Source organism: Xenia sp. Carnegie-2017, unplaced genomic scaffold, assembly GCF_021976095.1.
Source record: "Xenia sp. Carnegie-2017 unplaced genomic scaffold, XeniaSp_v1 HiC_scaffold_16, whole genome shotgun sequence".
Classification (NCBI taxonomy): domain Eukaryota; kingdom Metazoa; phylum Cnidaria; class Anthozoa; order Malacalcyonacea; family Xeniidae; genus Xenia; species Xenia sp. Carnegie-2017.
Genome location: NW_025813469.1, coordinates 4,596,825 through 4,657,772, shown reverse-complemented (window position 1 = coordinate 4,657,772; position 60,948 = coordinate 4,596,825). Strand labels below are relative to the sequence as shown.

Below are 60,948 nucleotides of genomic sequence, written 5' to 3'. Positions count from 1 at the left end.
TCTCAAAGTGGAAGTTTTGACAACCCAAATCCGCCATTACCGCCATGTTTTTGACCACGGGGCCAGGCCCCTTTGCCCCTCCAGGTCTTATAGAGCTCAATGGGTACGCTTGCTGTACTTGAGGGAGTTGATAAAATGCACCAATAAAATGCACTGTTAGAATAAACATGGAACATCGTAACCAATCATAGACATTATTCCAAACAAAGTTCAACGTCAAAAACCAGCTAGTGCCTCAAAATATTCTCCTTATGCCTCAAAATTTTCCTTGGTACCTCAAAATTTCCTCAAGTCCCTCAGAAACCATGGTAACTGCAAGTTTTAGCCAATCAAAATGCTCATTCAAGCTTGGGTACCTCAGTAGCCGCTGACAAGTACCTCAAAAAAATCGCTTTGCTTCAAAAAGCAAACTATAAAAACTGGAATCAGATTTGAGTATTTTGCGATCAGATACTGAACGCTGATCGCAAATAGTAACTTAACTCAGTTAACTGGACTAAAACCTATGATCTCAATTATTACGTAATTCTTTGAAAATTTTATGTACCTCGCGTGAGGGTTTTGAGGTACCCTAGATCCGCCACTGTCGAATAGATGCAACAACTCAAGCCTTTGAATAACGAAATTTTATTCTCATGCAAGGTTGATCTCATACATATATTGCTCACTCACTCAGACTCCCTCTTCAACCCCTTTTGTACAAAACATCAATCAAAATTTTTCTAAGCCTATTGGTTAACGAAATTATAACAACTAAGGAGAATTTGTCTCTCTGTCAGTAGGACATTCAAATAACATAACTTATTCCCAACAATTTATACTATACAAAATGTGTGTAGAAAAAACTCGTACTTACTAAATTATTAAAGAGTTGTAGTGGAAAAAATGGCAAAAATTTCTAAGAATTTAAGACTTCTAATGAAACAAGGAAGAAATTTTTGTATTTACTGTATGTATGTTTCTAAATAATAACTAATCTTCGAATTATTTTAAATTGAACCTATCACCACTTATTTTTGTATATTTTATATACATCTAATTTATTGCTGATTAAACATTATGTTTTTGTTAGTAATGTTTTACGCTAGAAAACACTTTCAGGCAATATTTATAGCAGCTGTTGCACATTCATTCCAATTAATGAATTTTTTAAAAATCTTGTAATTTAGTATGGATTATCATAATTTTATTAGAAGTCAAATAATTGAGCAGAACGAGGACTTATTGCTATATATTTTGTGTTAGCTGGTCATATTTTATAAAATTACAGTTCAATTTCAACATTCATTTCGATTTTGTGAGCCATTATTTATCACAAAATATTAATGTTAATGTGATCCGTATATTGTTCACCAGAAATGCTTGCTAGTTGCTATGACTACTGTCTTCTATAATAAAATATACCAGGTATAATAAAGTATACCAAGTTAGCCATTGCCTTTATGCCATAATACTCCCGCTGTGCAAGGGAAGCAAATCTTAATTTTTAAGGCAGAAATAGACATAAATGTACCATATTTGCTATCAAAATTATCAGAAAAGGTGAACAACTTAGATCGACGCACTTGGAGGTCAGCAGATTATATTATCCAAAATACATTATACTTTGAGCAGCCCAGCATTAGCTATATATATTCCGCAATATATAATATAATATAATCGAATGTTGCGCAGGCTAATTAGCAGTTTATTGTTATTTGTTTGCAGGCTCAAATTTCACAAATTTCTATCCATGAATGCATTTAACAAGGAAGGTGTCGATTTCCGTTCGATTTTATGTATTTTTATTGCACATCGATACCTCCAATATCTGCCTTGCATGCAAAGTGAAGGGGAAGTGCTTTTAAGTGATCAATATTGAAAAATAGGTAAAGTTTTTTAATTCTTTTATTTATATAGATTATAGTGTAAAAGCTATGTATAGAAAGAGCACGTTGGCTTTTATCATTGTAGCCTTTGTGGTCATTAAAAAAGGCGCATCATTCCTATTTTGAATTATAATGCTGCTCGAATTTGTTCACAGAGGATCTGCTTACAATTTTCTTCAGTGTTAGGAGAAAGATACTCTATACTGAGTGGATCTATGCAATATTGAAGAAAAGCTTGCACCCGCATACGTCACAACTGTGTGAGTTGTTGCATAGATTAACTGAAAGGTAAAAGTTTTTCACTTTGTTATTTCAAAATGGCTTTTACAAGAAGAAGCAATAAGGATTGTTGGTGATTTCAGTAAGTTTAAAGGTTTTGTGCCTTCTCATCTCGCTGAAAAATTGGTGTGTCCCAAGCTCTTTTTGCAAGATGAAAAGGCGTAAAAAACTTTAATATGTAGAAATCAACAAGCAACTCTCGTTGCATTTTTGTACTTTATTTTATTTGAGCATCGCATTTCTTGCGTCAGTCATTTTATAATTGCAAAGTGAATACGTTTTCTTCAACTCAGTTAATGAATGCAAAATTTCAGTCAGATGTGACGCTTGCTAGGGGAACCATTTCTTTTATATTGCACATACCCTACGCTGTGGTCAAGAACCTAGGCTACCCAGCCAGGGATTGTTGCTAAAAAGGTTTTAGGTCTATAATAAATACATGTCTCTGTATTGGCACTATAAATGCGTTTCTTCTTATTTCAAATTTATGCTCAAATTGCGAAACATTATAGCCCTTCGATAGATGCAGTAAGTTAAAAATTATATTTCTACTCAGTAGCTGTAACACTTTCATAGAACCAAAATAAAGGTAAGCTCCCATTGTTAAACCTGAATAATGGGGAAATAAGGACTGTCAAGATTACGTTTCAAAACATTATCACTATACTTTGCCTAGTGGTATACATATAACACCCATTAATTTAATTAACGTTTTTGTACAACTATAATGAGTTTTTAAGAGCTTGTTGACAGGTATATGCAAATAGCACTTAATTGTTTTTACTAGTTAACAGCTCGATCTCTTGAAGGAGCAGAAGTAAATTCAAGGCTTTCAGAGTAAATTGCCAGGTAGCGTCTTTTGATGAAATAACTATTTTATATTCATACTTTTTAAAAGGGTAGCTTCGCTGAAGATAGAAAATGCTTGGCTTATACTGTTAGAAGTGATAGCTACTAATGCATGAATATGATTTTTATGAGATAGCAATCAATAGAGATCATATATGATATGTTTATAAACACATTTGAACTATCGTAAAATCCAAAATTCGTGCAAGCAATGAAAATTAAAGCTCTTTGAACAATCTTCTGACGCTAACGTTCAATCAAGTTTCTTCATCGATCTTCTTTCCTCTCCAAAAATAAGAAAATAAAGCTGAATAAAGCTTCAAGATTTAAAAACAATTCACTTCTCATAATGAACAAAACTTCTATAAATCATACATGGAAAAAGCACGTTACTAACAGGTATGAAGCTGAGGTTCGAATATTTATATATTCGAATATATGTAAGAGCTGATCAACTCTTTCCGATAAGTTTCTTTTGAAATTAGAATCGCTTTCAAAAAATTAGTCTGACAGAGTCATTACAGTTTTTCATTTCTGAGGGTGGTATTACGAAATACTTTTAAACTAAACAACCACTGATACATATAATGATTGACTAACGCAACCTAATTCTGGTGCCTAAAAAATTTTGAAGCAAATTTTCGATAGCGGCGGTCATATTGGACTGTCCACTTCTAGTATATATTTTATAATGAATTTTTCTTGGAATATGCATTTTTGTCATTTTCTCTTTCCAAAATTATGCCAAATCTTTTATTATGATATTTTAACAACGGGAGACGATTTCCATATGAAATTTAGCGAACTTGAATTTTCGCTCAAAGCCGTTCTATTACAGTCTTCTCCTCATAATAATTATTTTTTCGTCCCAAGAGTGAAACATATGATCCAAAATAAATGCGAGAGTAGCAGTTTGTTATATAAAACGTATATAAAAACTGAAAAAGGGGGAAGTCCAATATGGCCACCGCCCGGCTTCAAGTCAGGCACTAAGTTGCATTGTCCAGTTTTATACATATCAGTGTAAACGACGTTTAGGGACTGTTCACATGAGCCTGGGTAACCAGGATTCAGCGAGGCACAAAATTTACAACCTTTCCTTACAAGCGTCATATGTCATTTTAGTCGTAATTTCGAATCAGGCTAAATAATTTGTTTACACTTCAAAGGTTTTGTGATTTGTAAATTTAGAGCAAAGGAAAAATTGCTCAATAAGTTTTTTTGTTGTGAAGTATTTAATCTTTTCAATTTGCCAAAATTATTTAAACTTGGCTGAATCACGGCTACCAGGCTCATGTGAACAGCTTCTCAGTTGCTACACACCTTATAATTCCTTATCAGGCCAATAATGAAAAGATACATAATAAAAACTCGCGTTAATATTTCACAACAAACGCCAAGCAAGCTAGAAATAGAGGCGTAGGATTGCTTGATAATGTTGTAATTGTTTGTAATGCTTTGAAGGTGTTTGATGATGAAACAATCAAGCTCTTCATAAGTTGTACGTGTTTTCATCCGATGTTTAACTATTTAAGATCCCAATGCAAATGATTAACCATCTTCCTCTTATAGACATTATCACTGTTTGAAGATTTAAAAGCAAAAGAATAAAAGTTTGTTATCTGGGGTCTAACTATGGTATTTATACGACATTTACAGAATATTTATCCATTCTATGTCTGTGGATGCCTTATTTTAATGTGCTTGAATAAAGCCTGTCCCGTTTACTGTGACGGTGTTAGTAATTTAAGCGAAATATGCAACTCGACTCAAAAAAATTGCACCAGGGTTCCTGATACGCACAAGCAAAGCACTGTAAGTATATATAAAATAAAGCCGCCTTGCATCTACTGTTTTATTCTTACAAACTTTTGACTTTAATGTATCAAATATCAACCAATAACTTGATATTCAGCATGTAATGTTATAATTGGAACAAAAGAGTTGTGTTGAAAAGAAGAAAATATTGAAATGATAGTATTTATCAATTATGATGTAAGTAGCTAATGTCTACCTGCCTTCTTTTTATCTTTTTTAAATCGTCGTGTATACCAAAGTGTTGTAAAGCGTTTCCTTTATAGGGTTAAAACTTAACGTGACCCTCCGTGAAAAAACTGTGTGGGATTTTCTAACACGCAGAAGAAGATGTTGAACTTTGGAGATAACTCATCATCTCCGGTTTTGAAAGAATCTATCGAGCTTGCAATGTGGCATGCGTTAATTTTTCTGTGTAATGTTATGTTTACGGTGCCATAGCAAGTTTCCAAATGTTTCCCACAGTGGAAGAAAATTAAGATTTACAATATTTGCTAAATTTCCATATCTTACATTAAAGGTAACGATGGAAAGCAGTTTCTTACAAGCACAATCAATAACAGTGACAGTAATGACAGTGTCCTCGATTGGTGTCTTAACAAATGGTCTCTATATTATTATCATTGTGGTTGACCCTCTTCACATACTAAAACGAGGACCGTGGATTACTATCCTTAGTTTGTCCATAGCAGATTTGACCGCATCTTTAACACGTTTAATGCTTGAAGGATTGTTCGAACTCTTTAAGATCATAGTGTCATTTGAATTCCTAACATTTGTTAATTTTTTGGTGCTGTGGTGTCATCAGCTCAACTTTTCACTTGGCATCACTCACAATTCAAACTTACATTACCACCAAGTATCCCATACGCAGCCGACATATGTTGTCACGAAAACAAACTTGTATAATATGCTATGCAGTTTGGTTTGCTGCTTGTGGCTTAGCCATTTGTGAAATTGCATTCATTTTTATTGAAAGCATTTCGGAGCACTTAACATTTTATTTAATTACGCTTTTTTCGGTCTTGGTAATCCTCATTGACCTTCAGCTCATGTTGAAGGTTGTTATAGTTAAAGAAGTGATGCAAAGTAAACGAAACAACATATTGAAACAACCTATTCCTACGTCAGTATATAGCGTACGTCATGTGGCTGCAGCTCAGTTACTGTTAAAAACTTGTCGTGTGGTAAATGTGCACTGATTAAAAATTTATACCGTAATTAACTTGCTTTCATCTGTATCGGGAACATTAGGCAGCAATGAACGTAAGTTTTAGAGAATAGGGTTTCTGAAACTGGTGGAGCTGGTGTATGGAGGCCCAGCAGTATCACGATTATTTTAGCTTTAATTTGCATCACAAATATTGTTTTTCTTTTAAATATCACATTATTCTCAGCGTTAAATTCAACTTAAATTTATTTAATCGTACAAAACGAGTTCTAGTTCGTTTCATACTTGAAGATTAAATTTAAATTCAACCTTACGATTAACTCAGTACTTCTGAGTTGTGACAAATGACAAGAATTTTTGTTTATCATGCTAAAACTAAGAGAAGCAATGACGCTAGCCTACACTTTTGATATTGTTGATGATTTTGCGTTTCTTTATGATGCAAGCAAACCAAAGAATCCCGACATTCCGTAGTATGTTTTCGAAGATTTTAAACTTGATGAATTAACTGACGATGAATGTCAGGGAGAATTTTGATTTTATAAAAATGATATCTATAGTTTAATCGATGTACTCCGTATACCTGACGAGTTTACTTGTTAAAACGGTCCCAAAGTCAATGCTGTTGAAGCAATGTGTATTTTTTGAAGCTCTTTGCCTATCCATGCAGATATGAAACCAGAACAACTATTGTGCATGATAGCTAATAAAATGATGAATATCATATTCCAAACCTGGAGACACTTATTTGTCAGCCTTGATCAACCTTGATTGGACAATGAACATTTGCAGAGCTATGCTGAAGCCATTCATTTGAAAGGAGCAGCCCTTAATAACTGTTGGGGTTTTATAGATGGCACAATGAGGCCTATATCTAGACCTGGACAATTTCAACGACTGGTTTACCATGAACATTTAAAAAGGAAATTCTTTAAAGTTTCAGTCAATTGTAACTCCAAATGGACTAACTGCCAATTTGCTTGGACCTGTTGAGTGAGAGACATGGTAATGCAATGTTGGCACAGTCACAAGTCATTCAAGCACTCCAAATTCATTCATTTGACACAAATAACAACACACTTGGTATATACGGTGATCCTGCATACCCTGTTCGATAATAACTTCAAGGTCCGTTTCGAGAAGCAAATTTAAGTAATCTTAAAAAGGCTGCAATAAATCAATGAGTGAATTCAGAGTATCTTTTCAATTGATTTTTGGAAACATAATAAATTACTTTGAATTTTTAGATTTTAAAAAGAATCTTAAAACTCAGTTAAGTGCAGTAGGGAAAATGTATATAGCATGCTCATTACTTCACAATGCAAGAGCAATTCTCTATGGCTCAACACATCAAAGTTTTTAATCTAAACCCACCAACAATTGAAGAATATTTTCGATGACAAAATGATGGAAAAGTTGACAACTCCCCCACCCCTTAAAATCAGGATATTATAATAACAATAACAATAATAATAACAATAACAATATAATATACTTCACTATTTACTTTTGCATTTATTTCTCTAGCTTTGTTTATCAGAAAACTTTTGCAGTAAATTCATTTTGTGCAATTGTTGAAGAGTTTGCTTTTGCAATCTTGTGGTATCTTTATGTTGTTTAGCATTTTCCTCGATCTCTTTTTTTCTCATTTCTATATCTTTTTCCTTTAAATTCATTTCCAGCTTGTTTTTTTCTCTTCTTAATTCCATTTTCTCCCGGTTTAACTACAATTCCGAGCCTTTTTGTTCTCCTTAAAAAGCCACTTTTTCTCTAATGAAAGCCAATACACTTGCTACACTTGTTCTTCTTTGTTTATTACTACTAGTTTGCTCTACACTTTTCCTTAATTTACTTTCTCTAAATAATTTCACTCATCAAACAAACTGATAATTTCACTCATTCTTTCTAACAATAGGTATCCGTCTCTAAGAGACTTTTGTGAGACACGTAATACAAGTTGGGAGCATTTCGTTAAGTTGGCAGCAAGCTTGGCACAGGTTTCACCTCTTTTTGAGCTGCCTTTCTTGTGCTGCCATGGCTGATAAAGAATCATTTCTCTCAGAAAATAAACGTCGTGGGTTCTGTCCATTTCATGGTCTGATTTCTGAATGAATTTTTACAGCCAATAGACGCAGAGCCCTTTGAATTAGGCAATCGTGCACGTGCCAACGTGCCAAGGTGCAAGTGCCAACAAACGAAGAAACAAATAATATCGGCGCCTGCCATATGTCCAAGCTAAGCTTAAAATGTCATTATAACGCCTACTCTGTTTACCCAAAAACATTGTAAATACGCGATTTAATAAGAACTGAAACTTGGTTCAACCTCCAAAAACAGCAAATTTACGTTTGGAATCTTTTGATGTTCAAACATGTTCGTGGTCAAACAACGCTTCAATATCGATGGAAATAGAAGAAAACAGATTGCAAGTGGAGGATTTCGCTATGCATTCCCCGCAAAAATGCAGTAAGGTCTCTTTTAACGAGACAAACGCGACAACGATTAACTTTAATCGCGATGGTTGCTGGATTAGACGTGTTGTTTACATTATGTCGAATGGCCATTATTTTATGAAATGGAGTCAGAGCACGATCTATTAATAATTGCAGCAGCTTATGTTTTATGGAGGTGACGGAAACGCCGTAGAAAAGTGTCAATGTAAAGAAGACAACGTTTTTGGATTAGAGATATTTTCAAAGGCAAAACGAATAGCGAGTTTAATTATTTATTCCAGGAACTAAGAATGAACGACAGAGAGTATCACTACAGGTACGTTTACATTACTTCATTCTTGCATTCATACCTTCAACACTTTTAGTTTCTTATCTGAATTAAGCACGGAGTTTTTTGCTGTAAGAACACCTCCAGTTTAATGAGACCAAAATGAAAATGGGCGTGGCTGTTTTTATTAAAGTGCGAAGCATTTTGTGCAACTCAACAAAATTTAGAGCTGTGTTTCATACTATTTTTATTGGTATATAGATACTTAAGAATGTCCAGAAAGAGATTTGACCATTTATTGAGTCTTATGAATATGAGATTCAGAAGCAGAACACATTCTTTCGCACAGCTATCAGCTAAGAGAAACGATTGGTAATTACTTTGCGATATTTGGCTAGAGGATGCTCTCAGGAAACATTCAGCTATGCATTTCGTATTGGGCGTGCAACAGCGTCCAAGATTATTAGAGAAGTTTGTCAGGCAATATACAATGCATTATCTCCAATTTATTTAACAGCGCCAAAATGTGCTGCAAAGTGGAAACACATAAGTGAAGATTTTAAAGATCTATGGGATATGCCTCATGTTGTAGGAGAAATTGATGGAAAACCTATAGCCATAAATTGCCCCAGCAGCTCGGAAAGCCAAGATTATAATTACAAAGGTTTCTTTAGTATTTTACTTCTTGCAGTGTGTGATGCTAAGTACAGCTTTTCAATGGAAGATGTAGGGCAATATGGCAACAATAATGACAGTGGTGTTTTGTTTGTCTCAGAAATTGGGAAGGGATTTGAAACCAACTCTCTAGCTGTGCCAGAGCCTAAAAAATTAGATGGCTTCCCAATGAATGCATTGCCTCATTACTTGGTGGGGGGTGACCTTTTCCCCCTCAAAGAATGGTTAATGTGACCATATCCTGGTGAGAAAGAGCGAATTAAAGAGAATGAAAGAATTTTTAATTATCGGCTGTCCAGAGCCAGGAGGGTTATCGAAAACGCCTTTGGAATATTAGTCCCCAGGTGGAGATTATTCGGGGTGGGGCATTCGTGCCTCAAGAGACAATGTTGTTAAATATGTAATGGCAACAGTGTGTCTGCATAACTACTTACGACAACGGAAAATGCAGTAAATTGCCTTATTGGATTTTTAGATTCAGAAAATAGCAATGGACAGATGAAGCCAGAAGAATAGAGAAAAGTTGTAGCATCAGATTCTGGTACAGGTATAATCAGTATTCCCAAAGTCAGAGGATCTTGTTTTTCTGGCAATGCTATTGCTATGACAGAGGCATTGAAACATTACGTAAATAGCAATGAAGCCTCTGTGCCTTGGCAGCGAAAATATGTAAGAAACACTGGAAAAATTTATAATTAAGAAAACAAAACTTTTTGTCAAAAAATTCGCTTAAACAACCTGGCTTCTAAATAACATTCATACTTTAAAGTTTGAGCATTTTTTTTAACAAAGTTCCTCAATGAAATTTGCCAGCAATTCAGTGTTTAAAGTAAAAGGTTTGGACCCGGGAGTATTGTTACATGTTTTTCAATGTAGATCGTCCAGGTTGGTATAGTCCTAAGAAAGACTGTTTTTGTTGTTGTTGACTGACATTTCGACAAACCTAGCGGTAGTCATCTTCAGAGTCAAATGAGGAATAAACGTCACGTTAGCCGTATTTTTTATCTGGTTCTCTACCGTTCTCGGACGCTCTACACAACGAAAACAACTATCTCAAACGTCTTTTTGACAAAAACAAATATATCTCTGACTTTATCAAACGCAACATTTACAAACCCAACGAACCCAACGAAACCAACAACTCAGTGACAACAGCAACGATATCTTACATCAAAGGTACGTCTGATACTATCTCGCGTATTTTACGACCATACAACATACGTGTCACACATAAACCAATCACAACGCTACGACAAGTACTAACGAACATAAAGGACAAAGAACAACCCAACGAACGACAAGGTACAGTTTACAAAATAAACTGCTCCGACTGCCACGCCTCCTATATCGGGGAAACTGGAAGGAACTTAAACATAAGACTTACTGAACACAAACGAGCTACTAAGAAACAAGACCAAGCTAATCACATTAAAGAACATTACCGAATCACAAAGCACAACATTGACTGGGACTCGGAAAAATGCATTACTTACAGTACTGACTATAGACAACGGCTTACATTAGAAAGTTGGTATACCTTCTTGGAACAAACCCCGCTGAACAGATCACAGCAATTACTGGCACCTTACAAACGACTTATTCCCAATACAAACAAACGATCAACTAAAAACATTACACTTCACACTAATTCACAATGACAATACACAATTGGTACGCACACATTACAACCAAAAACATCACACCTAAATCACACATCACAACTAAAAATATTTCACTTCACACTAATTCACAATGACAATACCCATTTCCTGTACACACAATACAATGACGTAAGAACCAGATAACAAATACGGCTAACCTGACGGTTACTTGTCATTTGACTTTGAAGATGACTACCACTAAGGTTGTCGAAACGTTAGTCAACAACAAGAAAAACAGTCCTTCTCAGGACTATACCAACCTGGGACGATATACATTTACAAACATGTAATTCAGTGTTTAGTTAACTTGTTGGTTTTTGCATCATTGAGCTTCCGAGAAAAGGCAGAGCCTGAGTACTGTGCAAAAATTGGTTAGACGGTGTTAAGTTTTGATTCATTTGTACATTGAAAACAACATTTTTAATCTGATGCTTAGCAATGGCCTGTTCATGTGCATTTAACTTCTTCGACTGGGAGGCAACAAGCATTCCAAATAAATCATTTTCATCTTTACCACGTGTTTGTTTTCGTTTTGATGCCTATTTGCTTTTTGCATTGTACGAAGGAACTGAATTTCTTCTTGCTCTACATCAACTTTTGTCTATGACCACCTTTTATGTCCAGTTGTATCAGATATATCATTAATGTTATCATCAAATACTTCATCTGGCTATATTTGTTGACAGTCATTGTCTTCATTTAGTAAGCTGACATGCTTAATTTCATCATTGGTTGGTAAGCGACAATTACTTGTCGAGCTGCTGCTGGTAGTTGATACTGACAAATTAGTTTTGTTGCTCTAGCCTTTATGTATGGTACTAACCACTGTTGAAAGCTATAGTCATCCAATTTTGTTTTAGATGAAACAACAGCTGACAGAGATGTTCCAGATTTATTTACTTTTTTGAAGTCAGTTCTCCAACCTGTCTTTAATGGTTTGGAAATATTGAAATGCCACAATGTTCTCCACCATATTGTTGTGGAAAAGAAAACATATGATCAGGTAGTATCTTTCATATGAACACATCTTAGGGAGCAAAAGATTCTTTTGTTCGCCTATACGGCGAGTATTCGAGTTACTAACGCAATTGTCGCATTCATGTGACATTTGAACTTTGACACGTTAAAATTTCACGTCGCTGAGAACTTCCAATAATTTATTCATGCCTTAGCTGTCTCTAAATCTTACAAATAGATTCGACATCTACATACATCATGCGCGAAACTATAACGTTAAGTAGACGTGATTATTCATTTATTTACCTCTACCCTGCTGATTTATTTTGAAATTCTAATCGCTAACAAACAAATCAGTGAATCAGATCGATAGTTATGCGGATTAATTTCTGTTTATATTGAGAATGAATAATATAGTTTGTATTGCAAAAAAATAATTTAGTTGATATAGTAGATAATATAAATAAATCATGTTATTGATATAGTGATATTGTGAATACATAAAACCTTATTGTATGGTGATGAATTGTCAGTACAATGAGATGTTTTCCACACTTTTTATCTTCAGTTACTTTCCGTTAAAAATAGTTTGATTTAATCACTCATAGACTACACTATGTGGCTTTTCTTTTGACACTGTTTTGAAATAACTGCAAATTAATCAGTACATTGTTGTTTCAGGAATGTTTAATGATAGGTGAGTAAGCTCTATTTTTTTGTTTCGTTTAACGTCGAGTAGATCGAACCAATTGGACGATTGTGCTTTTTCCTGTTGAAGCATAGCCGGCGTTTGTTCGCCTAGCATGCTGAGGTCGAAGTTTATCGCATTACGATCGTATATAAGTTTCATCCATTCTTTTGCCCAGTCTTCAAGTTTGTAAAGAGTAACCTGAGTAGATAAAGTTTTTTCACGATTTAAGTCGTGCAAGCTGCTGCTTTTAATTTGAAAATCTACATCTGTTTTGTCGAGTTTCTTAATATGCATTACTTGGTCTTTCTTAGCGATAACTAGGTACATTTGTGGATATTGCTGACCAACTCTGAGCTTAAGTAAGTCATATTGTTCACAGTTGATATATAGCTTGTTGATGCGAAGTCTCAGCTGGACGATTTTGTCTGCGTCACTTTGAAATCCACCGTAATTTCCATCGATGAATGTTTGAAATTGATCAAAACTCTGTTTACTGGCGATTCCTCCAGACTCGATAAGAGTAGTGACTTGAAAGTCATAAAATGGAATCATAAAACCTTTGCCACCAAATGACAAGCCTTCGTTCATCGATCCTTCACCAGAGTAAACCACTGGGATAGTCGCATATTTCATGATGGCATTCACAAGAATGTTTTTAAAAAAACCCTGAACAACAAATGCCTCCCTACCTGACTTTGTTGTTATGAGGAACTGTTTGTACTCGCTACCATTCAAAATAAAAGCTTTTTTCGAAGTCAGTTTGACGCCCACTTCACTTGCTTGTTTTGACAGCGATTCTATGTTACTGGTTGCAAGAATTATTGGTTTATCGACGTCTGATTGTTCTGTCATTGCTTTAAGAATAATGGCAAGTACCCGCTTGCCCACACTCAAGTTTTGCCCTTCTTGAACGTCACAATTATCGTAAAATTTTCGCTGATTGATCACTTGAGAATTTTCACGCGCCATCATAAGAGCAAATCTTTCTTTTATTATTTCTGCAAATGACGTTTTACTTAAAAGTTTTTGACCAAGGACATTATAAAGAATACCAGATAGAACTTTTTTGATCTCTGTATTGTTCAGATCCACACTAACTGCAGGAATGCCAAATCCTATTGCTCCACGTGATAAACCAGTGAAGTATGCATCATCAACTAAGCTTACCCCGGCCATTCCTCCGATCTCGCCAACTCTAAGAACGTTTCTTTCTTCTGCAACCGTTTTAAATACTGAGCCAACATTATACTGAATTTCAAACTCTGGCTGGCGAGTTTTAGCTACTTCTGACACCAATTTATAACTATAGTTAGGATCCCATTGACGATTTGCATTATTGTGTGTGATGACTTTGATGTCCTTGCCGAGTAGTTTTTTTATTGTACTGTTGGGGATTGAATATCGGTAAAAATGTGCGTACGCATTGATTCGTTGTTTGAGTTCTGGGTGTTTTGTAATAATTGTTTTATACAACATTTGAAAATTTACAAGATCACCAAATCCAGCGATAGCATACCCTGTCATGAGAATTTGTCCTTTGCTGTGTAGTATTCTTTCAAAAAATAGCTGCACTTCTTTTCTGTTCTGTTTTGTGGAAGAATGTTCGTCTTTATGTTGATCAAAGTTATTTATGTTGTATTTGTTAATTAGGAATGCATCTTCTTCGTCAAGTTTACGTTGGGTTTTAGTATCGAAAGCAAGAAAAATTCCCTTGTGTATGACAAGAACTTTTTCCTCGTGTAGAAGTCTGTTCTCTTCTTCTTCAAGATTTACTGTCATATTTATCCTTTCTCCACCGTATTCAAAATGGGCTCCAGAGTTGATGTAATTCTGTAATTTTCTTTCAACATCTTCTTCTGATGTATGAGAATGAATGCCAATTTTTTCCACTGTTTTTAGAAAAGAAGCTAAACGGAAGAATTCTATTTTTTCTTTTCTACTGAAATTCAAAAACGCCTCCGATATCGCTGGTTCCACTAGCTTTTCTTCCGTTGTTCTTAGTTCAGGAAATTCATCTATACCATAGTGAACAATTTTTACTGATGTGCCCCATTTATTTAAACGTAAACCTGCATAGGTCCGGTTGGTTTCTTCCAAAAACTTAAACAACAGTCTGGTACCTAGAGTTTCATCATCAGACGAACTCGTGGACTGAAACTGAAACTGAGCTCTGATGTCGTTTTGAAGTGTTTTGAACTCATTCGCTGTTTTTATAACAGAGTTTTGCTGAGTGTAATAATAGCTGGGAATATTTTTTGAAGAACTGTGCGTAAAATGTCGCAGATTGTAATTTTCGTATTTGCTCGTATCGAGCTGGTGTGATTGCAGCAAATGGTTCCATTTGGCACGCATACTTCTGATAATGTCTGGTGTCAAACATATACCATTAATACTCGGTAGTTTTTCTCTCTCACCGGATGCACTATTCACATTTTGTTTGCATCTTAGCTGTTCATAAGTTGCTTGGTTGTTCGATGAAAAAATGACATGATTGTGCTTGGAGATTTGAATTGTTTTTCTTCGATAGGATGCAGCTGGCCATTTTGTATTGTTTATGGTAGCAGTGAAAGTAACGTTTGACGCTTTCAGGATCTTTCTTTTGTTTATCCCAATAACTATGCCGCATGATTTCATCTGAAAAAAATTCATCATAATGTATGAATGTTTGATTTCGTTGGCCTTGAATAATAAGGGTAGACAATCTTATAACCACAAAATAACAGCTTGATTCCATTATTTAAAAGTTTTCTTGCACAAAATCTTCAGACATTACTTTAAGCAGAACATTTTATGATGTCATGCTTATTTTTGTTATAGAAAATGTGGGATTTTATTGAGTCTGTTTTAATTGATTTTGGGGCTTAGTAGCATTATAAAGCCTAAGGTATGAAACTACACGTTTTTCGCTAGTGACGTGTTAGTGCTCTTTGAGTACTACCTGATGATGGCAGCTTACATGGCTGTGTTTTACCAGTTTGGTTGCCAAAGTCGCAAGTATGGTCAAGTACAAAGAAGTCTTTATACTTTGAATTCCCCACAATATCGTAAAAACGATGTATAGCCAAGTACAAAGTATGAAAATTAGTAACCTTGCCGTATCACAATTCAACTTTTGCAGAAAATTAGCCATGTAATATTCGGTAATCTGGTTGAGGCTGTCCATTGGATAAAAGGCCATCATCATAAACTTACTTTAAAACGACATATTTTTGATGTTCCTCTTATCAAGTACTGAAGAAAAAAACATTTAATGTTAGACAGGGGTAATTTGACGAACCCAAACCTTACTCAAATGACAATTTACTCCATGTGAAATAAATTTGTGCGCACTTAGTATACGTTCGAGCAGTTATTTAATAATTGCACATAAGAAAATTTGTGTAATTATTGAAGCCCGCTAAATTATCTGCGTCCGAACACCCACACTTTTTGAGAGTGAGTGTTGAGGAAGTATACCGATTGGGTTCTTGTCTATACGCTTATGTTATAAATGCCAGTTGTGCTACGTTTTTGCAGATTTACCAGATTTTCAAATCAATAAGCACACCTTTCACAGTCAAAAGACTAAAACTGAATAATAGTATCTAATATCAAGCAGTTACATAACTAGTTTAACTGTTTTGCGTGATCATAATGAACATGGAGCATATATTGAACATGGAAAACCCAAAACTTTAAAAGCTTTCAAAGCTCTTGTTGAAAGTAGATAGACTTTTGTGAAACCATGACTTCTCGAAAATTAGTGGATATAAAGATGTTAGTATCGGTGGTAATAAATTTGATGATACGATAATACGATAAAATTAAATATGATCGCAACCCTCTTCGCAAGTGTATTACATGAAGTTTCATGCAAGCACTACATATTCATTTATACTCGGAGGACAAAGTTATGCTTTACGAACGTTGCAACGAGAGCATTTCATAGGCATGGACTATATACCTGGTTTTTGAAAACCTTATTTAAAAATTGTAAGAAATATAAAAAATTAAAGGTTACTCTTACCTTCCACATCCACAAGTCCACAACCCCTATTTTCAGTGGCTACAATCACTGTGGCATTTGCTGTGATAACAACAATTGAAGTCTTTTATTGCAGCCGGTTGTTTGGCTTTGGCAATCAAAACATGCTGAGAAATATTTGAAATTTTAATCGATATGATAGCTCTATGTGTCTATCCTCGCCTATGAAAAAATTTCCTTTCTCTATATCTATACGAAAAAATTTTTAGAGAAAAAATAAAGCATGTAAGTGGTAGGTTCATTTTTGGAAGTAAATACATGAAATTTTGCTTGACGATATTTATATGTACTCTTGCAATTGTAAACATTTGGTCAGTGATAGCTATCGTTCTAATGTTCCGTTGCATGTTTAATTCTTCCCTTTCTCAGTTCCTCCTACAAGAATTTCCATATAAATTTTTTTAAAGTACATAATTGAATATAAACACCAAACCATTTACATTGATATTTATTATATAACTTTGTTTATGAAAAACAAAGAGTCTTTATTCTGGTATAATGACCTTTGTACAGTCTTACGTAAATTGGTACACACTTAATTTCAAATTACTGAACAGGAACATTGTGAACTAGAAAGGAAGATCGAGCGAAGTCATGTTAAAAGGACGCTAGCATTTTACGTAAAATATGTAAGTAGCATAGAGCACGTGCATGCTGAGTTATATTATAAATCGTACGCATTACATATCCTATAGATTGTCGAATTCTACAATTGTTGGCTTTCTGAAAATGGCTAAGAGTTCAAAAATCCAAAACATCAATAAAAATTACCAGAATAAAGTAGAGAAATTGGAAGATTACACGTGAAGAAGGTACATGTATCAGTAAAATATTTAAGCGTTTTTTAATTTATGAGGATGTTAATGCCCGGCACTCAAATTTAGCAGAGCTTTGGTTTGAAAATATGCGATTGTGCATGGGCAAATAAATTATGTGAGCAAATTGTCGTATGACTCACGCGAAATTTTTCAAATTACTGCATATTTTTTGATTTCACTAAAGTGATATTTAGCAACGCAACGTTGGCAAAATAGGCGTCGGGAATTTAAGCAAATCATTGCCTGTAAAATCATCAGAATCTATCTTGAGTTGATTTTGCTATGAAATTAAATAGGTGTTAAAACCAGAACATTCACAAATGTTTTAATCGATGCAAAGACAACGTCTCTTGTAGCGTAACACAACCACACAATTTTATGGGGTTGGGGAGTAGCTAAATTTTAAATCTTTAGTTGACAATAAATTAACAAAAATCTCTTATTATTCATGCTAGAATGCATGGAAACTTTAGCACCCACAGCACAATTTAAAACTAAAAATAAACGGAAAGTTCAACAAAGAGCAGGAAAAACTGCACTTTGAATGGCTTGCGATATCCTGATTGGAATGTTAAAAAACAATTTTGATTTCATGTGTCCCTCATTACAAGTATGATAATTTCAGAAAATTTCAATACTATAGTTTGGACTGACACCATGAAAAGGAAGTTACTAAGAGTTTTATATAATGAAGCTGATTAACTAGTTTGGTCTGCTTCTAGTAGTTTTTGATAGCGGGATTTCTTTATAGTTCTCGTCGAAAATTATAAAAATTTCATTGATCTTTCACTCACAGCCAAGGGATCTTTTACACACTGGTGACCAGCACAATATCAACCACCTTGAAATTGCGAAGGCAATCTTAATGCCAAATCTTTTGTTACGCGTAACTGCGTTCCCGCTTTTTGTCCTCAAAATATTGAATTATTATATGTCTTCACGCCTAAAAATGCTAAGGTTGACATCTGGCGTTTTTTATGCTACTTGAACCAGTTGCCATGGTAATTTTTGCGGTCAATCCAATGGTATACGCACTAAGACTTGTTAACTATATGAAACCGTTCGAAGGCGTTATTTAAAATTAAAATAAAAAATTGGCTACTTCTTCTATATCAAACCACCAATCGTTTCTTCAACCTTTAGTTGACAACTTGCCTTAGTGATGACGTGCATTGCTAAGAAATGTTCACCGAAAGTTGACCGTTTTCATCTGTGCATAAAAAAATAGTGGTGGAGTTTCATGAGGTTTTGTGTGACTTGGGGCATGTTTCAAAGTTTTTGCGTGAAAATAATTTGCGGGATTTATATTGTAGATTTATATCTGCATTTTACTAGTGACAGTGTTTCTTATTAAATATGGTAAACTGCTGTCTGTTTAGATAATAGAGAGTTTCAGATTTGACTACGAGTACGACTACCGCTACTTGATTCGTCATTTGCGCGCGAACTACGTAATGCTGTCGTGACGACGTTCTGATGAAAAAATTCGTAGCCGTCGTCTAATTGAGTACGCGATTTTGAAAGAATCAGGTAGTCTACACTACGAGTTAAGAAAGTTATCATTTTTGGGGGATTTTTCAATTTTCTCTTTATTTTAGTAAAAGGGTATATTTTAGGTACATAAGGTATTTAAAGTAAATGGTTTGAGCCCGGGAGTATCGTTACATGTTTGTAAATGTATATCGTCCAGGTTGGAATAGTCCTGAGAAGGACTGTTTTTGTTGTTGTTGACTGACGTTTCGACAACCTCAGCGGTAGTCATCTTCAGAGTCAAATGACGAGTAAACGTCAGGTTTGCCGTATTTGTTATCTGGTTCTTACGTCATTGTATTGTGTGTACAGGAAATGTGTATTGTCATTGTGAATTTGTGTGAAGTGAAATATTTTAAGTTGTGATGTGTGATTTAGGTGTGATGTTTTTAGTTGTAATGTGTGGGTGTCAATTGTGTATTGTCATTGTGAATTAGTGTGAAGTGTAATGTTTTTAGTTGATCGTTTTGTTTGTATTGTGAATAAGTCGTTTTTAAGGTGCCGGTAATTGCTGTGATCTGTTCAGGGGGGTTTGCTTCAAGTTGGTATACCAACTCTCTAATGTAAGCCGTTGTCTATAGTCAGTACTGTAAGTAATGCATTTTGCCGAGTCCCAGTCACTGTTGTGCTTTGTGATTCGGTGATTGCATAACTAAGAGATAAATTAGTTTATAGAAGAGCTAAAAATACGATGAAATATGATGAAACATGTCAAAATGCAACGATTTTTGTCATCTGTAAGTCTACTGTGGTTTGGAAAAATATGGAAAAAAGCATCATTTATTAAACAATCTGCAAACTTCCGTGGTATGTGAAAGCCAAAATAGCGACAGAAAAAGGAAACATTTCATGACTCCGGTAAGTACCATAGTATTGTTCATCATTTAAAGTGCTCAGTAGTTTGACTATTTTGTTTTTAACACATTACTAGAGGAGTATTTCTATCACTAATTTATAATTTAAGTTAAGATGACAATAAGACTACTGAAATCGAGGCAATTATCAATACAGAAAATCCAACGGGAGAAATTGCAAATGAAGAGGATGTTCCAATACCATGTAATCGTCTAGTGCGAGCGACGTATGAGGATAACTTTCTAAGAGATGTGGAAATTATCAATCCATGACGTGAAAGGCGACCACCACAAAAAATTGATGACGAAATATATAATTGCAGAGAAGATTTAACCGCAGATACTTATGAGTCAAGTACTATCGCTGAAACATGGAATGGAAAGAACAGTAACGAATGAAGAAAGCTACAGAGTTGGAATACAAATCATTAAGTGAAAATGATACGTGGAATCTTGTACAACCACCCGAAAAGAAAAATGTGATGGGTAGTAAATGGGTATTTAAAGTCAAAAGAAAATCCGATGGAACAGTCCAAAGATTTAAAAGTAGACTGGTAGCACAAGGCTACACCCAATCACCAGGTATAGATTATGAAGAAGTGTTTGCACCTGTTGTAAGATATAGTTCGATAAGATCGTTACTTGCAGTTGCCACCATTTGTGACTGGGAAGTTTACCAAGTCGATGTTAAAACTGCATTTTTACAAGGAAATCTGGAAGAGGAGATTTATATAAACAACCCGATGGATTTGTTGATAAAGAACGACCAGATTACGTTTGTAGATTAAAGAAAAGTATATATGGACTTAAGCAAGCGGTAAGATGCTGGAATAATGCGATTAACACTTATCTGTTATCCAATGATTATAAGAAATGCACTGCTGATCCCTGCATCTACATTAAATCAGTGAAGTCTAAAGATCGTACAATTAAGTTCGTAATTGTAGCGATATATGTTGACGATATGATGATATTAAGATGTTGCAACAAGAAAAGAAAGTGATGGCAATGAAATTTCAAATTGAAGATTTAGTAGAGCAGCACCACACACATAGTGTCATTACGTCAGAGAGCAAGTTGAGAACAAGAACATTACTGTCAAGTATTGTAGAACTAAAGATATGTTAGCGGATGCAATGACTGAAGGATTAACAAAAAGTCATTTTCAAAAATGTAGAAGCAAACTGGGACTTATGGAAGTTTAAGAACGAAGGACTATTTTATCTATTAACACTATTAGTTAAATTTTGTTAATTATACCGTGATTATTAAGTGGGAGTGTTAGATGGGAAACATATTTATAATAATGACATTAGCATATTAAATGTCCACGTGACTACAGTTACGTGATATTGTTTTGCTCTCTCCACATTTTTGTTATGTTGATGAAACACACAGTTATTGTTATATGAATAAAATCATCTTAATCACAATGATGTGACTGATCATTTTAATAGCTCTTTCGTCGATAGTTATAAAAAGCATCCTTGTAGGAGCAGATAACTGACAACCACAGTTGACTCGCTGTGATGAATTTAAGGTTTTTACCTTGATTTTCATCAAAAAGTTTCTTGCCGAATCCCAATTACACATATACATTTTCCTCACTCTTTCTTTAGGAGGGAGTGGGAAATTGTAAAATTTTCGGAAAAGCGGTCCATTTCGGTAAATCTCAGCGGCAAAGGACGAAATCCTGCATTTTGTTGGCGTCATTCGATATTTAAGGCCGCGCTTGAGATATCCGCTCCAGTTATTATAGCTCCATGTATATAACTCAATGGTCGTACTCGTAGTCAATTCTGAAACTCTCTAATTGCTGTCTTCGTTGTTACCGCTCGTGGCCTTATTTCGAGACACGCGGGTCGTGGTGTTGCATTCAATGGTTGCATTGTTTCATTTGCATTTCTTTCATTTACATGAAGTACCTCTTAAATTAAACAATATGGCGACGTATAAATGTTCTTCTTTAATCAATGTGAAAGAATTCAAAGAAAATGTTTTGTCGACTGTTTGTTTGGACGAAATTCAGAATACGCGTGACAAAAAGCGCATGTTGAAAGAATTAGATTTAGGTCAGGAAACGCTTACAGAACTTTCCGAAGTTTGTAGGTAAGACATTTTCTTTGATTATAATATGTGATGTGACTGACAAACTGAGTCTGAGTACTTGAGTTTAAAAGTAGTGTAGTGACTGACTAAGTGAATATATATCTCTGTCTTCCATTGTACAGCTCCTTTCCACATATTTCCTAATCTTATGCAAACCTGCCATTCCTAAATGTAACTCAACTATTCTTTTTAAATGGTGTCATGCACGCCTGCCGAAAATGGGGTCCTCTGGGCAAACAGCTGCAAACTGCAATAATTTACTTGAATTGTTGAAAAAATTAAAATGTCCAAATTCTTCTTAAAATCCTGTAAAATTTAGTCACATGTGTGGATCAGCTCAACAATCTTCATTTGCTTTGACCTCCCTCAACCTTTCATTCCAATTGTTGCTTACCCTTGTGTTCACTTTTCAGTATGCTCTTTTCCAGTATGTTCTTTTTTGTTTAAAGAATACCATACCATCAGTTATTGTTAATGTGCTAATCTTAATGTGTTAATGTTAATGTGTTAATGTTATGCAATGTGTTACTCAGAATTCACAAGACTCTCGTTTTTCACATTTACAGTCTATTTTCACATGCTTATCTTTGATCTTAGTGATCACTTTTGACATTCATTCGGAGCATCAATACCTATGTCGACCCTTGCCACTGGACACTGGTTATGACATGCTTGTCTCTCATCTTAGTGATCATTTTTGGCATTCATTCTAAGCCTCAGTATATATTGAATGAAGATATGATCTTCGCACTTTGCTGGACAATTTAATCAATTGTCTCAAGAACCTGAAAAATTCAGGTGACTCAACGGGATTCTATTCTTCATTCAATTTCAAACACCGCACTGCATAAAAAAAAATTTCCTCAGTATATATGTCAACCCTTGCCACTGGACACTGGTTATGCTTATTTAGCCTTCAATGCAATTCCTTTTCACAAAATCTTCTATCCAGTGTAAATCCCTTCTTTACCACACCAATCTTTTTTCCTACATCATGTTTACTCTATTTTTCATTGTACAAGTTCAATTTTACTTTTTTGACAAAGTAATTTGTTTTTCTTTTTTCTTTTTTGTGATTATAATTGTATCCTTAAAGTCCCATAAATCTCAAGGTAAGTGAGACGACCAGCATTTGTACTCTGTGGATTCTATGTTTGACATATCTATTCACAAACGACGTTGGTTGCATTAAAACAGAGATCCCCTAAAGGGTCCCCGACATTGGATGTCGAGCACAAAAGAAAAGAGGAACTTTCTTCTGCAACTGAACTGGCATCACTTAGGTCAGTGTTTTTAAGGCATATTTCTTTTCGATATGAAGTGGCAGATAATAGGTGGTAATTCACCAATGAAAATATTTAAATTTTGAAACACTTCTGAAAGAGTCCCATTGGTCTAGTTTTGGTCCAAAGATGTTCATTAGAAATATGTTTACAATAGTACAGTTTTTTCGTATTTATTTTTTCAATTTTTCATTCATAAATTACATCCTAGACTCGCCACTATTTGGTAGATACTGAACAAGATATACTTGACATTGGAATCATATAACTCCAGATATTAGCTACGTATGTATGTTTCAGCTTGAGTAAGCAAATACACTATTATAAGAATGAGACAGCAAAAAGTGCGTGTTTAAGATTTTATTGGGGCATAAAAAGTTTTCTGAGATATGTATTGATAATTGATTTAAAGATATCGAGATAACTGTTTGATCGCAGATAGGTTTGCACAGTTTATTGCAAACTTGGCTATTTGTTCGTAGCACGTTTCTTTATTATCTTGTGTATGAAATGTACAAATTATTGCAGATTGTTGCCGTACAATGATAAAATGACTTCGTATAAAATGTTTCTACCGAAGAACTATCTTGTATATTCTGAAGAATTGGTATGTGTTCATGCATTACTATCTTTTGACGCTTGACACATTTATACAGTACATCTGTCATCTGTTGTCTTCATTATGTTATCTTGCTGATGCTGTTATAGAATAAAATGTAAATTTTACGTTTATAAGTCAAACCACAAACACAGAATAATGATTATACAGAAGGGTCACTCAGGTGTACAACGTGTCCTCATGTCGGCCAATATTCCAGCCAGATGATTAGGATTTCTCACTTGCTTCCAACCATTCAAATTACACGACGTCAAATCTCAATAATGAATTCGAGAATATTTTGACTCAAGAAATGACTTCTGATCATTTTAAAGGTTTGGAACAAGTCAAAAACCCTTATAAATTGGCTGGAATAATGGCGGCCACCATGCGCGGCACGTCATGCACGAGGACAAAAAACATCAAAGGCTCCGACACGAGGACCATTCTGTATGGCCTTATTCTGTGCCACAGAAGTCTTAACTTAACAGCTCTATTGTTTTGCAAATGCAGCTTCACATGCGTAGTCTAGACTTTTTGAACTTTCAAGAAATATCTTATTATGGTTATTTCTTTGCACATAATTACGTTCAGTTAAACCAATCCCTTATCCATTTCTCTTTCTTCTCCCCGTTAATCTCTAAGACTTACAAATGGAGGAACAAACGTTAGTCAAGTATGATGTAGCTTGTAAATCTTCCGTTCAAAATTTGCTCATAATAATGCTGTTGATTATTAATCTCCAAAGAATGAAATCTTAGTTAGTGTAAATGTATTCAAGAAATAGCTGTTTTTCTAAAAGAAGGTCTGCACATCATATCGTTCATGCTATCTATAAATAGTAAATATTTCTTGTTATTCAAACCCTACTCTGTGAACTAAACTTTTGTGATTTCTTTGTTGTCTTATTTTTCTCAAAGAAAAATGTTAAACCTGGCGGCAACGACTTATCTTGTCAGCCTGAAGTTGTACTCTCGGTTGCATTGTTCCATCCGGTTTCGGTAAGATTTACATTATCCAAATCAGCTAACTTTTTGAAAAAGATAGGTTGATTCGTTGAATTATACTAAAAAGAAGTAATATATCTCAGGTCATCATCGTTACTTACTGTTTAATAACAATTTTTTTATTTATTTTTGTGTGAACTGCAGTGTCGTAAGGTTCAGGAATTCCTTGTGTTAGGAAGACAAGTACGTAAAAACTGTCTTTTTTAGTCGATTTTTCCTAAATCATTGTAAATTGTACATTAAATTAGTGTAATATTTGAAAGTTTTTGTGTGGCGTCTGGAGTCTTCAATTGACCAACATCGCAAATGAATTTTCAATAAATATCAAGAAGTCTTCCTATTCGTTTTCTTACGAACTGGCTTGTGTTCTCTACTCTATCATCTTGAATTGTTATTATCTGTTTATTTGCAAAAAGATAATTTGAAACCTATCAACTAGGAAGTGTTTGCTGAGTATTTTCTATTTTATTTTTCTAGAAACTGACTGAATTACGCGATAAAATATACTGTCCTGCCGACACCATTGTTGTTGGTGAACATAGCGAAAATCCTGAATTCGCAGCTGCTGCTTCAAACAAGGTGTGGTTCAATTTTCCCTCCCTTATGCCTGTTTAATTAGGTTGCGCGGCAAATCTTAAACGATTACTTCTTTATGAAAATTACACATGCATGTTTCTTGATATTGATAGGCCAGGTTAGTGGATTGACATGTAGAAATATGTAATATTGCTCACCGATTCCAGATCATACACCTAAATATACATGTGCTGCTTTACTTACGTTGTGTTCCTAGTATTTACTTCCTGTCCATGAGCATGCGGACCACTGATCTCGAAAAAAACTGGATCAAGCAACAGTATATTTGTTGTAAACAAATTTTGAACCACCTCCACCATTATTAAGGGACCAACACATCGAAAGATTTTTTAACAAAACTATGGAAAACATAGCAACACATGGTCAAATCATGCTTTAAGGTAAAGCAGAAGATGAAAAACAAACTTTGTGGCGATAGTAAAGCGAGTCAGAAAGAATAATCGGCCGTATAAAACAAAACGCATACAGGTTTCACTCCGAATCGCTCGTGAAAAAGGCTTGTAATTTTAAAGGATTGATCAGTTTATGATCGTAAATGAGATTATTGGATCAGTTTGTACTTCTGAACTACGATTCCAACAATTCTAGGTATTTTCATGTAGTTGTGGGCTATTTTCCATAGTTTTTCCATACCACGGTAGAGGTACCGATGACAAAAATCGATGCATTTTGATCATATTTCGTCGTATTTCATCGTATTTTTAGCTCTTCTATAAGCTGATTTATCTCTTAATTATGTTCATGTAATTACATGTTGAAAATTCTTGATTATTCGCGTATATATCCACAATATATTTGCTCCTTATTTTCGAAATTTGGTCCCTTAGTAATGGCAGCCTCCTTATTCTTTCTCTTCAACTTTTGTGCTAGATGCTTGATCCAGTCTTATTTTGAGATCAGTGATCAGTGGTTGGCTTGCCAACACTAATCAAGGACAATGATTTTGCCAACAGCTTAATTTAGAATTTATTTTTAGTCATGCTTAGTCTGAAAACCTATTTTATAGCTAATAGCCTACCCCCATATTTTGCCACTCCGAAAGTGGGATGGTTTTTGCTGGGGTTTAGATGCTGTTTGTTTAATCTGAAAAGGGTTTACATTTTGCTCCATTTGAACCTTTGTGAGTATCTTTTTGTTCTGATTCATTTCACTTTGCAGGATGTTTGTCCGTCAGCGTTCATTTTTATAGAGGGAGTGTTCTACAATGACATGAGAAAAGACTTATGTCGCGACTATAGCACGTAAGTGATCGACTTTTATAACTCTTTGTATGTTGCTTTCAAAATTTTCAATTCAAATATTGTGAAGCTTGATTTACCAGTAACATTCATATTAAAGTATTACTCGTATCTTGGTGCGGTAAAAATAAATCTCGTAATTATTATTTCATATACTATTTTCTGCTAATCTCATTGGTCGGAACCTGCAGATAATTTTTTTATTTGGATGCATAAAAAATACATGGTGCCTGCGTACCTCTTTAGCGGTAATTTGCAGTAATTGCAAAAGAACGGGAAATTTTGTAAAATGATTTTGTTTTCAATGTTGTTTCTGCTGGTGTCGTTTCTTTTGCTTTTTGACTTCACGGTTTTTGTAGCCTAATGAATAACATATGAATTAGTGAATTCGGTATTTAATAATTCTTTAACATTTCTTTTGGTTGATAGCAGTAGCTAAAGGGCAATAGTAAGGAATAGTTGAAAGTTTCTTTTTTATATAAGTCGTATAAAAAGAGCATTTTGCGTACTCAGCTAGTTTGTACTGACGAGCAAAAGATTCTCTGTTTGATTTCGCTTTACTGAATAAAGTCAACACTGATTTCAAAGGGGGAAAAACTTTCCCTTGCATTGAAAATATTAGCCAATAAAAACTTTCTAATTCTACAATCATTTTCAAATGTAAAAACTGGTCGATTTGAATAAAAACCTAAATTGTATTTCTGCTTATGTTTGTAGACTAATCATGGATTGGATTAAGAGCCATAAAAACGAAGAAGCTCGATACGGAGTGTGTACCTCTAAAAAAATGGAAGAGTCCTCTTTTGAGGATTTATCCATCAAACTTGGCTATCCATATGTGTACATGCATCAAGGGAATTGTGAGCATTTGCTTATCTTTCGTGACCTAAGGTACTTTTTAAGTTGTTACATTACGTACTTCAGGCGTGGCCACGTGTGTCAAAATCACTTGGATTAAAAATCTCCACTAAAGGTTAAACATACCATGTCAATTGTATTACTTTAGTGTTTGTTGATGATTAAATGATCTAAGCAAAGAGGTCATCTCATATTTATCTATTTTCTTTGAGGATGCTGCATGCTGACGATCCGCAGAGTACTTCTTTCTATCCATTTCAAATCTTCAGACCTCGTCCAATGAGGCGCACGTGCATGGTGTGCGCTGTGAATTGCGCAAGGTAGGGCTGATAACAAAATTTTGCATTTTTTTGCGATTCAATGTATATTGGAATGATTCATAATTTTCTTTCCATTAAGGTGGCTTACTCGTTATGATTTATTGATGAGTGAAGATCCAAGTTTATTCTGTGAAAAATGCTTTAAGGCATTGCATTATAAGGGTAACGATAAAGCCTACCCGTTCAGCGCCTACCAATACTGCGGTGTCTACTATTGGTGAGATCCGTTTAGCGAGAGTCGCATGGTGATGTCGATATGGGAGAGGATCTGGTAAAATTTTCTTCATGGCGTATACGTATATGCTTTCCAGTTGGAAAGCATATATGTACTAAATGTTGAAGCCATCTAATTGAAGGTTTCTAAGCGGTGTTGGATGAAGAGCGTTGTTCAGCGATTACTTCAAAATGATGCTGGTGTTACAATGCTTGAGAATGTATGATAACACAAGGAGGTTTTTTTCTTAGTTGCCACTCTTGTGCATTTTCCACACATTTGGAAGCAATTTTGGGCATTGATAACATCTTTCAAACTCTACGACGATTTTTGCCTTTGAGGCTATTGATGTGGGCGTTTTACTTTTTAAAGTAACTTGCCCCCGCTTGCCTCTTTTCTAACGTTGATCGCATCGAACTTTTTGTGCTTTCCTTCGTGTTGTTCATGTTTAATGAACCCTAATAATAGACAGACTATTTGGGGCTCGTAATCACGTAGCATGGCTTTGCGTGATGCAATACTTAATGAAATTTTTGCAACATCTTTATATGAGCAAAATAAAAAATAAGATAGATAGATAGTCTGTTTATTTTAAATCATTTTGCAGCCAAACGTCTGAAATACATGATTTACAATAGATGATAAAATAGATATTTAGTGGGACCGAGGAAGCCATGCCCTTTCCACCCCCATTTTGTCCATGAGCAAGTAATTTATTCGGTAAAGTTCTGCGTCTCACATATAAAATATGTTTCTACGCTATTCTATCCTCACCCTCCCCACCCACCTCCACTGATGCACTTTGCTACAGGCTCTTCGTTTCCCATAAATTATTTGACCGTCTCCGCACTCCGCATTCCGCATATTCATCATGCTTTATTTCACACATGAACGCGAAGTTACTTGAAATTCGAGAACAATGCGAGAATACTTACGTGACGTTTCTCTTGGTGATATTCGGTGTTTGGATACAAGCGAGAGCATCCTAAAAGTCCAAAATCCAATGTCATCTTGTTGTCTGCTGACCGTCTTGTAAGCAATTGCCATTTGTTGTAATTTGCGGTTGATTATGACTTCGATGGAAGAACTTTATTTTGGAGGGATCGAAGGGTATGTTTGTAATGTATATTATTTCGAAGTTTGATCTCTGTCCTTAATTTTTTTTTCTTGTTGGAGGGTATCAAGGAGTGTCAAGGGAGTGAATCTCCATGCACGAGTTGTAGCCACTGCGAGCATAAACCTTCAAATTTATTCCTCGATTATTGTATAAATTTATTAATTCAAATAGCTAAATGAAGATCATTGCGATATCTATAATTGTGGACAATGGTTTTATTATGACATTTTTTTCATGCGTTTTGCAATACTATCGGCTTCTAGGCCTAACCTAGACAACAAAATCAACATCACTCTCCAAACAAGACTTAGTGGAATTTATGTGAAGAATATAGTGCTACATACCTAGTCGCACTGATTCCCTTACTTAATTTATCTGTTTCAACACCTAGTAATACAACAAGTCAGTGTGATTCAGATTCCGCGTATTGTATTTGCTGCTTTTGTCTTTGCAATAGTTGCATGTGACTACAACTTTTGCCCTGGATTTTGACGCTCTAAAGATTATGGCTTCCTTTGCAGTTAATTGAAAGCTATAGTCATTCAAAATTACCTTTCATGATGAAGCAGATTTCTGACACAGTGTATCTTGACTGGCTAATGCACAATTTTTTCAATGAGGAGTAAATACAAAGTGCACCTATTGCTAAGAATTACCAAAAACGTTGTTATGTTCAGCATTGATGTCATGTTTGCGTAAGTCAACAAATCTTTGTTTGTAATATATTTGTGATATTCATTAAGGTTCAAGTGTATGTATTTGATAAATTTTGATTAAATTTCTAATGTTTTCAGCACATATATTAGTGAATGTAACGTAGTAAATGCCCAAGAAATAAAAATTTACAATCTTAGAATGTTGATCACTTATATTGGCAATAACAAAAAGCACCTAATTAGCTTAGGCCTTTAAAACAGGTTGTTATTTTCTGAAATCATTTGTGTGTATACATAGCAGTTGCATTACAAGAAAGACAAAGAGAATTAAAGGACCATTGAAAGCAGGGGCAAACTAGGAAGCTAATTGGGCAAGGGGGTGGATATTCATATATTCAGCTCTGCCAGCTGATTTCTTTTAGCTGAATATACGAATATTATCCCCCCAAATCAGCATTCTAGTTTCGCTCCTGATTGAAAGCAACATAAAAACACTGATCCAAAAATGTGACTGCATTTTTCAGGGTTCCTGGCAAAAATCTTAATAAATTGCTGTGGTAAAACAGTTTGTTTTTAGATTAAATTATTTGGAATTTGCATAATTTTTGAGAGAAATGCACAAATAGTTTTCATTTTTATGATCTAACTTTATATTGTGAGATGGTGTGTCGGGTTGAAACTTTCCTGTGATGCATGTTAAAGGTGTGAGAAACTTACAAAATTTTAGCTACCTAAGTCATTGTTATTAGCATAAATTGTTATTGCAATTATAAAATGAAGGGAGTGGTACTTATTAAGTTCAATATCTTTCATTTATTTTTGGCATTGCATTGATCTTTATGTACACAGCAGCAGTCTTTCTTCACATTTCATCTTCATTCCCTATTTCCTCCATTCACTATTATCATTTACTTTTTCCTCTGTTCACCTTTCCACCACTATTTTCCTAGTTTTCTGTCAAACATTTTGTATTTCCTTTCTTCACTATTTAATCCATTCAGTTTTCTCTTCATTCATTACAGTCCATTCACCTTAATTTCCCCATTCACAGTTTCCTCCATTAAGAAATTCTACCATTTGCTGTTTTTTTTTGTTCTCTATTTATTTTCTCCCTTTACTATTTTATGTTTTGTCCATTCACTACAATCTATTCTCTATTTACCATCTTTAATTTTTTTCCCTTTCACTGTTTCCTCCATTTTGTAATTTTGCCAGGCCCTATTTCCTCCATTCACTACTTCCTTTAATTTCCATGATCCATACAGTACTTCCATATATTTCTCCATTCATTACCATCCATTCTTTCACCAATTCACCATTTCCTCATTCATTGTGTCCTTTATTATTATCCATTCAGGGTTTCCTCCCGTCACTATGTATTTTCACCATTCACAATCATCTATATTCACTTTTTTTGTCATCCACTCCTTCCCCACGCTCAATTTCCTTCATTGTGTAATTTCGCCTTTCACTAATTATTGCATTCACTATTCTGTATCCACCATTCAGTTATTCCTCCTTTCTCCGTTTCATCCATTTGTTTTTGTCCGTTCACTACCACTGATTCACCCTTTCTTTCGTGCACTTTTTGTGCAATTCACTATTGCCTCTATTCACCAATTAAACTTTTAATATTTCTTCAATTCATTACTTTCTCCTGTCAATAGAGCGGTTAGGCGGATGTAGGTAAGAGATTTTGGACCCCTCTGCTCATTTTCTTCAAATGCTCGTGAGTTTGTCGGATCAATTTTTGTTGTGATTATATCGCTGTCGGTTTGATCAAAGTCTTGTGTTCTTGCAGAGGTGGTTCTTCCTCGAATATTGTTATCGTTAACGCATCTGGTCACGTGATTGGAAAAGCTGAAGGTCTCTCTACGAATCATTGGGTTGGTACAAACTTGCAATCATATTTACGATATCTTGAAAGAACGCTTGCACCTTAAACTATCACTAAGTTTGAGACGAAAAATCTTCTCAATTATTGTGTGTGGAATTGTGGATAACAAGTTATTTAATAACATATTGTTCCCATGGTCTTACCCTGTAACTGATCTGTAAATAAAAATATGTTTATGCATTGTGTTATGCATGTGTTAATTGTTATGTTATGTTTCAAAAGATAGTGTTTTTCTCGGAAAATTATAAATTGAACTGTTATTGTCTGATAAAAGTACTTTAAGTCATCGTATCTTTTCTCCAGTTGATTGGCATTGAAGAGTGTGCTGTTAGGGTGAATGACATGGTCGTGAAAGCTAAAAAGAATGCTGGGCTATCATTGGACAAACCCCTGGCTTCACTGGTATGTACACGAAAGCACTGACATGGCGAGCTTGCTTATGTATTTAGTAGTGTTGCTATGCTCTGTGTTTACTTACTGTACTAGGAAAAACCAAATATCTCTACAGGAATATAAATAGTGATATAGTTTTGAAACGTACATTGCATGACTTTAACCTGCGGTCTGACTACGCCACTGCATGAAACCAAGAAATTTAACCCCAAGAACATTTCTCCCCGAAGATTTGAAGCCGAACACAAACTTGTCGCGATTGACGTCTTTCTTTCTAGAATTTTAAAAACAACATATAACATTTGACACGTGTTAAAAAACACGTCCCTATATTAAAACTGTACACTTTACCGAATAACTCATGTGGTTTGTCACTTTTTTGTGCTCATGCAGAACTAACAAATGAATCTTTAACTTATATATTATTCGTGATTACGAATGCTTATTAGTTACATGGTGTATAAATTTAACGCTGTATCTGTAGGTATTGAATTTTACAGCTAGTTAAAGTCGGAGCACGATTCCAGGTCGTGCTCTGAGGTGTCGTGTGTGATGTATTTCAAGTTACAATTTGCATATTTTATTTTACATTGCACTATGTATTTTTCGACTTCGTTTACGTGCAGGGCCTTTCTTTGAGTGGAGGAGAAAAGGAGGAGTTCAAGAAAAAAATGGAGAACGTCATGAAGGAGAACTATCCCAATTGTAGCCTGTCCTATTTCATCTGCACCGACACATTTGGCTCCATTGCAACTGCATCCGATTCGGGTATGTTAAAAAATATGAGCATTGTTGGTTTTATTCAAAAGTAGCATGTTATCTCGTTGAACTGGCTTGCTTTAAAGTGCCAAAATGCTTTTTTACTGTGTGAAATGCAAATGTTATAATAGGTAAATTGTAGAATCATTTTGTTAGCGTAAAGTATTTCCGTCTTTTTTGCGTTCTTTGAAATGGATGTTGTCTCGTGTGGTGTTGCAATGACCTAATATTGCGTAGTCAACGGATAATATGGGCAGTGTTATTAGGGTTTAAGATAAATTCCATGTTCTGCTCGAACTTTTTTACGTGAGACTTACGCGGGGCGAATATTGCTCCGTTCTTTAGAAGTATCAATGCCACATCGGATTTCACTGATGCCCTACACAAAAAGCAGAGAGAAAGCCTATTCAGTCATAGATTTGAAATGCATCATTTTTTTGTTTTTCTTGTGTAGGTGGTATTGTTCTCATAGCAGGTACTGGTTCCAACTGTCAGTTAGTAAATCCGAACAATGACGTACATGGTTGTGGTGGATGGGGACATATACTGGGTGATGAAGGATCAGGTGAGGATCATATGGGGCGTATACGTTCACTGGCTGCCTAGGGTTTAGCACGAGAACGATTTGCTTGATGGGCTGTGCCAGAGTATTTTGACCTTAAAAAGCATTGTGTTCAAATTTAAAAGGACAAACTCAATCTTTCTATGCACCACTCTTTTGTCACGTGCACTTTGTTCCAGGTTACTGGATTTCTCATACTGCGGTGAAAACTGTATACGATGACGATGACGGTTTTGTCAAATCTCCCTATGATATAACACTTGTGAAGGAATCCATGTACGATTTTTTTAAGGTTTGCTGTTCAGGTTTATTTAGAAATGCGACCATTGAGTATTTTTTTGTGTTTTTACAGCATACGTGTATATTAATTGTGAAGATTACATACGAAAAGCACTTTTATTGCAATATAGCCACCGCATACCAGGACTTATTTGTGTTGGAACTTGTGTTGAAATTCTGACAATTATTCTTTCGTAGGATTCATTTACTTAGACGTAATTAAAAATACTACTAGCTTTTGAAACGGAGCCTTTCACGCTCCTTTCTTGATTCAAATTTCAAAGGAAACACAATTTGGGAATTATTTTAACGTACATGGCCTTTACATAACAATGGTATCGTGCGTAACGAAGTTAAATTCAGGGAGTGAGTGAGAGTTGTTGTTTTATTGCAAAGTTGCTGTGGAGTTGCTCAGCCAACAAATGCTTGTAACACTGGTTTTAGCACGCTTTATCAACCATATTGATTCTTGCAGTAATAATTTATCTATGGAAGAAATTTGTCTTAATGTAAGTACTTGCTTGCGAATAAACACATAACTTAATTTTTTTAGATGAAGAAGCCTTTTGATATTCTTGATCATTTTTACAAAGATTTTGAGAAGGCAAAAGTAGCCCAATTCGCTACTACGATAGCGCAAGGTATGTTGACGTTCTTTTGGTTATAGGTTACATTTGTCTCGGCCTTTTGTGCTCGTCACTCATGAAATATATGGTGTTTGAGTAAACTAGTTGCTTGCAAATCTCCTAAAGTTTAACTCGCTTCTCTCGTTTGTATTGACTAGGATGCTACCATAAACATAGGATGCTGCCATATTAGTGTTTCAAGCAAAAATTCATTGAAATTTCATTCAATACCAATTTTTGAAATTTCTTTCAATACCAATTTTTTAAATTTCAAAGCTCGTTAAAGTTCTTGTCAATCATTGCACCAACATGGCGCCCCCTATGATGTAAAGTCAAAACGCTCTCTTGTGATAATTCATACTTTGCTGTGATCATTACCAAGTCGAACAGACGTAGTTAACAACTTTGATCATCGTTTAGGTGCATCAAAAGGTGATCCTTTGTGTAGACATCTATTCAAAGAGGCTGGTATTCTTCTAGGACATCATATTAATGCCCTTGAAAGCAAAATTGACGTGGTAAATAACGTATTTGACGCTTCTAATATTTTTAGTCTTACTAGTGTTCGTCAAAGCTGACCATGTACTGCTCTAAAGCTGACATTGGATGCTTACGTGTGGTATTTTGTCGGTAATGTTTTTTCTTTCTGATAGTTAAGATATATCCATGAATAAATATTCCCTGAAACGTTGTTATACTATAAGTCATTCGTGTTAACTAATGAAGTTATTTTTTCTATTCTCTTTACCACAAACCCCTGCTATAAGCCATGGGCTTATATAATTTTGTGAGCTTTTTTCGTGGTCTTTTACACGGGCTTAGGACGTTGTTTACGTTATTTGTGATTCTGTCAGTTATGACGTAAACGTGTTCCACATGTTAAGGAAGCGGCATTAACATTTGATTTTTTTCATAGAGACTTGCTGGCTGTGAAAAAGGATTAAAAGTCTTGTGTGTAGGCTCTGTGTTCAAAAGTTGGGAATTGTTAAAAGAAGGTATGAAACTGTAATCCAGCCTGTCTCGTGAAATTGAGCAATATGTGCATTTTAGATTAGTTTGATTCATATATTTGAAAATCTGGATCAAAGCCTATTTTCATTGGACGATGTTTGCAAAGAGTGTTTGAAATTTGCAACATTAATCGGAAATGAAGTATGAAATAGACAGTAACTAATTGAGCTTTATTATGGACTCGTCTTTCGATTCGTGTCTGTTGAACTTCAATTATCAAAATAGCAGCGATATTTAACAGAGATTTGTTTAAAGAACATTATGATAAAATTAAATTTTAAATGTTATTTCCTCGTAAGAATACGTGTTTTTATTTTACTTATATATTTTTAGGCTTTATCGAAGGTTTAAGACGAGGGCATGATCAACGTTCGCCTTGTTACAAATCGTTGATATTACTGCGTCCAAAGGTAAAAAGTAGTCTTGGTGCTGCGATCCTTGGAGCGAAAGCCATAAACCAGGCTTTTCCAGTCGACTACAGTCAAAACACCGAGTCATTTTCTACGTTCACTCCGTAATTGAAAAATTGTTGCATTCTTTTTAAGGTCGTTACATCATCATACCAGTGCGTTTAGCAATCTTGAATATGATGAGTTTGAAATAATTATTTCTTTTTTAATGTATTTGGTATTGGAGCGTTCTCATTGACACAAACACTCTTTCATACCAAACGTTAGTGTAATCTTGGTCAATCCTAAAAACACCCCGTAACCCCTGTGAAATTTAATTTTCACTACTAGCAATCATCTTTATTCTTGGTGTGCAATCACGTCATAGCCGCCATGTTGGATATTAGTTAACACAAATGATAATTTTAACTAAGGATATTTCTTATTTACAATGCAAATGTCATTCAACAGGGCGAACATTCCAGTGTTCTCTTACTCTCATAGAAATGGTTGCACACCATCTATTCAGTTTTCTCTTGTGACATAAATGTTAAACTCATACACACTCCTGCTGTCAAAGACGTCTTTTATGGCTTTGCTCATGACAGTGCTCAGCAACAGAGCAAGCCCTCTCTCACAATAGAGCAATTTATTACAAATAAATCGGAATACCGTTTATTTTAATGGTTTTCTTACAAAATCGTTGATTGCAGATACTTTAGAAAGTATAACACTTATCAAAGAAGTGGTTGTTTAGATGAAATTTTAGCAGGCTATTAAATTATGTAAATCACACGTATTAGAATGCAATTAATACAACTCTTTTTTGCGTTCATGTTACGTCATAGCCGTCATGTTGATTGATTTTACAAAGGTTTTTCTCATGTACAAATTACATTGCATAGTGTTCAATATGACGAAAACTCTATTGTTCTTCCACTCTGAGAAGAAGGGTTGCACACCACCCATGAAAAGAATTTATGTTTATTTTATGCTCTGTTAAGCATAGCCACTTTGATTTAATTTACCAACATGGCCGCATATGTGCCGATTACATGAGCCCGGTAGACGGGACTCAGCGAAGCGTTGAATGATTTTGGCAAATGGAAACGATTCAATTCTTGTCATCAGGTAAATATTCTTGAGCAATTTCACAATATTTTGATATTATAACCACGCAAATCATTTAAAACTAAAACAAACAATTTAATAGATTGTTCGAAATGCTCGACGAAAATAAAATATAAGTAGCTAACGGTGTAAAGCAGGTACTTTGGAAAGTGTTTGACATCATCGTTGCATGATAGAGCTTTGGAAAGATGCATCTTGTCAAGTAAGTATAGAAAAGGGACACCTTAACACATGGCTTAGGTGTTTTGCAAATTACTACTCGCATTAAGTTTGGTCAGCTTAACATTCTCATATAGTTTCTGTAATTAACGAGTGCATACTTACTGAATTAAATTTTAGATGTTTCTATATGACCTGAACAATCATAAACCTTTTCGACAAATGTATAATTGCAAAATACCACAGTTTAGTAATTTTACTATGTCAAAAAAACATTTCATAGTTACGTTATTGAGAATCAGATAAAAAGTACTATGAATAGGGAATGTGCTTGCTGAGATGTAAAAGTCAAGTGTATAGAAGTCAAGTGAATAAAAATATCGTCATTTCTTCTGTTGTTTTTTCTAGGGAACGTTTCCTGTGGCGATGACCTTGAGTCCGTAATCTAATTGGGAAAAGATATGTAAAAAAATACGATAATTGATTTCCTCATGTGCAGCGTATGATTTTTAATAAGTGTTAAAAGACAAACAATTCAGTTTTAGCTACTAATTTTGTACGCAGTCAAATGGTAGAAACACGAAAAAGTTCCTACAAAAATGCCACCCGTACCAATTGTTCTTTCTACCATTTGCTCTGTCGCCAGAAGCAATTTGTATATTAGATAAAATTAAAAACTAGCAAAATTTTAAAAGCATTTACGTTGGGTAAAAATGGCTAGCTCTGACAAGAAAATTAGCACTCACAGTTACAAACAGTCAATACAGTTTTGTATTACAACTTATTTACAAGCGGGATACAGTAAGTCGTCAGTGTTGTCATTAATACAAAATATATAGCATCTTGCATTATAACCAAGGGTAACTCGTAAATTTAGTTGTTAAAATTATAGATAGCATTTTATATCAGAAGGGTAACTCGTCAATGTTGTGATTATTTTTAAAGGTCGCATCTTGAATCTAAGCAAGGTTGACTCGTCAATATTGCCAATAAAATTAAAGATAATATTTTGCATTGCAACCAGGGTTAACTGGTATATGATTTGATTAATATGAAAGATAGCACCTTGTATTTTAACCATAGGCACTTGCGAATGTTGCCCTTAATATCACAGATCACAGTATCTTCTATCGCAAGGCTTACTCGTAAATGATCTTCTTAATATTACAGATTGCATCTTTGTATTACAACAAAGAATAACTTGTAAAATATTGTGGTTAATATGAAAAGTTACTTTCCGAACCACAAACGAGGGAAACTCGCTAATGTTCTAATTTATAGGTAGATCTCAACCACCCAACCACGTTGTAATACCAGAGAAACTCGTCAATATTTTGATGAAAATCAAAGATAGCCTCGTGTATTAAAAATAAGGGCAACTTGTCAATGTTTTCATGAAGATTACAGCCAGTATCTTGTATTTTTAACGATATTAAAGAAAGCATCTCGTATTGGCAACTTTTACGTGTTGAGCTTAATATTATTGCAACCATGGGTAACTTGCCAAATTCGTAATTTATATTAAACATAGCATCTTTTATTAAAACGGAGAGTAGCTCAGCCAGGTTGAGATTAATATTGAAGACAGCATCTTGCATTACAACCAAGGTTAACTCGTAAAGGTTTTGATGAATATTAAAGAAGCACCTTGTTTTACAATCAGAAATAGCTCATCGATGTTTTCATAAATAGAAAAGATAACATCCCGTATTACAACCAAGAGTAAATCGTTAATGTTATGATTAATAACACAGATAAGCTTCCGTGGCACGTTTAAAGAAACTTGTGAATAAATTGACGATTGTTAAAGATGGCATCTTGTATGACAACAAAAAGTGGCTCGTCGATATAGTGATCAATATTAGAGATAGCATTCCGTGGTACAACTTGAAGTAAGCTTGTCATTGGTCAATATGTTGATTGATTAATATAAACGATAGCATCCTGTATGACAACTAAGGGTAACTTGTTAATGTTACGATAAATAGAAAATACCATCTTGTATTGCAACAATCTTATGATTATGATCGTGACTAAAACACCACACGAGTACGAGTACATACGAGTACATACACATACGAGTACATACAAATACATACGAGTTACATACGAATATATATGGTTAGGGTTAGGGTTAGATATATATATATATATATACTGGTCACAAGTATTTATATATATATATATATATATAACCCTAACCCCAACCCTAAACCTATATAGTCGTATGTCACTCGTATGTAATCGTATGTACTCGTGTGGTGTTTTAGTCACGATCTTATGATTAATATTAAGGATAGCATCTTGTATTACAACCAAGGGTAACTTGTCAATGTTGTGATTAATATGACATAGCATCTTGTATCACAAGCAGGACTTACTGGTCAATGTTGTAATTAGTAGTATTAAAAGTAGCACTCCGAGTTGAAACCAAAAATTACTCGCCAGTATTGCTAATGATATTGAAATACCAATCAGAAACAAAAATACCAAAACGATTTGTCTTCACACATATCGTGGATGAAAATTGTCGCTCATAAGATTGCCTGATTGTTCTTGTGTAATAGAGTGCGCGAAATTGAGCATTTAGGCAATGTTTTAAGGCGTAGGGAAAATGTGGAAAAATGTAACAAAAAATAAGTAAACAACAGCATTGTAAAATTTATTGTAGGTATCATCTACTAGTAAATTTTTAGACTAAGCTACAAATGGTGCTGGGAGAAAGATTGACAATCCTATTTTAGCTGTTATGCATGATGAGTGTGGGTAAAGAGCCTGATTAACAAATGCAAATACGTAAGCATTTCTTTTCTCTGAGAGATATTGAAGGCTGTTCAAACAGTCATTTGCGGATCTAATACAAAGTCAGTATGGAACTCACAGAGCCGAAAGATTGTATAAATTTTTAGCTAGGGAAAAACAAACTCGCTGCAGGATTTAGCTAATCAATGCGCTTCCCTAAATTGTGAGAAATGCACGTGTTTTTAGAATTAAACATCCATCATTTGATTCGGCCAACGTTGTGTCATCGGTACTTTTCGGGGACAGTCGCCGGCTATCGAGCACCAGTTGGAGTAATGTCCACCTCCCATTGCAAAATATTACTCGCTCTTGCCATGTCCATCTTCGTCAACGTCCGTGAACTTATCGATTGAAACAAGCATCTGTGAAGCAAGTTTTATCGATTCTGCCTCAGAATAAAGTTGTCTGAAATGAAAATGGTTAAATAAATCGCAGTAGCATTTTACAAACAACAAATTTGAGCATTACGCTTCTTGCAAATGTCAATCTAATACTTTACTGTGTTTCCATTTGTTGCAATCTTTGGTAAAGCACGAAATCCAGCGCACGTGCAGTAAATATGCGTGTAAAATAATCTATAATGGCTTCTCTATAGATTTATGCTTTCTGCATGTTCAGCAAATTTAGTTTAGACTTTCTTTCATTTTAGCGCCAGTGTCTCTTGATGTTTGCCCAACTCAAAAGCATATGGCAAGAACTCGACAGGTAAAATGATTGAGCAAATATTTTGCAGTTTGCCATATGGAATTTTATCGCGCTACAAGTAACGATACATCACCTTAAGGCACCCTCGGCACTTTTTGTTGTAGTCTCCAATTGTTTTGAGACAGATAAAGCTCGTTCCTTCATTTTGAGAACATTAGTGTTGTACTTTTCAACCAAGGAGTCGTAGGTAGCTTTGTTAACTGAATGATTCTGAGAAACACATAAAATTTAACTTTGCTACAGCAGTATACTAAGGATGGTCTGTTAACCCACTCAAACCATTCTGGTCTAAGCCTAAACTGGTAGCCTAGCTGTATAACATTGCACCATTCTTTTTCCATGTATCGACAACTACACTTAACTCGTAGCCGCACGTTGTGCGTCTTTAAGAGGATTAGGTCCCACCATCAACATCACTTAAAGAATGAGTCTCAAGGTGATGCTTTGCGCGCTTAGCCATGTACAGGCAAAGGCAGGCATTTTCGGGGAAACTTAAAATGACGCCATATTAGGTTGTCAATGCAGTAATATGTCTATTTCAACAGCTAAGTCTTACCGTGGGACTCATTCTTTAAGATAAAAGTGCAAAGCTTGGTCTACCGAGAATGTCGTGCTTTCATACCTTAGTAACCGATTTTCCTCTTTTAATTTGATGCTCATCGCTTCTGCCTGAGACGCCCTTTGCTGATGAAAAAAACATAAACGCTAAATTTCATATTACGTATGCCTTAGTAAACATGAAGTGACATTACTAAATATGAAGTGACATTACATTATAATTCGTCCAACAAACAACTGCTACGTATATATTCCTGATGATAAAAAGGAGAAAACTTGTCCCGTGAAATAAGAGAGCCTTTCATTTCAAAATTGATTACATGGTAACAATGTCTTGTCCAAAAGTCATATAGGCTTGACGTGCGGCACAATACAGTGTGTGCTTTTAGCCTTGCTTACTTGATGTAACATTTACCGTGGTGAGTTCGAGATTTTTTTCAACCATTTGAACCATTTTTTCTAAGGCAAGCGTTTCTTCATTTTCTTTCTGCTGCATGTCTCTTAGTTTTTTCGCCAGAGTATCGGCTCTAAAAAAACAATTAAATGCCATCTTTAAAAGCTGTCTTACAGCAACGTCTATAGTTTACCAAAGAAACAAAACAACTACTGAAAAGTCATTTTCTTTTTCTTTTGGCAAATGTAAAGTCCACTACGGATGTCAAATCTACCACCTCCCACCCACCTTATCACGCAGGAACTTAGTGTTTTCGACTCTCTTTTATTCTTTTAAAATTTAACATATGCTTGTTTGAGTCCAAAAAAAGACAGTACAAAGTAACATTACGTAATACCTGATTGTTTCGAGTTCCTTTGCTTTCTCCAGGTCTTTAAGTTGTCTTTTAAGCTGGTCATTCTCTTTTTTCAGCTGTTGGAGAAGATAAGAAAACATGTTCTTGTTTTATTTTGAGGAAAGGCTCAGAGCGAACAGTGACTGCCCAGAAAACACGGGAAAATATCGTATCATAGTATGTCAACATCAGTTTAACTTGCACATTAGCAAAAACAGATTACTGAGAATGATTTGCAACAAAAAAGGCTATGTTTAAATGAAGATATGAAAAGATATGAAACATTCATAAAACATTCAAAAAAGGCTATGTTTGTTATCATTTATTTTCCATCGCTGAAAAATCTGCTACAACAAGAAACCCAACTATAATGTAAGCAAGCTGAGTTAAACATGTTCTAGTTGACAAAAACACCTTAACTGTCGACTTTTCCAGTTTCAATATGGTGGAAGTGTGATCACTGTTGTGAAGATCATCCTCATTCGCTCCAATATTCTCCTTTCGTTTGTTTTCATTGATCTTGGTGTTATTTTGCACCTCACAAACCTCATCGTCGACGATCTAGACATTCATAAACTTTTACCAAATGCGATTTCTTAATTAGCTTGTGGGGCAACAGTCAACTTCCAAAAAAGCAATAAACAAGGGAAGAGACTCAAGCCTAAAATGTTCTCAATGTTTCAAAGCGATTAGTTGAGCCAAATAGTGAAGACCTGTTATCTCTGAATCTCATGTTGAAAGAAAAACATAACTAGTTACATTGAACTAAATAAAACTGGAATGTGACATGCATGGCTAGAAGTGAAATTTAGCTTCATCCACGTTTAGGCATGCTAAACTTAAGATATAGCCTTCCAATTCATGGAGTTACAAGTTGGAGAGGGGGAGGGGGGTTGGTCTGACTAATATCCATCCATGCATGAGATAGCATAATCAGTTCCTTTGAAATAAATTGTATTTTACAGATTATGACATGCATGATGTATGAATATGAGCTTCCCAAGTATCAATCTTTCTATTGTACACAGCTAATGGACTATTGGTGGAATGATCTAGGAAATGAAAAAAAAGTTGAAAATGTTGGAAAGAAACAATGTTCTTCAGTGCATTAATTTGAAAGAACAATCACAAAATCTGTTGTTCTAAGTTTGTTGGCAGATCTATGTTATTAAATCAAAATTACCTGCAACACCCGACCTCCTGTTTTTAATGCAGCATCGTTCTTCACAAAATTCTTAAACAAAAATGGATTATCTGTGTCCACATCTTGCAAAGATTCGATCGGTTTCTCCTTTGCATAAGACTGCTTCTTAGACCCTTTTCCTAACAGAATAACAGCATTTTCAACCATTATTCAAATACATGCTTGGGCAATTGGTGTTTACATGGTTCTAGCAAACATAATGTAGTTAAGGTGGATTAAAGCCATTTTGTAGTGAGGAGAGGGTACTTGCTGTTCACCAGTCAATAAATATTAGATGTAATCAACAACCCAGTTGTCATATATTATGTCAAGCCATCTTCTCTAAGTGTGACATGATTTTAGGCATTGAAAGGAGTTCAACTTTGGTCATGAAAATTTAAACACTTTATCAAGCTCAATAAATGAGTCCCAATGTATTTTAAACAAATGGAAAAAAGTTGCTGTCATTCGTAACATTATACCTATGTTCAAGTTGAGGATAGAATGAACACTTTTTGGAAAATTTTTAGGAGACTAATTTTGCATCCTTTCAATTTTCAAAAATCATTTAAAACCTTGGTTCATGTTAACATATCACTTTATACGTTATATCACAATAAAGAAAACAACTGTGAATTTGCTGGTGCATATTTGATCTGTTTTGAAAAGCAATGTCAATAATTTGAATTGATAATATTTTAGATTGTTGACTGCATCCTGGCAAGTTCTGAAACAGAAGGTTGCACAAAGGCCTTACCCGATTGGCCAATGAACGTGATAAGCAAGTGATTTAAATGGTCTGTGGATAAAACAGGTAAAAATAAACAATTACCTTTAACTTGTCTCTTCTGAACGGTCTTGTCGACTTCAGGAAACGGAATGTCCGTGTTTAGTTGAATAATGCCATTTGCTTGCCCATTTATACTGACAGGAACTTCTGATCTTTCTTCGATTTCATTGTCCCTCGGGTTCTCTAGAGTTTCTTTGGATATTGTCTTCACAAAGTGCTTGAATGAAAACGGATTTTCTTCAGTCGCATCATCACTCATATTACGCCAAATAAAATTTAAGTAGAAAGATATTCCATATAATTCAGCAAAAACGTGTCGTAAATAGACAAAATGATATCTTATGTTTATTTTTTTATTTCTAACTTCGTGTTCGTCTTTTTCCGGCGACCGCTGACGTACTAACAGCGGCTCAAAAAAAATTTTGAAAAACTTCATATAACAAAGAGCAAATCCTTTGGAAAATCAGACAATTCCCAATTTTCTCACGACGATGTTCGTAACTTAGATGTAAAACATATAAATTGTTTTGATTCCTGAAAAAAAGCACTAAAATTTTAAATAATCGTCTAAACATTTTCCAGATCAAAACGGGTCACAAACCTAGTTTATTAGAGTTTAGGCCAATGGTTGCTCTGATGTTAGTGATGTATATTAACTCATGTTCGGGGGCTGATGTTAATAAGCATTAATTGCTTCTAAAATCTCTTTCCTTTCCCATTCCTTTGAAATTGATGTGCTAATATTAAGATAAACCAGGACTCGGTAGCACGAAACAAGAACACCGTTATTCATTAGGTTATGGTAGTAGTATACAGAGCGTTGCCGCTGCTGCACTTCACCTTGAGAAAGCGTCGTTTCTGGCGCACCTCACAGTTTGAAAAGGAGTATACACAAATCTAAGCGCCCCAACCCTAGTTCGCGTACGTATGCTAGCATAATTACAGCGAAGTTCAAACCCTGGACAACGGCAGGAGCCAAAGACGGCCGGCCCACCCCCCGCGCCCGCGCGGCTGGCCATCGGGGCTAAGGCGGTGCCTCCGCCGGCCGTCAGTCATTTGAAGAAAGACGATTCACAGCGTATATCCAAACTCACAGCGTATATCCAAACTCACGGCGTATATCCAAATAATCGACAGCCATGAGGCAGGGCAAGAACAAGTGCGCGTGGGTGAAGGTCCACACTAGAGAACCATGTGGAAAGTCATGTATGAGGAAGTATTTTGGAGTGCATCTGCAAAAAATCCGGCATGGCTCGCCGGTGCCATTCCCATGTCGGGGTTGTGGTATCAGCACACAGGCAGGGGCGCAACGATGCGCAGATTGTTGCCAGCAAGCCAGAAAATCACGCCTTCGTAGAAAAGAGGCGCGAGCACGAAGGCAGTTTAGCCTGGTCCCAGCGAAGTGGAGGCCAGGAATTACTACTTAAAGAAAAGCGTATGGTAGGTTATATTAACTGAATTTTCATTATATGCTAGGCTACATCCATTTAGAGAATAGCGTATGGTAGGTTAAATTCACTGAATTTCATTGTATGCTTGGCTACATCCATTTAGAGAATAGCGTAATATAGGTTATATTCACTGATATGGATACTGTTAATAAACTTCTGCAACTATATGACCAAGGTGTAATCAGCGGACACGCGCTGAACACCTCTCTTAAGGCTCTTCAACCTCCCGCTGCCTCAACACCCACGCCAAGAAATGTTACTCCGCCTATCCCAAAACCGCGCAAGCGCAGGCCCGCCGAGCCTACTGATGATGAGATGGACGCATACATCAATGAGCTTCTGGCTGAATTTAAACCACGACGCCCCACAAGGGCTCCTCCCCCACCACCTACGGAAACGAAGGCCTTCAGCCATCATCTGAAAGCCTGGAAAATGCAGGTGCCGAAGGGACACCCCTCCGAACGCGATTTGATGGCTTTCCTCAAAAGCGCCCAGCCCTACATCAAACGCAAACTCGTCAAGGAGCTACTAGCTCTACGAGGAGTTAAGTCCCAGTTGGCTGTAGAGGTTGAGAATCGGAAGGATGAAGCAAATGGCACTGAAGTACTTCAAGCACCAGTGTTCCGGACAAAGCAGATCACGCTGCTACAGGCGCATGAGACTCCGCAAGCCCAGCATGAAGCCTTTGCAACAATCGTGGAGAGATTGGAAAATTCACTCAGGAAGGGTCTGGGTGGATAGTGGGTCGTGTCAAAACACTCTGGCTTGACATCGCTCACCACGAGCCTTTACGCGGAGGCTCATACATTCCTCTCCCCACCGCGGTCAAGAATAAAAAGACAATCGTCAACGTGAAGAACAACGACGACGATTGCCTCCGCTGGTCTCTAAGGGCTGCGCTGTTTCCTGCAGCTAAAGACCCGCAACGGCCGGGCAAATATCTCACTGAAGACGGCCTTAACTTTTCAGGAGTGAGCGCACCCACACCGCTCTCCCAGCTCGAACGAGAAGAGCGTCAGAACGACCTTGCTATCAACGTGTACGGGTGGAAGGGCGGAGAAATTCCTTACCGTCTGAGCAAAGTAGAGGGAGCCCGCAAGACTGTGAATCTCTTCCTCGTCTCGGATCCGAATGATCCTGAGAAGCACCACTACACTTGGATCAAGGACTTCAACCGCCTTCTCAACTAGAGTGGCCACCATCAGCTGCACTTCTGTGAGCATTGTCTTCACGGCTTCACCAGACAAGATTTGCTGGAAGAGCATAAGCCTGAATTTCGATGCATCAACCAGGCCGTGGTTGCCATCAGAATGCCAATCCCCGGAAAAAAAATGACAAAATCCGCTTTGAGAACTACCACAAGCAGCTCAAAGTGCCCTTCATAATCTACGCAGACTTCGAAAGCCTCGTTCGTAAGACCGAGGGCCCCGCGCTTAACCACGAAAAGAGCGGCACCCAGCAAACTTCCAGACACGAGGCATGCGGCTACTCATTCATAGTCGTTCGTTCCAACGGGGAAACGCATCAGCCGCAGCTCTACCGAGGGCCCGACGTCGCAAGAAGAAGAGCACTCCAAGAAGAAGAGCGCTCCAAGAGGAAGAGCGCTCTAAGAAGAAGAGCGCTCCAAGAAGAAGAGCGCAAGGTCAAGACGGTGTTGGCTAACCACGAGCCTACGCACATGACAGGAAAGGACTGGGGGATTCACAAGAAAGCCACAAATTTACGACAACCATACCGGTTGTCTTCCACAACCTGCGGGCCACGACAGTCACCTCATCATGCAGACTATCGCAGAGACTGAAGGGAAGGTCACCTGCATCCCCAACTACGCCGAGAAGTACATCTCGCTTAGCGTCGGCCAACTCCGATTCATCGACAGCGCCCAGTTCATGCTCTCAAGCCTGGATGGCCTGGTGAAAGCCAGCGACCCGCAAGACATGCGTATCACAGCAGACTACGAGCCAAACCTCAACAGGCCCTCTTGCTCCGGAAGGGGGTCTACCCCTACGATTACATGGACGGCTGGCCCCGATTTGACGAGGAGGCCCTCCTGCCGAAGGAGGCTTTCAACAGCAAGCTCTCCGGCGAAGGCATCACCGACGGCGACTACGCTCACGGAAAAAGGGGTTTGGGAGGCTTTGGCTGCACAAGCCTCGGCGACTACCACGACCTCTACCTTCGGACTGATGTCCTCCTCCTTGCCGACGTCTATGAGAACTTCCCAAAGCTGTACCTCGAGCGATACCGGCTAGACCCGCCCCACTATTACACGAGCTCAAGCCTAAGCTGGGACGCTCTCCTCAAGCACACAGGGGTGGAGCTCGAGCTGCTCACCGACATCGACATGCATCTCTTCATCGAGAAGGGCCTGTGCGGCGGCATGAGCATGGCCAGCAGGCGCTTTGCCAAGGCCAACAACCCCAAGGTGCTAGACTTCGATCCGGGAAGCCCCAAAGCTGGATCCAGTACTACGACGCCAAAACCTGTACGGGTGGGCGATGTCGCAGCCGCTGCCGACAGGTGCGTTCGAGTGGGTCGCCCAAGAGGATGTGAAGGCTGCCCTGAACCAGCCTGTAGATGCAGAAGGGCTACATTCTCGAAGTCGATCTGGAGTACCCAGAAGAGCTGCATGACAAGCACAATCCATATGCGTTAGCGTCAGAACGCCTGAAGGTCGACAACGCGTGGATGTCGGATTACCAGCAAAATCTCCTCAAACAGATGTACGGGGGTGCGTCTTACGAGGTTGAAAAGCTGGTACCCAATCTGCGCGACAAGACCCAATACGTCCTGCAGTATCGGAATCTTCAGCTCTATCTGCAGCTTGGCATGCGCCTGAAATAGATGCACAGGGCACTCAGCTACGATCAAAGCCAATAGATAGAGCCCTACATCCGGAAAAACACTGAACTCCGGAGGAAGGCAAAGAGTGACTTTGAAGTCAAGCTCTATAAGCTGCTGAACAACAGCGTCTCTGGCAAGACGATGGAAAACCTCCGAAAGCGTGTTGATGTGAAGCTGCTCCGGCCAAGCGAGACCGACAGACTCTGCAAACTTATTGCCAAGCCGACATTCAATCAAAATCTCATCTTTGGGGATGTGGGCGATCTCGCAGCCGTCCACATAAATAAAAGCAGTCTGCTGCTTAACTGGCCGGTCTTCGTGGGCATGAGCGTTCTCGACCTCTCGAAGCATCTTATGTACGACTGGTACTACAACCATCTCAAAGGGCAGTACGGGTCGCCAGCAGAGCTCCTCTACACCAACACCGACAGCCTTCTATTGGAGATCCAGACTAAGGATGTGTACGCCGACATGAGGCGCAACGCCGGTCAGTACAATACCAGCAACTACCCTAAAGACCATCCGCTGTTCAGCAAAGCCAACAAGAAGGTGCTGGGGAAAATGAAGGACGAGTGCGCTGGGGCGCCTATCGCTAAGTTTGTAGAGCTCAGGCACAAGATGTACTCTATCCTGAAAGCCGAAGGTCTGGAGGAGTTGCGAAGCAAAAGCTGTTAAAAAGGCCGTCGTGAAAAGGATATCAGTCATGCCCAGTACAAAGAGGCGCTCTTCGAAGCAAAGTGCTTCCACTACGGTATGGATATGCTGCGCAGTCACAGGCATCAGATCTTCGGCGAGCATGTCAACAAGACATCGTTGAGCCCGCTGGGTACGAAGTGCTGAATCGCGGCTGATGGGATCTCTACCCTAGCATACGTGCATAGGGAAGCCGGTGCGGAGGTGAATATCACATTGGATTAATCATCACATCAGACTAACAGAATTAAATTCCTTCCACGGCTAAGCCGGCGGTATTTCGGTCCAAAGAGCACCATTTGGAGCTCCTCGCGCACAAATGCGCGCTTGGGCCCATCGCTCAAATAATACAACACGAGCTTCCCGCCCTCAACCACAGCCCGCTCGACCTGGTGAGAGGTCACACTCCAGATAGGATGGGTCGCCCTATGCTGTTTGGCACCCTCGAGTTCGCCAGGCGCATACAAATACCGTACCATAACATCCGATGGCAAGCGTTGCTCTTTGAAGCCAACTGGACGAAGCGCCGGCGCAGCGGTCTTGGCCTTGACGCTCTTCTTCCCAATCGCAAGGGAGGGCTTTTTGCCCGTCAAACGAGTAGTTTCATCATTGAGCGCTTTAACCGCCTTAGGTAATCTTGATACCCATTCTTTATTTCGAGTTCCGGGCTAAGCCAGCTCGCGATCTTACTGGTAACCGAACAATCACTCCGCCAAAGTTCAGTTAAATCTTTCTACAATCCCCTGATCTCTATGAGCCCCGACCTTACCCCGTCGAATCAGGACACCATTTTTATCACACGCTTTTTTGCTCAGCCCCGCGGAACTCCGAGCCAGGGTCGACTTGTAAAACGTTAGGCCATCGAAGAGGCCCACGGGCATAAATAGACTCTAACGCCTTCCCAACCTGGGTCGCTGTGTTGTCTGTGATTGCCTGGGCCTCCTTATACCGACTTGCTACGTCGACGACCGTCAATGTGTATTTGAATGTGCGTATTCTCACTCGATCGTGAGGCAGATACAAGAGATCAGCCTGGTGGACCTCATTCGGGGTGCTTATGTCAAACTTAGGTTGGGGGATTAACTTGGCGCTGGTCCGGGCTAGTAGATATACCAGATGGCCTGTTTTGTTAGTCATTCATGAGCCTCATCCTCGCTGACGCCAGCTTCTTTAGCCAGCTTTGGGATAGCAGCACGGCCGCGCCAGTACCCCGCAGGACTGTAGTACGCCTCAGCGAGGCGTTCCTCAACGCTTCCGTCCGTAGAAACGATTATTTTTTCTCCATTACGACGAGGTTTGCTTTGGGAAAGAAACCTAGAAACAGCAATACCCCATACACCAAGGCGCCCTGCAAGTCTGGGGTTGCCGTTATGATTTACAACTATACCACTTATAACTGGTTGAAGTCTATGGCAACGCATACAAAACGCGACCGTCATTTTCACTTGACTATGTGTTGTGTTTGATGTGTTATGTTCACCAAGCTTTTCTGATTTTATCAATTTTATTCGAGGCTTTGATTGCCAAATCAATTGGATTAATACCGAATGGAAGCGCACTATACAAACCTTTTATTCTCCCTCCTTTTTTATCCAGAAGTTCACTTTTAGAAAGAAACTTGGAGACGCCTCTATCACAGACTCGGCAGTGCCCCGTGAGCCTAGGTTGGCTTTTTGTATTTTCAATTTTTCCTTTGAGAACAGTTTGTCGTTTCTTGCAGTACAACCAGCAAGCAATGGCCATCTCTATATAATACACAAAAATTAGTCTGATGTGAAAAAATGCATCGCGATGTTAGTTATTGGGTTCTCTGTTGCGCTAAGATCTAAGTTAAAGTGTTGCCGAAAGAGGGCGCCAGTCACACCAGTAACATTAGGCACACCAGCAACTGGAAGCAGCTGAGCGTTGGTTCTGTTCACAAACTTATTAGGATTAGGTGCACCAGTCCCAGTGTCACGGTACCAGAAAGCGCTTGTAGCAGTGCTCCTGGACGAATCGTCCGATGCAGTCACAAGCTGCATGACAGTGTTCGCAATTGGAGCAAACTGATTTAGCTCTTCAACAGTCTTGTTGTTAACTTGGAGCTGAACCGTTTGAAACAGGCTCCAGCCACCATTTGCTAGAGCGACGTTGTCGTCGTTATTATAATCAGCGCCAGCGTTTGTTACTACACGACCCCTAACCTCAAGGACGGCTCTGTGAAACCACAAAAGCATGTTATTCTCTTCGGTATTAATATTAACATGTTTTTTGTCGTAATCTTGATCGCGGGGAGCATATTGCGTGTACTTAAGACGCTCAATTGAGCGATCGACAACAGGCTCGTCAGAGTCGAAGTGCAGGAGATATGATGTCCGTACTCATTGCTATAGTTTTGTACTTCGTACAGTATATACATATATCAAAAAATTTTTGTCTGCTATTAAATCATAAATATTCAATTCAGCAGACATTTTAAGCGTACATCATGCCATTACCAGAAACTAAGTTGCTTAGAATGCCTAAGTCTCGAGAAGTAAGCTGTTGCCTAGCAAGACTTTCAGCGCGCGATATTCTAGCTTCAGAATTCCCAACCAGCGCATTAAGTTTAGCTCTGGCTTCTTTCGTTAAGGCGCTGCGAGCATTTTTTGAGCGCGCTTTTGCGCTACTAATACCAGCTTCAGCTCCAGCACCGAGCCACTGCAGATGCACGTGATTTAGCTTTTCTAGCCACTCCTATAACATCCCTGCGGGCGAGATCGGCAACAAGACTGCTTACGTTTTCAGGTGAGAACTGCTCTTTTGCAGTCGATATAACAGCCTCTTTAGCTGCTGTAGCTGTGTCACGAATTGCCTTTTTACCAGCCGCCATAGCCACATTCTTGATTTTTGGAACTTACCCGCACTAAATAGCGCACCCTTTGCTTTACCAGCAAGGCCCACGAGGTTTTCAATTAATGACCCCCCGACGATTTTCCGACGAACTATACCACGTCTACTTGCTTGAATTATCATTATTAAGTATTATATATAAATACATACAAAAATGAGCCTTTATAGTTATAAAAGGCTTTGAATTGAATCCGCTTATGAGCGTGTATAATTACATTTTCGGGCGAAGGTTTAAAGTGTAAGTAACTTGCTCACCATTCAAATCGATTTCATTTCCTGATTGATTGGTAATTTTCTTTCGCACTCGAATAAGAAGGCTATTTTTTATAACTGGTAAGTAGGTCGGTGGGCTAGGACTTATTTCCAACAGACGTCCTGGTCCTTGGTTTGGAGTAAACGATTTAATAACATCACTAGAAGTTCCGTTTACTATACTTGAATTAATAAGCGAGTAGTGATTGTGGAGTTTCTGTATATCTGTTATGTTAATTCGATTCTGACTTAAAGTCTTTCCTCTAGTAATATCGCATTCATCCACAGAAAACCTCAGAATAGGGCCTAAGCTGTTATCTACATTAAAGGAAACTACAAGGTCACCCTTAATAGTAATCACAGACTTTGATGTAGGAATATTTACTGAAAGCACAAAGGGTGGATCACGTCTTGCGATCTCATCTTCATGTGCGAACTTTACCCCAATGATTACATAGCATCTTCAATAGCTTGATTGATATCGGGAATGTTGTAAGCGCCTGGAGGTATTGCAATCGTTTGCCGTTTAATTACATTTTGTCTGAGCTCTCCTGTGCTTGGATCACTACCATAATTTCCTCTTCTAATCTCAAACACTAGTTGATTGTTTTCGTAGTGACATTTTCCCACGAATTCCACAAACTAGCCCCGGTAACAGCCACTTGGTATTTTTTGTTATTATTTAAAAGTATAGGTGGATCAAGGATAATCTCAAAGTCATTTTCTTTTCCACCATTCGCAGAAATTGCTCTTTTTGAGTCTAACTCAATGGTAACTTCATCTTCTAATCCTACAGCAGCCATTACTACTTATATCAACAATGAACAATATCTCTGTATAATATATAAGGAGAAATTTTAACGCACGTATGTATTTCTAATTTTTCAGTAATAACTTTTCGATATCGCACTTTCGTCTAGCAGTTTTGTTAGAATCGCTTCAATATCGTTTTTCAACTCAGGAGAGTCAATACCAGCCTCTACAGACTTGCAGGAAAGGTGAAGGCGGTCGATAAGCTCTGACGGGCTATTATATTATGTGCACTCCAGTTCCTGTTCGTGTTGTTTCAAAGAGTTGTTTGGGGCGACTTCTTATTTTTTCTTTTAGAACATTGTAACGTTTGAGGTTTTTTTTACCTAGCTCTCGGTTAGCTGGAGAAGCGGTCCTTCTTGTAGACGGGCAGATAGATTTTCCAAGATTTTCAAAATCTACGTCGTTTATATACTCACCAGCCTCCAACCGATCAAGCAAATTTGAATTCTCTATAACCTTCCAAGATGGTTTGCCTTTTGTTAACAGGACTAGATCATCTAGCCGTTGGGCAAGCAGCTGTTGAGTGTTCTCAACCGCTTGAGTGACTTCTTGCAACCCTTCAATTTCTTCGTCTTGTATTTTGTTAATAGCTTCTGCTACAGATTTTTCAGCATTAACAATTGATTCAGACGCCCTTTCAAAGAATTCTCCTTCGTGCTGTCGAGACACTTTGAAATCGATTTGGCGCCGCTTGAGTTCCGCGCGGTTTTTTACAAACTCTTGGACTAATTTTTCGCGCTTTTTCATAGATGCAATTGACCTGAACATACTTGAACTTCAATTTAAGATAGATGAAGATAACGAAATGTTTTTATCTTACTATATTTATAATAGGACAAAAAAAAATATGGACGACCCATATGGTGTAATGAAAAATTATAATCTACTTGAAATACAGTCGGTGCTAGCATCTATTGATTCACAATCTCAAGAAAATAAACCGCATTTTACCCTGCCAGTGGCTGTTATTAATACAGAGGAATCGGATGAAGAGTCACGAGACTTCTCGCGAGGATCTATAGACATTTTTCTGTGTCACGTGACTCTCACTTTAATAAGGTAAGAACGTATATGTATAAAATCTGCTCTAAACACAAAATTCCATTCAACGAAGTTCAATTCAACTATGTAAGCAATATGGCGGCTGATATGTCTTGGTCTACTGGAAAGCCTTTTAATTACCCCTCTTTCATAGCAAATTTCATTCCGATTTGTCAAAAATAGGACGCCTCGGGTTGGCCTGCTGAAACCGTCGAAGCTATAATGAAGGCGGTTACTCCACATCTTCCAAAATTTAAAAGAGCCAACAGGGATAAGTCTAATGTTGTCTTGAAAAAATGGATTACCGCTTCGTGGCTACCAGAATTCCGTCAAAACGCTTCCGATAGCGAATAGGAACCTCCTCTGCAGTACGATCGATTACAAAGTAGTCGTAATTCTTTCCAGTGGCTTCATGGTAAGCCGCCGCTAGCTGCTCTTTTATAATACCATCAGCGTGGTCAGCTGCGATTTCTCTCACGTTGCGCTGGTCAAGACCTCTCATAAGCAAAATACAGCCGGTATTTCGTCGAATATACTTTTGGACGTCATAGTAGCTTTGCGCTAAGTATATGGCTGTGACATTCTTATGTCGACTTGCTGAGAAATACTCTTTGAATGGGTTTAAGCTTTTTGAATCCAGCCGAATATCGTCAAAGATTACTGTCTCGGTATTAGTGTCCAACTCCTCTACTGGAATTACATCATCAGGCTTTCTTAATTCAACACATTCTTCCAGGCCGGTGCTTTCGTAGAACTCTGATAGAATCTGATATTTTTCCTGGTCGCGACTTGTTGTGTAAATAGTTAATTTAGGGCAATCAAGCCAACGCATAATCATGTTAATTAAAAGGTTCGTTTTACCGGAATTAGTAAGGCCTACGATCATATAATGGCTATCGGGCATCATACAATGGTGGCGCTCTGATTTTTTAGCGGTCAGTGAGTCGAAATTTATGAATGCCATATCACATCAGACTAATCATATCACATCAGACTGATCATCAAACTAATTATCATATAATAACAGATCAATTTTTTTCTGCATCTATTTATAGTACTGCCATAAAAATGGCAACTGCAAGCACACCTCCAGTCGAGCCAGTAGACGTTACTAGGCCAGTACCACAGATATATCCGGATTTAAAACGTGAATATGAATACCAAGGGGTAGAAGACGTTCTTTCACCCCGTTCATCAGTCGAAACGAGCAACTTTCACCTTGTTCGCATTTCAAATATTGAGGCAGAGCTCCGTCAAGAGCGTGACGCTCGTCATAAGCTGCGTAAGAAATACACGCGCATTATTTCAACACTCGACACCTTATCTGCTGCATCGAGTGCCTTTACAGTCGTGACAGGAACTGGAGGTATTGCTTTCACCCTATCTGGTGTGGGCGCCCCGTCTGGGGCCGTTCTTTAAGCTCTTGCTGTCACTGGCGGGTTGATCTCAGGTGTTGGGCGTGTTGTTTGTAAAAGCTCGAGAAAAAGGCTAAAAAGCACGACCGCATAGCCAAAGCTGCTGCGACGATTCTGATGATGGTGATATTACGTCACGTGCTCTCAGCGACAGCCGAGTCTTACATGAAGAGTTTGAACAGGTTCTAAATCAAATGCGGCGTTTTAACGAGCGTAAACGCTTTATTCAAGATGAATTCGACGCTCCGATGCGTAAGAAACAGGCTGCCGATGTAGCTTCTCTACTCAAAGAGATGAAAAAGACAAATAAGAACTTAGAGCGTGAAAAAGAAGAAGCTGTTGCTGCAGCTGCTGAAAGCGCACGCCGTGATGGTGAAGCTCAAGCCTTCAAAAAAATTGTGGGTCTGGCTGGAGGCTCGTCATAAATTTCTCTCAAATATAAATCCAGTAAATAAAAAAATTTTTCTATTATATATAGTAGGTATATAAACGTCGCATCAAACTAATGGCAACTTTAGTAATCGGGGGAACTGATGGTGGTTACGGATCTGGAAAACCAGGACGACCAGGGCCTAGAGGCCCAAGAGGAGCTAAGGGGGATAAAAGTGACACAGGAGCTATGGGGGCTCAAGGAGATACGGGTCCTAGAGGACCAAAGGGAGAAAAAGGTGATACAGGAGCTACAGGGGCTCAAGGAGATACGGGTCTTAGAGGACCAAAAGGGGAGAAAGGTGATGAGGGTCCTAGAGGAGATGACGGAGCTGATGGGACCAATGGAAGCGATGGTGTACCCGTGACCACAGGAGCTCAAGGGCCTCAAGGACCTCAGAGGCCTTAAGGACCTCAAGGGCAACAAGGTATTAGAGGTCTAACAGGTCCTAAAGGATTGCCGGGTCTACAGGGGCCGCAGAAGCCACAGGGCCTCAAGAGCCTAAAGGAGATACTAGAGCCAGAGAGTCTCAAGGGCCTAAAGGAGATACTGGAGCCACAGAGCCTCAGGGGTCTTCAGGACGTCAAGGACCTCAAGGACAACCAGGAGCTGATGGGCTTAAAAGAGAACAAGGAGATCAACCTGTTTTAACTCTCCTAATGGATCCCCCCCCCAGGTATAAGCGGAGTAAATGTAACTTTAGTAACGTTTCCTACTGAAAAAACACTCGAAAATAATAAAATAGCATTATTAAACATTTGGTTTGAACGGTCTCAAAACGAGTGGTTTAACATTAGATCTACTGTGTTTGAACAAAGTTGGGGGCCTTATGTTAGTTTCGTACATGATACCACTAACAAATTGATGTCATATGTTAGTACAATACCCCCTAACTGGACGCGAAGGTATGAGCTACACTATTTAGAGTATTCTTAATAGATTAACAAAATTTTTTATAATATATATAGAATTACAATGTCTAACGCATCTGAGACTTCGGTTCATGAATTTTAATCAACAAACGATCTCTTTCGCCGAGCAGTAGAAGTATACTCACGACAAAATAGAGAGGAAAATTTTGAAAAATTCCAACTAGAATATAAATCTAGTGCTGAAAAAATAATCATATCTTCTTGGAACTATTCAGACGTAGATAAACCTACGCGTGAGGCTCTCGAAGCTTTGCTACGTTCGGCAAAAAACCACCACGCCCGTCTTGTAAAACATCAGAGAAGACGTGAAAAACATAAAAAACGACTAGAAATTCCAATAGATGTGTACACTCAAGTTGGTACTTCAGTCACAGGAAAAAGGGGTTCAGATTGGACCAATGTCGCGATGCGTGAAAAAGGTAAGAAGATTCTTCTACAATCACCATCGAAACGGTTGGATTCAAACGAATATCATTAAGTGGAAAATGTTTTACAAGTGCAGGAGCGCTACGAGTATTTCAAACACCTAGCAAATTACTTGTCTTAAGTAAAACAAAAACACATCGTATTGGTGATATTAACTCTGAATGTAGCTATTTTATAGATGTACACTTACCTGCTGATGCAACATTAGTTGTTCAACAGATAGGAGCTGCTAAAGTAATTATTATACTCACTATAGAAAGTATAACACCCGAATCTTCAAAGGTTATTTGATGAAGATTTGCTACCTAAAGCGCTAGACGATTCCGAAGGCTTTCCTTCATTATCTAGAACTGAATAAGAACACTTCACGTTTGGAAAATGGGTTGAACGGAGGCGTCGGAGTTTCAGTTTTTGGAGGAATTGCACTTAGAAACTGAAATGCGTTATAGCGTATTAACGCTGGGTCGCTCATATTTCCATACGCAGCTTTCCAACCTACAGAATTTAATATAACAGGCGGTCTAATTTTTATTTCGTCATTTGGCTTAATAGGTCTGCTTTTACATTGTGCCGAAGGAGGTTCAGGTAGTGTTGTATTAGTACGCTTTCTTGATGTTGATGCTAGTGGTTGAAAAGCTTCAAGGAATGAGTTTAGAGTTCTTCCACTTATAACACCCTGTTTATATAGTAGCAGAGTCTCTCTAACAGTGTCCATCTCGATTCTATATACTATATAAATATTCTTCTTCTAACTGTATCGTACCTGTCTGTATTAGCAGCCTGGTTTGTAATTTAAGATGTTCTTCTCTTTGTTTTATTATTATATTATTCATTTTTTTCTCTCTTTCTCTTCTTTCTTTTTGCACTTGTGTTTTCATACGTACTCTTTTGGATTCACTATTCATCTTACCACGTACTCTACTATACGCTACTTCTAAATAATAGACCACGACGGCCGGGCGCGGGGGGTGGGCCGGCTGTCTTTGGCTCTTGCGGTTGTCCAGGGTTTGAACTTCACTGTAATTATGCTAGCATACGTACGCGAACTAGGGTTGGGGCGCTTAGATTAGTGTATACTCCTTTTCAAACTGTGAGGTGCTCCAGAAACGACGCTTTCTCAAGGTGAAGTGCGCCAGCGGCAACGCTCTGTATACTACTACAGTACTTTTTCCGATTGTGTCAAAAATTTCTTTGAATGCAAAGAGCCACGGACGGCAGAATTGTGTGTACAGGAAATGTGTGGGTGTCAATTGTGTATTGTCAATGTGGATTAGTGTGAAGTGTAATTTTTTTAGTTGATCGTTTGTTTGTTTTGTGAATAAGTCGTTTGTAAGGTTTGTAAGTTTGGTAAGGTTTGTAAGGTTTGTAACAATACAATGAAGCAAGAACCAAATAATAAATACGGCTAACCTAACGTTTACTCCTCATTTGACTCTGAAGATGACAACCGCTAAGGTTGTCGAAACGTCAGTCTACAACAACAAAAACAGTCCTTCTCAGGACTATACCAACCTGGACGATCTGCATTTACAAACATGTAACGATACTCCGGGGTTCAAACCATTCACTTTAGAGGTTTATCTCACAGTGCTTTCGTGACCGTTAAACTTCATTCCAAAGATAACACTTGATCTAATTACAAAATCTTGATTGTATGATTGTGCTATTTGTAACTGAATAAAACTTCCTTCAAAAGTAAAATATATCATGCATATATTGTAAACATCCTATGTTAAGTGCAATATAGCATCACAAGAATGTCATTGCTCTACATGATTTGTTTGGCGACTGAGTTTAAAGTTTACACGAGAATGAGTCATCAATGTGGCAAATCATCTTTTATTTTGTTGGAACTTAAATGATGAAAAGTTCATTTTCACAAATAACGCAAAGCCTAGCAAATGAAAAAATAAATCGTGATATTCTGTGGATTCCTTTGTAATATCAATGCTTCTCTACAGAAAGCTGTGTTTCAACTGCAAGATTTATATGATGAATATTTTTTTTCTTAAGTAAAAGTGATGTTGCTGATGCCTTTAAGCATTGTAGACATACCAATGATAGACAAGAAAGATGTTAGCAAAATATATGATCATTTTACTCTTTGACATGATAGACATTATTTGTTTTTTTACTCCAAAGAAATTCCAATGCAGAAGAGCGTGCCCTATATCATAGACGTAGGTCTTTACAGTTATATTATAATGGAAAATTGTAATAGAAAATATAGTTTGAATATCCCAACTATTAACTCCAGTGCCTTTATGACGGCTAAACTTCACTCCAAAGCTAATTGATTAAACTATATAAAATATTGATGTTATGATTGAGTTATTTGTAGCAAAATAAAACTTCTTTTAAAACTTAAGTACCATCTGTTGACATTGTAAACATCCTATGTTAAGCGCAATACAAGCATTACAAGAAGGTCATCGCTCTGATTTGTTCGACAAAATAGTGTTAAAATTTCCACGAGAATAAATCATTAATGTGTAGAATCTCTAGGTATAAAGCATTGATCTCATTGGAACATAAATGTTCAAACAAGGATTTGCAAATGGATTTTAGCATTTTATATTTTTTACTAACTTTTCTCTAAATGCTGAATTATTTCTATAATTCCCCAGAAAGATTTGAGAAGTCCGTCTAGGTTTTAAAAAGATACATCACGAATACTTACATGCAAAATGTGAATCATTAGCCCATGTCTTTACTCATGACAGAAATACTAATTATATAGACCAAAAACATAGTAGCAAGTTATGATTATTTTTTTGAAATTATGAGCATCAGTTTTTTCACTGTAAAGTGATTCTTTCAAATTTTTAAAAGCGTGTATTTTCATAACTGTTTAGGCTTTCTTGAGTTATTTTAAGGAAAAAATTTTGAAAGAAAACAGCACGAATACCTAAATTATTATCACAAGTGCTTTTGTGACGGCTAAACTTCATTCCAAAGATAATTGAACAAATTATAGGAGATATTGATATCATGATTGTGTTATTTATAAATGAATAAAACTTCCTTCAAACTTAAAGTATCACGCATGTATTGTAAACATCCTAATAGGAAAATCTGTGTGAAGCATGGATTTGTAGATTTCAATTAACGTATAAGCAAAAGCCTACCCAGCGCAGGTTTTACATATTTACATTATAGATTTGTATGTAAATTTAAATCTATCGCCCACTTGCCTTTACTCATGATAAAAGTACTACTTGTAGACAAAAAGAATATTAGAAAGTTGTGATTATTTCACTTTTTGCAATGAGGATCAGTTTCAACACTTTAAGGATATTCTTTCAATGTTCAAAAGCATTTATTAATAATATTATCACAATCTTTGGCTTTCTAAAGTTATTCGAATGGAAATTGTGAAAGAAAATAGCCCAAATATCTAAACAATTATCTCAAGTGTGTTGTGACGGCTAACTTTCATTCCAAAGATAGTTGAACAAATTATAGGAGATATTGATATCATGATTTTGCTATTTATAAATAAATAAAACTTCCTTCAAAATTAAAGTATCACGCATGTAATGTAAACATCCTATTAGGTAAAATGTGTGAATCATGGATTTGTAGATTTCAGTGTAATTTCAATGCGGAACTGAGGTTATTTGAGAAACCGCAATAATTTATAAGCAAAAGCCTACCCTGCCTAGGTTTTACAGATTTACATTATAGATGTGTATGTAAAATTAAATCTATCGCCCACTTGCCTTTACTCATGATAGAAGTACTATTTGTAGACAAAAAGAATATTAGCAAGTTGTGATTATTTTACTTTTTGCAATGAGGATCAGTCTCAGAACTTTAAAGATATTCTTTCAACTTT

At 37.1% G+C, this 60,948-nt stretch overlaps 3 protein-coding genes across 5 annotated transcripts; 2 read left to right on the top strand and 1 right to left on the bottom strand.

Annotated features, from left to right (window-relative positions):
- Positions 1-21,839: 21,839 nt before the first annotated feature.
- LOC124436824 (snRNA-activating protein complex subunit 3-like) lies at positions 21,840-28,713 on the top strand. The gene is made up of 11 exons (XM_046986798.1): positions 21,840-22,022; positions 23,119-23,134; positions 23,220-23,305; positions 23,834-23,912; positions 24,824-24,904; positions 25,055-25,093; positions 25,388-25,489; positions 26,666-26,748; positions 27,463-27,636; positions 27,816-27,923; positions 28,003-28,713. Exons 1-11 carry the CDS (start codon positions 21,856-21,858, stop codon positions 28,142-28,144), a joined length of 1,077 nt encoding a protein of 358 aa, XP_046842754.1. The 5' UTR covers positions 21,840-21,855; the 3' UTR covers positions 28,145-28,713.
- A 351-nt stretch (positions 28,714-29,064) lies between these two features.
- Positions 29,065-36,666, top strand: LOC124436823 (N-acetyl-D-glucosamine kinase-like). 2 transcript variants are annotated; one of them, XM_046986796.1, is made up of 10 exons: positions 29,065-29,247; positions 31,712-31,796; positions 32,111-32,209; positions 32,827-32,968; positions 33,414-33,524; positions 33,701-33,813; positions 34,354-34,441; positions 34,847-34,944; positions 35,343-35,421; positions 35,771-36,666. In XM_046986796.1, the coding sequence occupies exons 1-10, from the start codon at positions 29,207-29,209 to the stop codon at positions 35,953-35,955; spliced, it is 1,041 nt and encodes a 346-aa protein (XP_046842752.1). In that variant the 5' UTR covers positions 29,065-29,206; the 3' UTR covers positions 35,956-36,666. The 2 variants fall into 2 exon arrangements, with proteins under 2 accessions (XP_046842752.1, XP_046842751.1); XM_046986795.1 differs by lacking the exon at positions 29,065-29,247 and adding an exon at positions 29,756-29,949.
- Positions 36,667-39,757: 3,091 nt separating this feature from the next.
- On the bottom strand, positions 39,758-44,331 carry LOC124436864 (endosome-associated-trafficking regulator 1-like). Of its 2 annotated transcripts, XM_046986838.1 has the most exons (8): positions 43,985-44,331; positions 43,153-43,292; positions 42,384-42,530; positions 41,973-42,046; positions 41,597-41,708; positions 41,247-41,307; positions 40,697-40,835; positions 39,758-40,323 (listed from the first exon to the last, which is right to left on the bottom strand). In XM_046986838.1, the coding sequence occupies exons 1-8, from the start codon at positions 44,199-44,201 to the stop codon at positions 40,218-40,220; spliced, it is 996 nt and encodes a 331-aa protein (XP_046842794.1). In that variant the 5' UTR covers positions 44,202-44,331; the 3' UTR covers positions 39,758-40,217. The 2 variants fall into 2 exon arrangements, with proteins under 2 accessions (XP_046842794.1, XP_046842796.1); XM_046986840.1 differs by having other exon boundaries at positions 39,758-40,833; positions 41,246-41,307.
- Between the last annotated feature and the right edge of the window lie 16,617 nt (positions 44,332-60,948).

What these genes read in the sequence shown, in the direction of transcription:
- LOC124436824 (XM_046986798.1), top strand. Translation starts at nt 21,856, where the DNA reads ATGGCGACGTATAAATGTTCTTCTTTAATCAATGTGAAAGAATTCAAA. An exon ending in ACTGAACTGGCATCACTTAG is followed by an intron (nt 23,306 to 23,833) that starts GTCAGTGTTTTT and finishes AAATTATTGCAG; the next exon opens with ATTGTTGCCGTACAATGATA. An exon ending in TCCTTGTGTTAGGAAGACAA is followed by an intron (nt 25,094 to 25,387) that starts GTACGTAAAAAC and finishes TTATTTTTCTAG; the next exon opens with AAACTGACTGAATTACGCGA.
- LOC124436823 (XM_046986795.1), top strand. Translation starts at nt 29,870, where the DNA reads ATGAGGAGTAAATACAAAGTGCACCTATTGCTAAGAATTACCAAAAAC. An exon ending in GTCTCTCTACGAATCATTGG is followed by an intron (nt 31,797 to 32,110) that starts GTTGGTACAAAC and finishes TCTTTTCTCCAG; the next exon opens with TTGATTGGCATTGAAGAGTG. An exon ending in CCATGTACGATTTTTTTAAG is followed by an intron (nt 33,814 to 34,353) that starts GTTTGCTGTTCA and finishes TAATTTTTTTAG; the next exon opens with ATGAAGAAGCCTTTTGATAT.
- LOC124436864 (XM_046986838.1), bottom strand. Translation starts at nt 44,201, where the DNA reads ATGAGTGATGATGCGACTGAAGAAAATCCGTTTTCATTCAAGCACTTT. An exon ending in AGAGGAAAATCGGTTACTAA is followed by an intron (nt 40,836 to 41,246) that starts GGTATGAAAGCA and finishes TATGTGTTTCTC; the next exon opens with AGAATCATTCAGTTAACAAA. An exon ending in AGTGCCGAGGGTGCCTTAAG is followed by an intron (nt 40,324 to 40,696) that starts GTGATGTATCGT and finishes TTTTCATTTCAG; the next exon opens with ACAACTTTATTCTGAGGCAG.